The 72,089-nt window shown below is 38.6% G+C and overlaps 4 protein-coding genes across 4 annotated transcripts in view; 2 read left to right on the top strand and 2 right to left on the bottom strand.

Moving 5' to 3' along the window:
• The first annotated feature begins 33,138 nt into the window (after positions 1 to 33,138).
• On the top strand, positions 33,139 to 35,951 carry LOC107775490 (peroxidase 27-like). Its single transcript, XM_016595224.2, has 4 exons — positions 33,139 to 33,398; positions 33,825 to 34,010; positions 34,436 to 34,601; positions 35,268 to 35,951. Exons 1-4 carry the CDS (start codon positions 33,174 to 33,176, stop codon positions 35,672 to 35,674), a joined length of 984 nt encoding a protein of 327 aa, XP_016450710.1. The 5' UTR covers positions 33,139 to 33,173; the 3' UTR covers positions 35,675 to 35,951.
• A 19,564-nt stretch (positions 35,952 to 55,515) lies between these two features.
• On the bottom strand, positions 55,516 to 60,370 carry LOC107775491 (uncharacterized). Its single transcript, XM_016595225.2, has 2 exons — positions 59,817 to 60,370; positions 55,516 to 57,225 (listed from the first exon to the last, which is right to left on the bottom strand). Exon 2 carries the CDS (start codon positions 57,221 to 57,223, stop codon positions 55,748 to 55,750), a length of 1,476 nt encoding a protein of 491 aa, XP_016450711.2. The 5' UTR covers positions 57,224 to 57,225; positions 59,817 to 60,370; the 3' UTR covers positions 55,516 to 55,747.
• Positions 60,371 to 65,365: 4,995 nt separating this feature from the next.
• LOC107775484 (putative UDP-3-O-acylglucosamine N-acyltransferase 2, mitochondrial) overlaps positions 65,366 to 72,089 on the bottom strand; it is a 10,120-nt gene continuing 3,396 nt past the window's right edge. The window contains exons 3-11 of the mRNA XM_016595219.2: positions 69,935 to 70,011; positions 69,717 to 69,766; positions 68,689 to 68,753; positions 68,515 to 68,566; positions 68,376 to 68,446; positions 68,142 to 68,208; positions 66,954 to 67,025; positions 66,802 to 66,854; positions 65,366 to 65,666 (exon numbers count right to left, since the gene is read on the bottom strand). Coding sequence (XP_016450705.1) covers positions 65,645 to 65,666; positions 66,802 to 66,854; positions 66,954 to 67,025; positions 68,142 to 68,208; positions 68,376 to 68,446; positions 68,515 to 68,566; positions 68,689 to 68,753; positions 69,717 to 69,766; positions 69,935 to 70,011 — 529 coding nt within the window. The 3' untranslated portion in view covers positions 65,366 to 65,644. The remainder of the gene's footprint in view (positions 65,667 to 66,801; positions 66,855 to 66,953; positions 67,026 to 68,141; positions 68,209 to 68,375; positions 68,447 to 68,514; positions 68,567 to 68,688; positions 68,754 to 69,716; positions 69,767 to 69,934; positions 70,012 to 72,089) is intronic.
• LOC107775485 (NDR1/HIN1-like protein 26) lies at positions 65,369 to 66,795 on the top strand. The gene has a single exon (XM_016595220.2). The coding sequence runs from the start codon at positions 65,369 to 65,371 to the stop codon at positions 66,074 to 66,076; it is 708 nt and encodes a 235-aa protein (XP_016450706.1). The 3' UTR covers positions 66,077 to 66,795.

The following is a 72,089-nucleotide window of genomic DNA, read 5'->3' as shown; positions in this document are numbered from 1 at the left end:
CAGATGTAAAACTGCTGGAGGGAAACAAACCTCCCAAGTTTAAGATGTTTGATGGCACAGGTGATCCTAGGGTCCATCTAAGGACCTATTGCGACAAGCTTGTTGAGGTCAGGAAAGACGAAAAGATCCGGATGAAACTCTTTATGAGGAGTCTTACTGGAGATGTTTTGTCCTGGTACATCAGCTAGGTTCCCAAGAAATGGTCCCATTGGGTGAGTATGGTGTCGGATTTCATGGACCAGTTCAGGTTCAATACATAGAATGCACCAAATGTTTTCTACATCCAGAATCTTAAGAAGAAACCCATCGAAACCTTCCAGAAGTATGCTACTCATTGGAGGTCAGAAGCGGCCAAGGTCAGTCCATTTTTGGACGAGGAACAGATGAACAAGTTCTTCATCAAAGAACAGGTTCCGTAGTATTATGAAAGATTAATGGTTATTTAAAACCATAAGTTCTCTGATATCATCAAGCTTGGGGAAAGAATTGAGGAAGGCATCAAAACCGGGATGGTAACGAATTTTGAGGCATTACAGGCCACAAATAAAGCATTGCAATCAGGCGGCATATCAAAGAAAAGAGACTTTGGGGCAGTAATGGTAGCTCAAGGCCCGAAATCTCCACTTACATATCAAGCATCACCACCCACATATCTACCCACATCTCCCAGATATTCCTAACCAGCTACTGCCTATCATACCTATAATTCCCAACCATCCCATTTCCAATCACTTCCAACTCGCCAAAACTTTCCAAGAACACGGCCAAACTTCAACCGTAAGCCACCCAGACAATACACCGCTATTGCTGAACCCATCGACCAGTTGTATGAGAGGTTGAAAGACACGGGTTACGTCACTTCTATTCTCGCTGTGGCATCCAAGCAAAACTTGTGCGTACCATTCCGGTATGAAGGGGCACACCATTGATGAGTGTCAAACATTGAAAGATAAGATCCAGACGCTAATTGAAAACAAGGTCATACAGGTGAATGAAGCCACACCCAATGTCCGCAACAACCTCCTCCCTGATCGTAGGGGTGGTGGGATACACGTGATAGAAATGGATGAGGAATAGGATCATGAGAGGTCAATTTTGATTCTTCGAGAAGGCGATGCCTTTAAAACTTGCAGTCACACTCACTCCCATTGTAGTACAGACTCAGTCTCTGATCGAAGTTGAGATAACTACATCAGTTCCATTTGAGGTAGAGGTATCTCCGCCTGCGGCCACCCCTATTCCATTTGAAGTGGAAGTGGACGCACCTTTCATGGTGACAATATCAACCACACCTTCTTTCGACTCAAAAGCAATACCCGGGGATTATATTGCCGAGGCTAGGCAAAAGGGAAAGGCAAAGATGGAGGAATCCGATGCTGTGCAAGAAATGATCGGGACCAGGAGAATCTACACACTTGAACACTTGGGATAACAAGTAAGGATACTGCTACCAAGAAGCCTATCATTGAAACATGACCAGATGACCTTTGGAGAAAAGTGCAAGCAAGGGAATATTCCGTCATTGATCATTTGAACAAAACCCCAGCTCAGATATCCATACTATCACTGTTGCAAACTTCAGAGGCACAAAGAATGCTTTGATGAAGGTGTTGAGTGAAGCCTACGTACCCAACAATATCACCTGCGAAGAGATAGCCAATATGGTAGGGAAGGTGAAGGAAAGTCATAATATAATCTTCCATGAAGATGAGTTGCCGCCTGAATGGTTGAATCACAACTGAGCATTGCATATCACAGTGCAATTCAAAGACAAGTTCATTGCCAGGGTCTTGATTGAAGGAGGTTCAAGCCTCAATATTTGTCTGTTGGATACTCTAAAAAGATTGGGCAAAGGTTTCCATGAAATACGGGCAGGGAGCATGAATGTGAAAGCTTTCAATGGGTCCCAAAGGGCCACGATTAGGGAAATTAACTTTTGTCTATAGATGAGGCCAACTTGGTTCGACGTTGAATTTCAAGTGCTCGACATATCAGCCTCATACAATCTTCTGTTGGGCCGACCATGGATACATGTCATTGGGGATGTGGCTTCCACGCTACATCAAGCCATGAAATTTGAATGGAACCATCAGGAGGTGATCATTCACGGAGATGGGAGTAACCCATTTACACCAGTCAAACCATCCCGGTTATTGGAAACAAAAGAACGTTAAGAGGGGAAACCTACCATCATATCGAACGTGTCAATGCCGTCGAAAAGGACAAATGGTGGAGCAGCAAAATAGAAAGCATATTGGCATGGTCCGGGTATGAACCCGGCAAAGGACTTGGAAAGAATCTCCAGGGTATCACTAAATCAATATGGCTAAAGGGTCATGGTACTACCTTTTGGCTCGGATATTAGTACACATGGCAAGTATACAATGATTGGTTGCCTCCATGGAATGGACTATTTTACCTTCTCGAGCAACCAGTGCCACTTCTGGATCAAGCTTTTCACCAAGCTAATACAATATGGGGAACTGCATAAGAGGAGACATTAGCTGGGCTGAAAAATCTGTTCTTGGAAGAGGAAGACATGGACTATGGTGCCATAATTGAGAAGGAGGAGGAAGAAGGCCTCACTATTTAGATTGTAAAGAAGGGAGCTTGTTAAGACGATATTTTTCTCCTTAAATCAAGGTTGTTTTGACTTTTGATTTACCAATTTGCTTCATTTAAAACTATGTGCTGAGCCCTGACTATTTCTTCCTGGCCTGTTTGGATTGTCTGCAATATTTGCTGACTCTTTTTGTGATTTTCTCTTTTAATTAAATCCTGGACTATTCTGAAGTTCTTATTTTGGTTTGAATGAAACTCTTTTCCTTAACAAAACCTTTGATTCTTACTTCTTTACTCATTTTGATTGAACTTCTTGCCTTAATTAAGTTTTCTCTTGCCTTATTTGTTATTTGTTGATTTCATGCCAATTGTTTCCTTAATTGAACTCTCGTTCATTCACCCGTAATTACCTACTCTATACCCATGTCCTACTTGATTCCCTTCCTTAAATACATGTCTTGCTTTTACCATTGATTGATTATCCCTTGATTAAGGGGAAGACCTACTGATTTTACGTGTGTGACTGATTTAGTGAATTTTCCTAATTGCTACTTAATTGATCCATTACCTTATTTTTTTAACTCTTGATTACTATATAAACTCCCTCTTATTTTAACTTCAAAACACAAACAATAGTTCAGAAACTATCAATTTATACTCTAAAAGGTTCTCTCTGCTCTCTTTGCTACTTGTGATCCATTTTATTCTAGTCGGCTGCAAGCCAAGTCTAGGAATTGCACAATACCTTGCTCACATCTTGTGTTTTCTTTCTTTAACTAGGTATGCTTCTGATTAATTTTAAGAATCAAAACCTATGTGTTTATTTACTGTCTTAGTTCATATGGTCTGAGTCCATTCTTGCTTCTGTTTACTGCTTAACCAACATGCCCAATACTGCCAATTCAAACATGTGGTTAGTATGTTTCCACTTTACCTACTTGTTTCCTATCTTGTTTAACATGTCTACATATGTAACTAAGTTGTTTGATTAAATACTGTTTATCTGGAATGCCGTGTCACGACCCAAATTTTCCACCATCTAGAGTCGTGATGGCGCCTACTAGTGAAAGCTAGGCAAGCCAACCGTTTGAATTATTTACCTTTTTGCCATTTTTAATCCTTTACCAATTAAGAACCAACATTATATAAACAACAGAATTTAATAAGCGGAAGATTGAAAAGTAATATTTTAATAAAGATGCCAATGCCAATCCACACATAAACTACCCAGAACTAGTGTCACAATTCCACAGACTGTCTAGGAATACTACAGATAAGGGTTCGAAAGATTTATTACAACATTGTTTATGAAATACGTAAAAGAAACAGAATAAAAGGATAAAAGGAGACGCCAAGGCCTGCGGATGCCTGCAGGACTACCTCGGATCTCCGAATGGACTGAAGGCAGCAACCTAAAGCTACGGTCCGTATGCTCCAGTGTCGGGATCTGCACATAGTGCAGAGTGTAGTATCAGCACAACCAACCCCATGTGCTGGTAAGTGCCAAGCCTAACCTCGAAAAAGTAGTGACGAGGCTAGGACTAGACTACCAAATAAACATGTGCAGTTAAATCATATACAGCGAGAAAAAAACAAACGTTACAACTAAAGATTGGAAAGGGTAAATCATGTTGCGGGGTACAACAAATAGCAATAGAAACCAACAGTTAAATGTAAAGAACATAGTAACTCAATTATCAAAGGAAATCAGGAAAATCAAAGACAAGTGCACGGCATCACCCTTCGTGCTTTTACTCTCGTCCTCGCCATAAATCAATAAAAATGGCACGACATCACCCATCGTGCTTTTACCTCACATAATCATGGCACGGAATGATCATTCGTGCATTAACACTCATATCATGGCATGAAATTGTACATCGTGCGGCACGGCATCACCCTTCGTGCTTTAACACTCTCTCACAAATATCATACACGGCATCACCCTTTGTGCTTTAACATTCTCTCACCAAATCAATACACGGCATCACCCTTTGTGCTTTAACACTTTTCCTCACCCAAACAACAATCACAAAACAATAAGGGCAAGGAAATCAACAAATTCACAATAAAATCCCGGCAAGGGAACAATAGTTCAACAATCATATCCCCGCAAGGGAGACAATATCATAATCCTCTTTCCTTTTTCACATTTACTTCACAACTCAATTCACAATTTAAGCCAATTCTCTAAAAGGTTCAATTTCCAATCATACCTCCTAAAATTGTTTTACAACTTGAGCCAACACTCTTCAATGTTCAAATACCAATTACTTCCACAAGCCTTGATTAACATTTGAAATCGTCACATAAGACATGAACAATAAAAAGAGTCATATTAATCATGGTATAAGACTCACGGGCATGCTTGACACCAACGTATATATACTCGTCACCATGCCTATACGTCGTACTAAACAACCAATACATAGCAAATAGGACACAACTCATATCCCTCAAGCTAAGGTTAGACCAAATACTTACCTCGATGCCACAAACACAATTCAGGTTTTAAATACCACTTTACCTCTTGATTTCACCACCAATTCATTCGTATCTAGTCACAAGTTACTTAACTATATCAATAAATGCTAAATAAATCAATTCTATTGCATGAAAATAAGTTTTCAATGATTTCCCCCAAAAGTCAAAATCGACCCAGGCCCATATGGTCAAAACCCAAGGTTCGAACCAAAACCAGATTACTCATTCACCCATGAACCCAAATATATAATTTGTTTTGAAATCGGACCTCAAATCAAGGTCCAAATCCCCAAAATTTAAAAAAACCTAAGTCCTTCCAAAAACACCCAATTTCCCCCATGAAAAACCTTGATTTTGAGTTGAAACCATGTGAAATGATGTTAAAGATTAATGAAAACAAGTTAGAAATGACTTACAATCGATTTGGAAGAGTACTTGTCACGACCCCAAATACTTGTCGTGATGGCGCCTATCACATTACTAGGCAAGCCAACCAGTCAACTAACCACAACCTATTTCCTTTAGTAAGAAACCATTTCCAAAACGAGTTTTAAATAAAAATTAATATTAAACATTTAAAAACAACAGAAACTATGCGGAAGTCATAAAAGACAAAAAACTACACAGCCCACAATCCCGTGTCACGAGTCTATAGCCTCTGATACAAGTCTGAACAACCTACTACTTAGATAGTCTAGAAAATGCTGAAAAGATAACAAGATAGAAGGGAGGGAACAGGGCTGCAAATGCCACGCAGCTACCTCGAAATCCCCGATAGAAACTGAATCAACTGAAGATGCTCACTCGGTTGCTCGGGCACCTGGATCTACACACAAGGTGCAGGGAGTAACGTGAGTAAGCCAACTCAGTAAGTAACTAAAGTAAATAATAGACTGAAAGTAGTGACGAGCAATTCAAACATATAACTTTAAAATCAGTTCTGTCATAAAATCATCATTTCCGGTTTAAAACATTGAAATCAGATACTTACCAATAATTCAATAGAGGGTTATTTAGAAAGGAGAGTGAAATCAGTGAAAACATCACAACAGGGCCCCTCGGGCAAGGAATCACTCAGAATATGGCCCCTCGGGCAGCCTCTCAGTCACTCGTGACTCAACTCTCGTCACACAGTACTCACTCTCAGCACTCTACTCATTTATAACCTTATAATATTAGAAATCATAGTAACTGCTGCGGTGTGCAGCCCGATCCATATATTTATAGTCGACTACGTTCACTGGGGTTGTGCATACTCCGAAGGGGCTCCTACAACCCAAGCATCATATCGCTGCGATGTGCAGCCCAATCCAAAATATATATCGCTGCGGCGTGCAGCCCGATCCATACAAGTATCGTTGTGGCATGCAGCCCGATCCATAACTCACATATATATAAATATCCTCACAATTGGGTTCTCAACCTCTCTCAGTCTTTAACCTCACAGCCTCTCGGGCATAACAATGGAAATTAGGGAACTCAGCCAAATAGTCCTCACAATTACGAGTAGAGTAATAAAATCAGTTTTTAAAACATTTAAGCAGGTAAAACATGAGTGAGGATATGTTTTTAGCAAGTAAAGTGAGGAAAATAGTCAAAATGCCCCTAAGGATTTCAACAGGTCGGCACAAGGCCACAAACACGGCATATAACCCATAATATAGTATAAGAATCCAAGTTACGGAATAATATAACATTTTCAAAAAAAAAATACGTGCCTTAATAGTCGCTACGGGATGGACCGGGTCACAATCCCTACCGGTGCACGCCCACACGCTCGTCACCTAGCATGTGTGTCACCGTTTTTATCAAATCAAGTCAAATACCAGGGTTTTGTACCATCAGTTCTAGATTTACAATGGTTATTTACCTCAAACCGGTGAAAATACTACTCTACAATGCCTTTTCCCCTCGAATCGATCTCCACTCGCATCGAATCTATTCAAAATCAGAATCACGGTGTCAAAATATGCTAAGGGAACGAAGCCCAAGCGAAAACAATCGAAAAATACCAAAAATCCCGAAATTGGCCAAACCCGACCCCCAGGCCCACGTCTTGAAATTCAGAAATTTTTACATCAATAGATTCCTTATCTTCCCACGAGTTCATACATATCAAAAGTTCTCAAATTTGACCCCAAATGGTCGTTCCAATCCCAAATCAAAAGTCCAATTTCTCAAGCCCTAGTTCTTCAATTTTAGGCTTAGTTTTCATGATTTTCTAGGTGAAATTTACATAATAATCGAGTTTTTAGTCCAAATATCTTACCTCCCAATGACTCCCCTTGAATCCCTCTTCAATCTCCTTCAAAAATCTCCCAAAATGACCAACTATGGAGGAAAATAAACCACATTCGCGAACAAAACGAGTTTAAAAACATTTTGCCCAGGCCCAATTTCCTTCATCGCGATCGCGGAACATCCCTCGCGATCATGAAGAACAAATCTTCAGCTTCCACAATTTACTCTATGCGAACGCGATATAGCCTATGCGAACGCGATGCCCAGGAAGCTTTACACTACGCGATCGCGGACACACCTCCGCGTTCGCGATGCACAAAGATCCATCCAAGACTCAGGTCCATTTAACCCTATGCGAACGCGACTCCCCTCTCGTGTTCACAATGAATGACTTTCCCATACTACGCGATCGCGAGCCTCTCTTCGTGAATGCAAAGAACAACTTGACAGCCTCCTGAATTCCTTCTACGCGATCGCGATACACTCTACGCGATCGCAAAGGGCAATTCTCTGCAACACCTGAACCTGCAATTTCTGCTATCCTTTCAACTCCAAAATGGTCCGATTGACCACCCGAAACTCACCTGAGGCCACCGGGACCTCAACCAAAGGCACAAACACATCCTAAAACCTTATTCAAACTTGTTCCAATCATCAAAACATCTCAAATAACATCAAATTACCTAAAACACATCGTATTCAAGCCTAAGTTTCTAAAATCTTGCGAAATACGCTTTGATCAAAAACCCAACCAAACCACGTCCGAATGACCTAAAATTTTACACACACATCCCAATGGAACAGTGAAGCTACTACAACTCTCGGAATTCCATTTCGCCCCTATATCAAAATCTCGCCTATAATTGCCAAAATATCAACTTCGTCAATTCAAGACTAATTCTACTCCGAACCTCCAAAACCCATTCTGATCATGCTCCTAAGTCATAAATCACCTCCCGAAGCTAACTGATCCATCAGAACTCATATTCGAACCCTCTAACATATAAGTCAACATCCGGTTAATTTTTTCTAACTTAAGCCTTCTTAAAAGAGACAAAATGTCTCAATCTTCACCAAACTCATTCCGGACTCGATCCGACCAACCCAATACCACAAAACACGGATAACAAAGCATAAAGAAGCAAAAATGGGGAAAACGGAGTGGTAACTCATGAGACGACCGCCGGGTCATCACATCCTCCCCTACTTAAACAAACGTTCGTCCTCGAATGAGTCAAGAAACATACCTGAAGCCTCAAATAGGTGAGGATATCTACTCCGCATCTCCCGCTCGGTCTCCCAGGTAGCCTCCTCCATGGGCCGACCTCCCCACTGCACTTTCACTGAAGGTATATCTTTTGACCTTAACTTTCGAACCTGACAACCCAAAATAGCTACTAGCTCCACATCATAGGTCAAGTCATCATCCAACTGAACCGTGCTAAAATCCAGAACATGACACGGATCCCTAATATACTTCCGGAGCATAGAAACATGAAATACTGGATGCACACTCGACTAGCTGGGTGGCAAATAAAGCTCATAAGCCACCTCCCCAATCCTCCAAAGCACCTCAAAAGGCCCAATGAACCGAGGACTCAATTTCGCTTTCTTCCCAAATCTCATAACACCCTTCATGGGTGAAACCTTCAACACAACCTTCTCGCCAACCATGTAGGACACATCTCGAACCTTCCTATCAGCATAACTCTTTTGCCTCGACTGCACTGTACGAAGCCTCTCCTAAATCACCTTCACCTTCTCCAAAGCATCCTATACAAAATTAGTCCCCAATAGCCTAGTCTCACCGGGTTCGAACCAACCAACTGGAGATCTACACCGCCTCCCATACAAAGCCTCATATGGAGCCATCTGAATACTCAACTGGTAGTTGTTGTTATAAGAAAAATCTACAAGTGGTAGAAACTCATCTCATGATCCTCCAAAGTCAATGACATAAGCATGCAATATGTCCTCCAATATCTGAATAGTGCGCTCGGACTACCCGTCCGTCTAAGGATGAAAAGTTGTGCTCAACTCCACCTGAGTATCCAACTCTCCCTGCACAGCCCTCCAAAACTGCAAAGTAAACTGAGTACCTCTATCTGAAATGATGGAAACTGGTACACTATAAAAACGAACAATCTCCCTGATATAGATCCCTACTAATCACTATGAAGAATAGGTAGTATACACAGGAAAGAAGTGCGCGAACTTGGTTAGCCGATCCACAATCACCCAAATAGCATCAAACTTCTTCAAGATCTGTGGGAGTCCAACAAAAATGTATATAGTGATCCTCTCCCACTTCCACTCTGGAATATCCATCTACTAAAGCAAGCCACCCGGTCTCTGATGCTCATATTTCACCTGCTGACAATTAAGACACCGAGCCACAAATCCCACAATATCTTTCTTCATTCTCCGCCACCAATTGTGCTATCTTAAATCCTAATACATCTTCGTGGCACCCAGATGAATGGAATACCGCGAACTATGGGCCTCCTCCATAATCAACTCTCGAAGCCCAGCCACATTGGGCACACAAATCCGGCCCTGAATCCTCAATACCATATCATCACCAATGGTCACATCTCTAGTATCATCATGCTAAACTCTGTCCCTAAGGACAATAAAATGCGGATTATCATATCGGCGCTCTCTGATGCGATCATATAAAGAAGACCGAGAAAACATACAAGCCAATACTCGACTGGGCTCTGAAATATCCAACCTCACAAACCGATTGGCCAAGGCTTGAACATCAACTGCAAGAGGTCTCTCCCCAACTAGAATATATGTCAAACTCCCCATACTCACTTCCTTTCGGCTCAAAGCATCAACCACCACATTGGCCTTTCCCGGATGGTACAATATAGTGATATCATAATCCTTAAGAAACTCCAACCATATCCGCTGCATCAAATTAAGATCCTTTTGCTTGAAAAAATGCTGAAGACTGTGATGATCAGTGAACACCTCACAAGATACGCCATACAAGTAATGCCTCCAAATCTTCAATGCGTGAACTATGGCAGCCAACTCCAAATCATGAACGGGGTAGTTCTTCTCATGGGGTTTCAACTGACGAGAAGCATAAGCAATAACTCTACCCTCCTGCATCAACACACAACCAATACCAACTCTCGAAGCATCACAATACACAGGATATGAACCCAAACCTGATGGAAAACTGTCTTAAGCTTCTGAAAGCTCTCCTTACACTCGTCCGACCACCTGAACTGGGCACCCTTCTGGGTCAACCTGGTCATCGGGGCTGCAATAAATGAAAACCCTTCCACAAACCGACGATAATAACCTGCCAAACCTAAGAAACTCCGGATCTATGTAGCTGATGCGGGTCTAGGCCAGTCCTTAACAGCCTCTATCTTTTTTGGATCTACCTGAATACCCTCTGCTGAAACAACATGACCCAAGAAAGCAACTGACCCCAACCAAAACTTACACTTCGAAAACTTAGCATACAATTGACTATCTCTCAAAGTCTGAAGAACAACTCTCAGATAATGCTCATGCTCCGCCCGACGTGGGAATAAATCAAAATATCATCAATGAAGACAATCACGAACAAATCCAAGTTAGGCCTGAACACTCAATTCATCAAATCCATAAAAGCTGTTGGGGCATTTGTCAACCCAAATGACATTACCAAGAACTCATAATGCCCGAACTGAGTGCGGAAAGCTGTCTTACGGACATCAGATGCCCTAATCCTCAACTGATGGTAGCCAGATCTCAAGTCAATCTTCGAAAATACCTTGGCACCCTGAAGCTAATCAAACAAATTATCAATCCTCGGCAATGGATACTTATTCTTGATTGTAACCTTGTTCAGCTACCGATAATCTATACAGTCCTCATCGATATGTCCTTCTTCTTAACAAACAACACTGATGCACCCCAGGGCAAGACACTAGGTCTAATAAGGACCTTGTCAAGCAAGTCTTGCAATTGCTCCTTCAATTCTTTCAACTTAGGCGGGGCCGTACGATATGGCGGAATAGAAATAGGTTAGGTGCCCGGAGCCAAATCAATACAGAAGTCAATGTCCCTATCGGGTGGCATACCGGGCAGGTCTAAAGGAAAAACCTCAGGAAACTCACGAACAATTGGCACAGAATCCATAGAAGGAACCTCAGCACTAGAATCACGAACATATGCCAAATAGGCCAAACACCCATTCCTGACCATACGTCGAGCCTTCATAAATGAGATAACACTACGAGTAGAATGACCAGGAGTCCCTCTCCACTCTAAACGAGGTACACCCGGCAAGGCTAAGGTCACAGTCTTGGCATGACAGTCCAAGATAGCGTGGTAAGGTGATAACTAGTCCATCCCCAATATGACATCAAAATCAACCATATCCAAAAGTAAAAAATCTACACGAGTCTTAAGACCCCAATCACAACTATACATGAATGATGGACATGATCTACCACAATAGAATCACCCATTGGTATAGACACATATATAGGTGAACTCAAAGAATTACTAGGCATGACCAGATACGGTGCAAAATAAGATGACACATAGGAGTACGTAGATCCTGGATCAAATAAACTGAAGCATCTCTACTACAAACTAGAATAGTACCTGTGATAACTGTATCGGAAGCCTCAACATCAGGTCTGGCTGGAAGAGCATAACATCAGGTCTGGGGCCCACCTCTCTGAACTACATCTCTAGGACGGCCTGTTGTTGGCTGGCCTCCACCTCTAGCGGATTGACCTCCACCTCTAATACCTTTACCTCTACCTCTAGCGGATTGACCTCCACCTCTAATACCTTTACCTCCACCTCTAGCACCTCTACCTCCACCTCTAGCTGGCCAAGCGGGCTGTGGAACACTCGGTGCCTAAACTATGGCACGGGACCCCTGATGCTGAGAGCTGCTCGATGCTCGAGGGAAAAATTTAGCAATATGCCCTATATCGCCACATATATAACAAGCCCTCAAATGCTGAGACTGCTGACCCTGACGACCTAAATGACCACCCTTAAAACTCTGGAGCGGTGGTGCACTGATAGGAGCTAGTAGTGCACTATAGGACTGCTGATAAGAATACTGCATATGAGAAACACAACAACCTGAAGCATTGTGAGAAACCTGAAGTGCTGACTGAAAAGGCCTTAGAGGATGGCCTCTACCATACGAATCCCTACCTCCAGACGAGGCACCACTGAATCTGCCTGAATGATGAGGACTCTTGTCAGACCCCTGACCACCCCCTATGATAGAACCATCTTAACCCTTCTGACCACATTGGCCGCATCCTGAAAGGAAATCTCTCTTCCCATCTTCTTATCCATCTAAAGTCGAATAGGCTGAGTGAGTCCCTCAATGAACCTCCTCACTTTCTCTCTCTCAGTAGGAAGTATAAAAAGAGCATGATGGGACAAATCAATAAACCTGGTTTCATACTGAGTAACAGTCATAGAACCATGCTGGAGATGCTCAAACTGCCTCCGATAGATCTCTCTCTGAGTAATAGGAAGAAACTTCTCCAGAAATAGCTGAGAAAACTGGTCCCAAGTCAAAGCTGGTGACCCGACTGGTCTAGCCAAACAATAAACTCTCCACCAAGTTTTGGCGGATCCACACAAGCAAAAAGTGGCAAAGCTAACCCTATTGGTCTCTACTATCCCCATGTTCCTGAGAACCTCATGACAGCTGTCCAAATAATTTCGGAGATCCTCAGAAGATGCACCGTTAAAAGTGGTAGTGAAGAGCTTGGTGAACCTGTCCATTCTCCACAAGGCATAGTCAAACATAGTTGCTCTATCACCGGTCTGAGCTATCACACCTGGCTAAACTGCTCTAACTGGCTGGGCTGCTGGAGTCTGAAACTGGGGAGCCATCTGCTCCAGAGTGCGGGTAGCAGGAGTCTGGGCTTCTCCTCGAGCATGAGAGACGGTTGGTGCTACAGGAAGCAAGCCTACCTGTATGGACCAGAGCATCTTGGAGTACTAGGGTAACAATGAACCCCTTTGGGACCTGAGCTGGGCCCACCAGAACTGCCTAGGCCGGAACCTCATAATCAAACTCAACCTAAGGCTCTGCTGCTGGTGTTGCTTCTCTGGGCTGAGCTCTACCCCTGCCTCAACCTCTAGCACGGCCTTGACCTCGCCCTCTTCCCCTTGTGGGAGCTGTTGCTGGGGGCTTGGGCTGCTGATCAGTGGATGAGGAAGCGTGTGTTCTCGCCACCTGCGAAAGAACAAAGTAGAAATTTAATTAGCATTGAGAAACCAAACTGCATGACAAGAAACAATAGATGTGAAGTTTTTCCTAACTTTGTAGCCTCTAGGGGATAAATACAGAAATCTCTATACCGATCCCTCAGACTCTACTAAGCTTGTCTGTGAATTGTGAGACCTATGTAACTAGAGCTCTTATACCAACTTGTCATGACCCAGATTTTCCACCCTCAGGAGTCATGATGGCGCCTACTAGTGAAAGCTAGGCAAGCCAACAGTTTGAATTATTTACCTTTTTCCCATTTTTAATCCTTTAACAATTAAGAACCAACATTATATAAACAAGAGAATTTAATAAGCGGAAGATTAAAAAGTAATATTTTAATAAAGATGCCAATACCAATCCATACATAAACTACCCAAAACTGGTGTCACAATTCCATAGACTGTCTAGGAATACTACAGAAAAAGGTCCGAAAGATTTATTATGACACTATCTCTGAAATACGTAAAAGAAATAGAATAAAATGATAGAAGGAGACGCCAAGGCCTGCGGATGCCTGCAGGACTACCTCGGATCTCCGAATGGACTGAAGGTAGCAACCCAAATCTACGGTCCTTATGCTCCAGTATCGGGATCTGCACACAGTACAGAGTGTAGTATCAGCAAAACTGATCTCATGTGCTGGTAAGTGTCTAGCCTAACCTTGGCAAAGTAGTGACGAGGCTAGGACCATACTATTAAATAAACCTGTGCAGTTAAATCGTATACAGCGGAAAAATAAAAACAAACTTTACAGTTAAAGATAGGAAGGGGGAAATCATGCTGCAGGGGACAACAAATAGCAACAGAAACCAATGGTTAAATGTAAAGAACATCATAACTCAATTATCAAAGGAAATTAGAAAAATCAAAGACAAGTGCACGATATCACCTTTTGTGCTTTTCCTCTCGTCCTCATCATAAAATTAATAAAAACGACACGTTATCACCCTTCATACTTTTACCTCACATAATCATGGCACGGAATGATCCTTCGTGCATTAACACTCATATAAAGGCATGGACTGGTACATCGTGCGACACGATATCACCTTTCGTGCTTTAACACTCTCTCACAAATATCATACATGGCATCACCCTTCGTGCTTTAACACTCTCTCACCAAATCAATGCACGGCATCACCCTTCGTGCTTTAACACTCTTCCTCACCCAAACAACAATCACAAAGCAATAAGGGCAAGGAAATCAACAAATTCACAATAAAATTCTGGCAAGGGAATAATAGTGCAACAATCATATCCCGGCAAGGGAAACAATATCAGAACAGTAACATCCCAGCAAGGGAGGTAACATTACAACAACAACATCCCGGCAAGGGAGACAATATCATAATTCTCTTTCCTTTTTCACATTTACTTCACAACTCGATTCACAATTTGAGCCAATGCTCTATAAGGTTCAACTTCCAATCATACCTCCTCAAATCATTTTACAACTTTAGCCACTGCTCTTCAATGTTCAAATACCAATATTACTTCCATAAGCCTTGCTTAACAATATAAATCGCCACATAAGACATGAACAATACAAACGGAGTCACATTAATCAAGGTATATGACTCACGGTCATGCTTGACACCGGCGTATAGATACTTGTCACCATGCCTATACGTCGTACTCAACAATCAACACATAGCAAATAGGACACAACTCCTAATCCCTCAAGCTAAGGTTAGACCAAACACTTACAGTAATGCCACGAATATAATTCAAGTCTCAACTACCGCTCTACCTCTTGATTCCACCACCAATTTGCTCGTATCAAGCCACAAGTTACTTAACTATATCAATAAATGCTAAATAAATCAATTCTAATGCATGAAAATAAGTTTTCCAATAATTTCCCCAAAAGGTCAAAAATCGACCCCTGGACCACATGGTCAAAACCCGAGGTTTAAACTAAAACCCAATTACCCATTCACCCACGAACCCAAATATATAATTTGTTTTGAAATCGTACCTCAAATCGAGGTCCAAATCCCCAAAATTTAAAAAACCTAAGTTCTACCCAAAACACCCAATTTCCCCCATGAAAACCCTTGATTTTGAGTTGAAATGATGTTAAAGATTAATGAAAACGAGTTAGAAATGACTTACAATCGATTTGGAAGAGTACTTGTCTTTGAAAAATCGCCCAAAGGTGTTTAGGTTTTGAAAGGATTTGAAAAATTAAAGACTTTCAGCTAAGTTATGAATTTGCAGGTTGTGGATGTCACAATTGCGACCACGGTTCGCAATTGCGAACCTTTCAGAACCTGCTATCTTCGCAATTGCGAAGAATATGTCGCAATTGTGACACTGGAAAATTCACTAAACTTTGCATTTGCGAGGAAACAGTCGTATTTGCGACTCTGGCCCCTTTCGCATTTGCGACCAAATGATAGCATTTGCGATGAAGGTCTGCCCAGGCCATCTTCGCATTTGCAATCAATCTTCGCATTTTCACTCACATTTGCGAGCCAGGCTTCGCAATTGCGAAGCCTGCAGGCCTGCAACATACTAGTAATTTCCTAAGTCCAAATTTCACTCTGTGGCCTATCCAAAACTCACCCGAGCCCTGGGGGCTCAAAAACAACATGCACGCAGGTCCAAAAATACCATACGGACTTGCTCGTGTGATCAAATCATCAAAATAACATCAATAACTATGTATTTAGCATCACAATCAAAGAAAAATTTCATGAACTCTTAAGTTCAAATTTTAACAACCGAAGGTCCAATTCGCGTCATTTTAAGTCCATTTCTTACCAAATTTTACAGACTCAACTTAAATCACATACATGTACCGTGCTCCGGAACAAAAATACGGGCCCAATACCATCGAATTCAAACATATTTCATTTCCAAAAACTCATATATATTCCAAAAAAACAATTTTATTTAAAAATTTATTTCTCAGGTTTGGGACCTCGAAATTCGATTCCGAGCATACGCCCAAATCCCATATTTTCCTACGGACTCTCCGGGACCGTCAAATCATGGGTCCGGGTCCTCTTACCCAAAATGTTGACCAAAGTCAATCTAAACTCATTTTAAAAGCAAAATTCACCATTTGCACAGATTTTCACATAATGGCTTTTCGGATACACGTCCGGACTATACACGCAAATCAAGGTGAGATAGAAGGGAGGTTATAAGGCCTCGAAATATAGAATTTATTTCTAAAACAAGTGATGACATTTTGGGTCGTCACATGCCTAAACTCTGCTTCTATGTAACTAGCATTCCTACACTTATTAATACCTGCCCAACATGCCTATTTAAGTCCTTATCTGTTCTGTCCCCTTCCTAATAAGTTAGTTAATCTCCTTAGAGTGATTCTAGCTGTGTTGATGTCCTCAACATGTTTCTGCTGTGATCCTTGATGCTTGACTTGCATTCTATCTAACCTACTTGTTCTATAGAACCCTTCAAAAGCTCTATGTATTCTATTGATTGTGTGCTCCATTAAGGTGTCCTCTCTGTATTCCTAACCCCTCTTCCCTTGTGTGAAAGATGTTTGCCAAAGTACTTCCTAAAAACTATTTGGTTTATGACTTGTGTTTTGATTGCAAATTGTTTCTTTACACTTCCTCAAACTATTTTATCACTAAATAAGCATTGGTTTTCAGAAATTCTTTTCAATCCTAATACCTTTCTTTAAACTATCTATTAAACTCTTTTAAACTATTATGCACTTCCACTTACTCTTAGAATACTAGGTGTTGCCCTTCTGATAAGTGTACTGCCTTGAGACCCTTGAAATCTCTCTAAGCTATGGCATGTCAAGGCTGGCACTTCCACACTGCACCTAAATCAGTTATTATTTGAGAAAGGTCTAGGTATGAGCACTACCCAGGATCTTTGAGGTCCTTAAGGAACTGTGACACACCTAGACATGAAATTGGCTATGGAACTTTGGGCATTTGAGACTACTAGAGGTTTGGAAATCACTTTGGGCCTACTTCAGGCTCCTTATGGATTAATTTCTATTCTATTTATGTAATTTTTCTTTTATTCAATTCATTGGTCTGTAATAATTATTGTAAACAAACAGTGGGGTGATTAGTGAAAAAGGGAGAGTAGTTATATGTTGTAGATAAAATTGGGTAGATACCATGCCTATAGGGTCCATGTTGATTCAAATGTGTTTGTTAGATAACATGTCTATAGGATCTGCTTTGGTTTAAATAAGTTTTGTTTGCTTTACTTCTACACAATTAGAAGCCATGCCTATAGGATCTAAATCAGCTTTTAATAATTAGGTACCATGCCTATATGAGTTAAAATCAGCTTTATTAGAAATCATGCCTATAGGGGCTTCACTTTGGTCAAATGAATTCTCCTTGTTTCACATTATGTTTAATTAGAAATCATGCCTATAGGACTTAAAACCAGTTTAGTTAGAAAATCAGTTTAATTCATGTTTATTCTGAATCGGTTTAGTTAATTAATCTGTCCGCTCCTTTATAAGTTTTCAACACTGTCTTAATTAATATTACTAGAGAACATGCCTATAAGATCTAAACTGTCGTTTTAAAAGAAAAATTGTTTGTTGTTTCATTGCATTCTTAATCAATAATAGATATCATGCTTCTAGGATATCCCTATTATTCGTCTAGGCAATCCTATACGGCGACAAAAACCATGTAAACTAAAAAATTGTGCCTTGTTATTTGAGACTGCTCACACTCAACAGGCTTAAAAGAATCAATAGGCAAGTGGGATTCAGGTCTTTGACACTTTGGTCCTAATTAAATAATGTATACTCTCTGCTCTTCTAGATATCATGTTCTAAGGTTTTCTCTTAAATACATGAAACTGTTGTTTGAGATGTGCACTTATTTGTTCTGTTTGTGGAGGTAAAAATGTAAGCCTTTAATTGTTCCCTCTTTAAATTCAGTCCAAATTATTTTGATTGACGCTTAGACCTTTCTCCTTTAAGTACCTTAGGATGGTCTAGAACTACTTAAATTAGAGGTCCTAAAAGCCTCCAGGGCCGCAAGGAAGGGACGGTTAGTGCACGCATAGGATACCTTTCAAGGTTGCTAGAACAGTTAAGGTTATGACCAAGAGGATGAAATTGTGTAGTAAGGATATGATGACTACGCACTAATGTCACGTGTAGCCCCTCATTTAAGAGTGATTACCAGGCATTATGTGGGTATGATCCTGTAGGCCAACCAACCTAGGACCCCTCTTTTCCAACTCCCGTAGTTTAAATAAATTTTCTCTTTTTTATATATATGCAACTTGTTCAAGCCTTTTCCCTTGTTTTATTACTTCAATCATACATGAGCTTAGAATGTCAAACATGCCTTTACTTGCAAGTACGTGTTAAAACTGTTTATTTCTTAAAATGACTACTTCACATAGTTTAAGTTCAGAAGGACCCACCGTTGTGGACCGCGAGGGGTGCCTAACACCTTCCCCTCAAGGTTATTTCGAGCCCTTATCCTAATCTCTGGTAATGCAAACTAGTCCATGAGTTAATCTCTCTAGGTGCCCTAACGCATCATAATCCGTTAGGTTACGACTCTTCAAATACCCAATTCCCAAAAGGAAATGAGTTATTTCCCCATGAATGTCGAAACCCGAACTTCCCCGTCAAAAAGGGAAAAAAGGGTCGCGACAGCAAGGCACATCATCTTGTTGAAAACCCGGTTGTACGAGAATACGGACCCTTGAAAATGTATTTTCCTGATGAAAAGGTGTCATTCGTAGGAGAGGACATTGCCGAAGCATACGACGGTTAGAGGATGTTCTTTGACGGAGCTGCAAATTTTAAGAAGTGGGCATTGGAGCAGTTTTAGTATCAAAAATGGGTCAAAATTATCCGGTATCTGCTAAACTCAGATTTTCCTGCACCAACAACATGGCAGAATATGAAGCCTGCATACTAGGACTCAATATGGCAGTCAACATGAATATTCAGGAGTTGTTGGTAATCGGTGATTAAGATTTGCTTTTGCACCAGGTACAAGGAGAGTGGGCCACCAAGAATTCCAAGATATTGCCATATCTGCACCATGTACAGGAATTGAGAAAGAGGTTCATGAAGATAGAGTTTCGACATGTGCCCAGAATTCAGAATGAGATTGCCGGTGCATTGGCTACCTTGTCATCTATGATACAACATCTAGATAAGAATTTCATTGATCCCATCCCAGTAAGAATCCATAATCAATCGGCGTATTGTGCTCATGTTGAAGAAGAAACAAATGGAAAACCTTGGTTCCATGACATCAAGGAGTATTTGGCAAAAGAAGAGTATCCGGAGCATGCAAACCCCTCTCAAAAATGCACACTACGGAGATTGTCCAACCACTTCTTCCACAGCGGAGGAAACTGTACAGAAGAACTCCTGATTTGGGATTGCTAAGATGTGTCGGTGCAAAGGAAGCTTCTAAGCTACTTGAGGATATACATGTTGGGACTTGAGGCCCACATATGAATGGTTTTGTCTTAGCCAAGAAGATACTCAGGGCTGGTTACTTTTGAATGACCATGGAAACAGACTGTGTCCAGTACGTACGCAAATGCCACCAATGTCAAGTGCATGCCGATATGATAAAAGTACCGCCAAATGAGCTCAATGCAACAAGGTCACCTTTTCGCTGCCTGGGGAATGGATGTCATTGGTCCAATCGAGCTTACTGCTTCAAATGGGCACAGGTTTATTATAATGGCCATTGATTTATTCACAAAATAGGTAAAGGCTGCATCATACAAAGCTGTGACCAAGAAAGTCGTCGCAGATTTTGTCAAAGATCGTGTTGTTTTCCGATTCGGAGTTCCCGAGTCCATTATTACTGATAATGTCGTCAATCTCAATAGTGATCTAATGAAAGCCCTGTGTGAAACTTTTAAAATCAAGCATAAGAATTCCACAGCCTATAGACCTCAGATGAATGGAGCCATAGAAGCTGCCAACAAAAACATCAAGAAGATACTAAGGAAGATGGTAGAAAACCATAAACAATGGCACGAGAAGCTATCTTTTGCTTTATTGGGATACTGCAATACAGTTCACACATCAATCGGAGAAACCCCCTACATGCTGGTTTATGGTACCGAGGCTGTCATCCCAACCGAGGTAGAGATTCCTTCTTTAAGAATCATACAGGAAGCCGAACGCAGCGATGCAAAATGGATAAGGAGCCGCTATGAACAATTGTCCCTCATAGATGGAAAAAGATGAACGCAGTATGTCATGGTCAGCTTTATCAGAATAGAATGTCTAGGGCTTTCAACAAAAAGGTCAAACTAAGGCAATTTGCGCTAGGACAACTGTAGCTAAAGAAGCTTTTCCCACACCAAGATGAAGCCAAAGGGAAATTCTCTCCCAATTGGCAAGGTCCGTACATGGTTCATAGGGTGCTAACAGGAGGAGCACTCATACTTGCATAAATGGACGGAGAAATTTGGCCAAAACCAATCAATTCAGACGCAGTCAAGAGATACTATGTTTAGACTATTTACATTTACTCATTTGATGTAATTGAACTACGCTTGACCTGATTCCCGTATAAGAGGGGATACGTAGACAGCCTTATGGGTTCGGTCATATCATAATAAAAAGTCCAGACAATGCCAACATATGTCAGACAATCAAAAATTGGTTAAAAAATTGGTGCAGAATTTTGAGTAGGATTCTCAAAATCCCGAAGAAGGTTCAACAAGGCTCATTACCCGTAACCATACAAAGGATCATCTACCAAACTGGGGCACAATTTTGAGAAGGACCCTCAAAATTCTAACATGAGAAAGCTGCAATGACTCTAAAATGTGATACAGTCACTAGTTCATCTAAAAATCACTTGATATATCAATATGTTTCTAAAATGACTCTATTTTTATCAATAATTGCATATTTTCGAAAACTCTATTTCCATTTAATTGTGGGCGATGGTATGAGAATTTTAAATATTGAAATTGGCAAGGCCAGCGGATAGAAGCACGAACCAACCTCCCCTCACAAAACTTACAATTTTTCTTGGAACACAGGCACATTCGACGTAGCGATAGAATTCACAAACATGTATACACAGAGACAAATTCCCTAGAAATCCATACATCACACACCGAACATATCTCCAGCTAAGAAATATACTACTCTTATTTGCTACTCACTCTTTGCATGGGACTAAGCCTTGTCCCGCACATTTGCACGAGGCTAATCCCTACCTCCATATCTGCATGAGGCTAATCCCTGCCTCCCTACCTGCATGAGGCTAATCCCTGCCTCCCTACCTGCATGAGGCTAATCCTTGCCTCCATACTTGCATGAGGCTAATCCTTGCCTCCATATTTGCATGAGGCTAATCCTTGCCTCCTTATTTGCATGAGGCTAATCCTTGCCTCCAAATTTGCATGAGGCTAATCATTGCCCCCATATCTACATGAGGCTAATCCTTGCCTCCATATCTGCATAAGGTTAATCTCTACCTCCATATCTGCATGAGGCTAATCCCTGCCTCCATTCCTGCATGAGGCTAATCCTTGCCTCTATACCTACACGAGGCTAATCCTTGCCTCTATACATGTATGAGGCTAATACCTGCCTCCTTATTTTCATGAGGCTAATCCTTGCCTTCACATTTGCATGAGGCTAATCCTTGCCTCCACATTTCCATGAGGCTAATCCTTGCCTCCACATCTGCATGGGACTAAGCATTATCCTTCCTTACATAATATTGCTCTATTACTGTACTATCTATTTGCTTTTCAATTGGGATAAGCTTCGCCCTTCATTTCATATGCAGTTCTAAGCATGCATAAGTCTTTTTTATAATTTTTCCATAATTTTAAAAGCTCCAAATCAATTTATTTCTTCTCTTTTTATTACATTAATATCCAATAATTATCCTTCGTGATGATTTAGCCATTTAAATTCATTATTTATGCCAACATATTATTTAAATATTTTTAGTGCATTTTTATAATTGCATTTATATTTTTTAGGCTAAATTGTACATCTTTGCAATAATAGCCTATACTAATGTATAATTATATTATTTATGCATAAAATGATCTTCTATATTTTTAAAATGTTAAATAACTATTTTAAATCATTTTAGTATACAGAGATATTTTTTGTTACTCATTTATTATTTTTTAAAATTATTTAGTTATTAAAATTGGCTATTTAAAATTTGGCGCTATTTTACATTCAATTCTAATCCTAATTTGGACCCAGCACTTAGCGCAATTTTAAACCCAATATACCCATCCCAATACCCATCTGCCCCAACCCAATACCCATGCAAATCTTGGTCGTTGATCATTGTGATCAACGGTCCAAATTAACCCTTACCTAAATTAAACCTAATGACCCCCCAAAAACCCTTTCATTTCCCTCACCTCTCACGCCGTCACCTAATCCTCTCCTCTCTCAAATCTCTAAAAACCTAACCCTAATCAGACCTCATTGTCACTCATCTATGGCTATCTATGGTGGTTTCTCACCATCCCCCAGGCCTCTAATGGCCTCTCTTGTACTGGTATCACCATCTCCGGGTCCTCAAGGGACCTGGGTTAGTTTGCTTGAATCTATGGCCATTTCTCTCCTGCTTCAAGCTATCTCGGTTTGATTCCGAGTAAGATCTTCCTATATCTATAGGTTTCTAGGCTTGCTTCTTCATCTCTGTGATTATTCTTCTCGAAATCCTAATTTCTTTCTTCTAAACTTCTTAGATCTGTACAGATCTGAGATGGTTTGGACCTATTTCATATGAGTTTTACAAGAATTTCGATTTTTACAATAACCGTATATTTTCGACTGATTTTTCATTTTTCTCTAAACTAGGGTTTCCGGAATTTTTTTCTCCAAAACATTTAGTAATTTTGAGTGTTTAATCTTTTGTTTCCTATATGTTCTAACCGATTTCATTAGGTTTGCTCTAACCCTAACTTGTTTATGCTAAAAGTCGTAATATTTCGACATTATTTGTTTGATTTCCGAGTACTTGTGTACTGACTTTGTTCTTGCCATGGTTCTTGTGATTTTTCTTTAGTAATTTAGATGTCTCGTGGGTTTCTTATCCTAATATGCCTCTACCGAGTTTCTTAGTTCAACTTTTCTACTGATTCTACATGTTTATGTTCATTTTGACTATTCATGTTAAGACTATATTTTTCTCCTTAAATCAGGGTTGTTTTGAATTTTTCTTTACCAATTTGCTTCGTTTAAAAGTATGTGTTGAGCCCTGACTATTCCTTCCTGGCCTATTTGGATTGTCTGCGATATTTGCTGACTCTTTACGTGATTTTCTCTTTTAATTAAATCCTGGACTATTCTGAAGTTCTTATTTTGGTTTGATTGAAATTCTTTTCCTTAACAAAACCTTTGATTCTTACTTCTTTACTCATTTTGATTGAACTTCTTGCCTTAATTAAGTTTTCTCTTGCCTTATTTGTTATTTTTTGATTTCTTGTAAATTGTTTCCTTAATTGAAATCCCATTTATTCACCCCTAATTACCTACTTTATACCCAAGTCCTACTTGATTCCCTTCCTTAAATACCTGTCCTGCTTTTACCATTGATTGATTATCCCTTGATTAAGGGGAAGACCTACTGATTTTACGTGTGTGACTGATTCAGTGAATTTCCCTAATTGCTACTTAATTGATCTCTTACCTTATTTTGTTTAACTCTTGATTATTATATGAACTCCCTCTTATTTTAACTTCAAAACACGTGCAATAGTTCAGAAACTATCACTTTACACTCTAAAAGGCTCTCTCTCTTCTCTCTTTACTACTTGTGATCCCTGTTATTCTAGCCGGCTGCAAGCCAAGGCTGAGAATTGCATAATACCTTGCTCACATCTTGTGTTTTCTTTCTTTAACTAGGTATGCTTCTGATTAATTTTAAGAATCAAAACCTATGTGTTTATTTACTGTCTTAGTTCATATGTCCTGAGTCTATTCTTACTTCTGTTTACTGCTTACCCAGCATGCCCAATACTGCCGATTCAAACCTGTGGTTAGTATGTTTCCATTTTACCTGCTTGTGTGCTATCTTGTTTAACATGTCTACATATATAACTAAGTTGTTTGATTAAATACTGTTTATCTGGCATGCCTAAACTCTGCTTCTATGTAACTAGCATGCCTTCACTTATTGATACCTGCCTAGCATACCCATTTAAGTCCTTGCCTGTCCTGTATCCCTCTTGTTAAGTTAGTTAATCTCGTTAGAGTGATTTTAGATGTGTTTATGTCCTCAACATGTTTCTGATGTGATCCTTGTTACTTGACTTGCATTCTATCTAACCTACTAGTTCTATAGAACCCTTCAAAAGCTCTATATATCATGTTGATTATGTGCTCCATTAAGGTGTCCTCTCTATGTTCCTAACCCCTCTTCCCTTGTGTGAAAGTTGTTTGCCAAAGTACTTCCTAAACACTATTTGTTTTATGACTTGTGTTTTGATTGCAAAATGTTTCTTTACACTTCCTTAAACTGTTTTATCACTAAATCAGCACTGGTTTTCAGAAATTCTTTTCAATCCTAAGACTTTTCTTTAAACTGTCTATTAAACTCTTTTAAACCATTATGCACTTCCACTTACTCTTAGAATACTAGGTGATGCCCCTCTGATATGTGTAGTGCCTTGAGACTTTTGAGATCTCTCTGAACTCTGGCATGTAAGGGCTGGCACTTCCACAATGCACCTAAATCAGTTATTATTTGAGAAAGGTCTAGGTGTGAGCATTGCCCAGGATCCTTAACATGTTTAGGGAACTCTAACAAACGTAGACATGAAATTGGCTATGGAACTTTGGGCATTTGAGACTACTGGAGGCTTGAAAATCACTTTGGGCCTACTTCAGGCTCCCTATAGATTAATTTCTGTTCTATTTATGTAATTTTTCTTTTATTTAATTCATTGATCAGTAATTATTATTGTAAACAAACAGTGGGGTGATTAGTGAAAAGGGGAGGGTAGTTATATATTGTAGGTAAAATTAGGTAGATACCATGCCTATAGGGTCCATGTTGATTCAAGTGTGTTTGTTGGATAACATGCCTATAGGTTTTGCTTTGGTTTAAATAAGTTGTGTTTGCTTTACTTCCACACAATTAGAAGTCATGCTTATAGGATCTAAATCAGTTTTTAATAATTAGGTACTATGCCTATAGGAGTTAAAATCAGCTTTAATAGAAATCATGCTTATAAGGTCTTTACTTTGGTCAAATGAATTCTGCTTGTTTCACATTATGTTTAATTAGAAATCATGCCTATATGACTTAAAACTAGTTTAGTTAGAAAATCAGTATAATTCATGTTTATCCTGAATCGGTTGATTTAATTAACCTGTCCGCTTCTTTATTAAGTTTTCAACGTTGTCTTAATTAATATTACTATAGAACATGCCTATAGGATCTAAACTGTCGTTTTAAAAGAAAAACCTTTTGTTGTTTCATTGCATTCTTAATAAATAATAGATATCACGCTTCTAGGATATCCCTATTACGCGTCTAAGTAAGCCTGTAGGGTGACTAAAACCTTGTAAACTATAAAACTGCGCCTTGTTATTTGAGATTGCTCACACTCAACATGTTTAAAAGAATCAGTAAGCAAGTAGGATTCATGTCTTTGATACTTTTGTCCTTATTCAATATTGTATACTCTCTGCTCATTTAGATATCATGTTCTAAGGTTTTCTCTTAAATACATGAAACTGTTGTTTGATACGTGCACTTATTTGTTTTGTTTGTGGAGGTAAAAATGTGAGCCTTTAATTGTTCACTCTTTAAATGCAGTCCTAATTATTTTTATTGACACTTAGACTTTTCTCCTTTAAATACCTTAGGATGGTCCAGAACTACCTAAATTAGAGGTTCTAAATGCCTCCACAGCCATAAGGAATGGACGGATAGTTCACGCATAGTATACCTTTCAAGCTTGCGAGAACGCTTTAGGCTATGACCAAGGAGAGGGAATTGGGTAGTAAGGATATGGTGACTACGCGCTAATATCACATGTAGCCCCTCATTGAGGAGTGATTACCGGACATTGTGTGAGTATGATCCTGTAGGCTAACCAACCTAGGACCCCTCTTTTCCAACTCCCGTAGTTTAAATAAATTTGCTCTTCTTTATATATGTGCAACTTTTTCAAGCCTTTTCCCTTGTTTTATTACTTGAATCATACATGAGCTTAGGATGTCAAACATGCCTTTACTTGCAAGTACGTGTTAAAACTGTTTATTTATTAAAATGACTAATTCACATAGTTTATGTTCGGTCGGGACCCACCATTGTGGACCGCAAGGGGTGCCTAACACCTTCCCTTTAAGGTTATTTCAAGACCTTACCCTAATCGCTGGTAATGCAAACTAGTCCATGAGTTAATCGCTCTATGTGACCTAGCGCATCATAATCCTTTAAGTGGTGACTCTTCAAATACCTAATTCACAAAAGGAAACGAGTTATTTCCCCCATGAATGTTGGAACTCGGACTTTCCCGTCAAAAAGAGAAAAAGGGGCACGACAAGGATCTCCTTTTTGCTTTACCGGATGGAATTCCAGGTCTAAGCTTTGTTTGTGAGCAGTGATCTCCTGTAGGATCCCTGTCATATCGAGATGGGACCAAGCAAAACAATCCATATTAGATGTAAGAAATTGAACGAGTTTTTTCCTAAGCTTGAGAGTTAACCACTTGCCTAGGTATACCTTTCGATCGGGCAGATGTTCGATCAACACGACCTGTTATAGCTCTTTGACCATTGATTTGGTAGCATCGGAATCATCGGGGGCGATAAAGGATCGAGGAACCCCATAGCCATCATCTTCATCAATCTCTTACTTGTCTGATTGGGTCGAGGCTAGAATCGATGATTGCTATTTGACTTTCTATTTCACTTTCAAACCTGAGTCCTTTGTCGTTGAGAATGTTGATATTGGAATTACTTCATCGATGGCAAACATCTCCTTTGCAGCGGGTTGTTCCCCGTAAACCGTCTTTATCCCCTCTAGTGTTGGAAATTTTAATACCTGGTGAAGGGTCGAGGGAACGACCCCCATGTTGTGGATCCATGGTCTTCTGAATAGGGCATTTTATTTCATGTCCCCTTTGATTACATAAAACTTGGTCTCCTGGGTGGTACCGGCAACTTGAATCTATTTAGCACTCGGGTCGTAGGTACGATCTGGTCCATTAGTTCGAGTTGTGCTACGACCCTCAATCGAATGATGTTGGCCGAGCTACCTGGATCAATTAGTAACACGTTTAAATCGAGTTTTATTCATAAGTAAAGAAATTACCAGTGCATCATTATGGGGTTGCATGATTCCTTCTGCATCCTCATCGTTGAAAGATAGAGTCCCTTCTGGAAGGTAGTCTCGAGTCCGTTTTTCTCTTGTGATTGACACTTTGGTGTATTTCATCATTGGACCTTGAGTAACATCGACCCCTCCAATAATTATATGGATGAAGTGTTGAGATTCATCTTAATTGTTTTGTTTGTTGGAGTCCCTCTATCTGAAGTGATTCTTAGCTCGGTTACTCAGAAATTCTCGAAGATGACTGATCACGCCCAATCTAGTCCTAAAAAGGATAAGCAGTCGTTGCAAATATAATCCGGTCTAAAAGTCTGGAGTCGAATCCCACAGAGAACTAAGGTTTCACTATAACTGTTCAATATCACTTGGAAGACAAGCTCGAACAATTCCTAAGTTATAATATTAAATTTTTTATGTCCAACTAATTAACTAACAAATTAAAAAGTAAATTAAAAACTAGGGATACTAAGCATTGGAGAAAAGATTAGGAGGTCTAGAGTTATGATTTTTCCAATTGTCGTAATCCTTCCCACTACGTTTTCTATAATTTTGCCCAAGTATTTTCTACCAACCGTGAGTACTTCTGGTGTCGTAATTCTCTCTCGAGCAACTACCACAATTTACTAGACATATTCTCTCGAACTACGCTAGCTGGCACTAATTCATCGCTCACTACCACCGCACCAAGTTTTTATTATCTCTAATCCTGCCTTTAAACCCTCCGTATTGATCTCTCACATATGTTAGGAATGATGTTATTCAACAACTACCTAAATATGTACTCTTTCTCAAGCAATACACACTAAATAGGCATAATCAATTGATGTCCATTCAATCAACAGCAATAAACACATAGTTGAAGAAGTAGAGAAATCTAACGGCTCAATTATATAAAAACATAATAAGAATTTATCTTACAAAAGGTTCTATCAAAACTCTATATAACAAATTAACTATTCATAATAGTATGCATAACTACAATACTAGAATTCATAACAAATAATGGAAATAGGAAGAAAGAAGTGAAAAACTCGTAGAAGAATTCTTCGCTTTTCTCCTAGTGTTTTCTTGCCTCATTAGGTCCAAAATGTATCAAAAGTCCTCAAAATAGCATTTTTACATGTATTTATACCAAGTAGAGTCGGGCCTAGACGAAACACCTTTTCCTATGTGAAATAGGACTCTGGCGCTGTAAAATTTGCATAGGAGTGCCGCATGGGGAGACGCACCATGCGGTGTGCTTGTGGGGAACTTCAAAGCACATGCAATTTGAGGGCAGCTGTGATGCGCAATGTGGTGCACCGCGCGGCATGGCTGTGAAAATTTAGAAAAATATAAAAAATTAAAGTTGTAGCCCTTTGATATAGCTTTGCAATGATATATTGTGAAGCCCAAACGGATTTCTGAGCGAAAAGTTATGTGCATTTTACTGGACAATGCGCAGTATGTCTGCTCGATTCTCCGTTTCGTTCTTAAAGTGCACTATCATCCGTTGGTCCCATAATACGATCCCGACTTAATTATTTGGCTTTTACTCAGACTTCAGATCTCCATAATAACTTGAATACATTCTATAACATCTACATAGATCAGAATCATTCCTACAAGGCATAAAACACACATTTAGTGCAAAACACTAGCGATTAAAGTTCAAAATCAATTAAAGTATAGTAAATTAGAGTGTAATAAGCAACAAAAATATGTAACCATAGCCTATCATCAATGATCATTGTTGAACAACTGAGCTACTTCTTCCCTTAATTGTCGACAATCCTCTGTCTTGTGGCCATGTATGCTATGGTATTTGCATGTTTGGTTGGGATCCCTTTGTGTTTGATCAGTTTGCAAAGGTCGAGGCAACTTGGTTTATTTGATGCGCCCATAGCCGATACAATGGTTTCTGCATCAACATTAAAGTTATACTCTGACAATCGTGGTGCCTCTTTGGGTCCAATAGATCTATCGAAGCCGTTCTTGCTCATGAGTCTCCGTGAGCTTGAACCTCGATCATTTCTTCTTTCATTTCGTGTAGAGTTTCACCCAAATATGTTGCTCCTACAGCCTCTATTATATGGTTGATATCAATCTCTATTCGACCTAGGTTCTCGGTCAGTATCCCTATTGATTCTATCGACGTGTCTTATAAGATAAACAAACCTAGAAGGAGCCCCAAGTTGATCATCATCGACCCTAATCTTCGATTGATACCGATTGTGCACATCGGCCCAAGTGAAAGCTGGGTATTTTATCAAATTTTGTTCAATTGTTGTGAAGCCACTGAACTTCGAATGTTGAGACCTTGAGTGAAGGCTTGAACAGCCTAATCGTCGGAGACCGGTGGCACGTCCATCCATTCCATTTGGAATTGAGACACGAATTCTCTGAGCATCTCATTATCTTTCTGCCTTACCTTGAAAAGGTTCGACTTCCTGGTTTCGACCTTGATGGCCCCGGCATGTGCCTTTACAAAAGAACTGCAAGCATAGCAAATGAGTCTATAGAATTAGGCGGTAAATTATGGTACCATAACATAGCACCCTTCGACAGGATTTATCTTAATTTCTCCAGCAAGACGGATTCGACCTCGTCATCTTCTAAGTCATTCCTTTTGATAGCACACATGTAGGAGGTGACATATTCGTTTCGATCAGTCGTCCCATTATAATTAGGAATCTCGGTCATGCGGAACTTCTCGGAGATTTGCTTTGAAGCCTCACTCGGGGGGAAAGGTTTTTATACAAATTTTTAGAATCTAATCCCTTCAATATTGGCGGTGACCCCGGGATCTGATTGACCCTGGAATTATAGGTTTCCACCTTCTTGTCATTTTCCTCGATCTTCTTTTCCCATGTCTCTATTCACTTTGGTAGTTCTTCGGCATCTTCATGATAACAAGATTGGTATCGGATTCTTTCTCGTTTGATTTCCTTGAAACCTATTCGACTGTGTATACAATTTCCTAAGATGGCTCAAGTTCAACCCTGCTCGGTGTGTGATTCCGGTTTTGGAGTTGGGCTATTGCTGCTTGCTGAGCCTACAACATTTTGAAGATCACCCGCAGGCTGATCCCACCATCTTCACTGCTACGTGCGCTCTGAGCAGCTGATCGGGCATCCCCGCGGACGCTGCTTTAGGGATCAACGGCCAAATTTCCATTGACGGCTACATGTGAACTGACGTTGATTGGATCGATAGTCGGGACTTCATCGAAGCCAACCAGGGGTACATCGTTCCCTGTGATATGTTATCATTTTCGCCATGGTTGCCAAAATCGTTGTCGATGTGTTGGGGTGCTGACTGAGAGTTCGACATTTTCTAGTCTTGTAATCAAAGATACTTCAAAGAACAAGTATAAAATAGTGCGTGTCACGAAAGGCTATACCAGGTAATCACTATTATCCTTAGCCCCACTGTGGGCGCCAAACTGTTTACCCTAAAATCGGATAATAACTGAATAATATACGCGATTTTAAGGACACGTGATATAATTTGGTACAAATTAAGAAGAATAAATTAATATTGATAGTGACGATGAAAGAACAAATGCAAATTACACAAATTGAACAGCTTTGGCCCTCGAGTTCAGTCACCCTTGATCCAAATATCTTTCAATTGGCTTATGAACAAAATAACAAGATAATGAAAGCTAGAAAATGACAGTATATTGCTTTGTATTGCGTGAATATGATGATGTTTACAAATGATCAAACCCCCTTTATATAGTAGGGGAGTCCTACTCTTGTTACAATCCTATATGAGGTAAGAAATTCTATGACCAGCTAATTAATCGGCATCTTCTTGATATATGTCGGGATTCCCTCTGTGATCCTCGCCCGATTGCAAATATTTCGGCTTTTGGTTATTTGTCTCGGTAAGCTTTCTTCGATCTCGCTCGATCTATATCTTGTTCGGTCTCGATCTTGATCGATCTCGATCTTGACCGGGCTCTGGGTCACGAGCTCGGCAACCTAACTTTGCATCATGGTTCGATATAACACGAGGGTGAACCTTGACCTATCATGTTCTGGTCTCGATGAGTTACACAAAAAGGGGCAAACCCGATTTTAACCGTATACGATGCTAATATCCCATTGTGCTTAACCACAAGATTATTCAAGTTTATAAAAATGACAATTTTGCCTCTAATAATTTGTAGGACGTGGCGTTGTCAAATATGTATAAACAAACGAAACTCAGTTAAAAATTCAATTGTTCCCATTGTATCAAATTGTTACTGACAAATAGTATCGTAGCTCTCCAATAATGGTTATTTTTTATATAGTTAAAAAATGATTAGTCGCCTTAGTTAACGTGCAAACACATCATTCATGTAAACCTTCACCTAATCACAAACTGAATAATAATTGATTAAACAAGCAAATATATTTTCTATGTTCAAATTGCTTCTTAATTTGTAGCAACCATACATATAGTTCTGTTGCAGTTAGGTTGTAACTGTCATGTTTATCTTGCCTGGAAAAACCATATCAAGTAATTATTACTATTATTATTATAGGCATGTTACTAGAAAAGTCAACGAAATTAATAATTTTTAATTAGTACTAAAAGTGCTGAAAATCACATTCCCCAATGAGCTGTTCTAAACGGTGTAGCATACTTTCCGACCATGGGAATATATTTTAGTACCCCTCTTGGTAGAATAGCAGGAGGCTTAGAACAACGTTCAAGCTGTCTCTGTGCGACCAATAGGTTACGGGTTTGAGTCGTGAAATCAGTTATTAATACTTGCATTAGGGTTAATTGTCTACATCACACCTCTTTGGATGTTGTTCTTCCCAAAACCCTGCGTGAACACGAAATACTTCTTGCATCGGGTTGTCTTTTATTTTTATTCTTGGTGGAATAATTGATATTCTTCACCAATAATTAGAGGTTTCAAGTTCGAGCCCGAAAAATTAGAATTTCTTGATCAAGAATCCTTTACCCCTTCGTGAATCTACCCGGCGGAAATCTAAATTAATTAGGCAGGTGATTTTCGAATACCGAATAATTAAGAAAAAAACATATTTTAACACTAGCATCACCGATTATGTATATTGTTAGAAAATACCTTCATTTCCTCGTCTTAGACATTAAGAAAACAATAATTTGAGTTGGCCACAAGACATAAATAATTTATATATGGTTCAAGTGGTACTTTAATTCCATTTGTAGGCATTAAAAAAAGAGAAACTTAAGCTGTCGTGACAGCCGATCTCTTCACGACTGATTCAAGTCTTCTAAAAGTAAATATAATGAAGTATAAAATGAGAGGATCCTCTTTGCATTTGCTTCAAACACATTGTCTACTTTGAGCTTAGCCAAGTAATATGGCAACCTCAAAATTTGCAAATTGTTGTTTCTTGATTTCATTGATCTTCTTTGCATTTGCTTCAAACCATGCAAATGGGAAAGAACTCAAAGTAGGTTTTTACCACAAAAATTGTCCTCATCTCGAGTTGATAGTCAAGGAAGTTATTGATGATGTTATTTCCAGAGTCCCCAGTCTCGCTGCTCCTTTGTTGAGAATGCACTTTCATGATTGTTTCGTTAGGGTATGCATGCAAACAGAAAAATGAATTCTTTGATTTTCTTTACCATTTTAGTATATGCCGCTGAAGGGGCCTTGGAGCAATTGTACTGTTGTATCCGTGTGACTTATAGGTGATTAGTTTCGGTCGTAGTATCAACTAGTGACGCTTGTGTTAGGGTAGACTGTCTTTATCATACCCCTTAGGCGGGGCCCTTCCGGAACCCTTGATGTGTCCGTGTGACTTACGGGTTACCGGTTCGAGCCGTAGATCAGCCAGTGACGCTTGTGTTAGGGTAGGTTGCCTATATCATATCCCTTTGGATGTGGTTTTTTCCCCAACCTGCGTGAATGCGAGATGTTTCATGCGTTGGATTGCTGTTTTTTTTTAAGCGTAGGACATTGGCATTATATATAATCTAACATGATTTAATATATTCTCTATTGACAGGGTTGTGATGGCTCAGTTCTGTTGAATTCTCCAACTAAACAAGCTGAGAAGAATGCAATCCCAAATTTAAGCCTTAGAGGATTTCAAATTATTGATAAAGTGAAGACTGCAGTAGAAAAATATTGCCCTGGGATAGTTTCCTGTGCTGATATCGTTGCCCTAGTAGCTAGAGATGTCACAGTTGCGGTAAGTGTTAGTTTATATCTTATATTTTACCAACCTGTGTGTGACCTATAGGTTAGGAGCAGGAGCCGTGGAAATATTCACTGCCGCTGATGCTTGCATTAGGGTAGGATGCTTGGAGTGCGGCCCTTCCCAAGATCGCAGGATGCTTTGTGCACCGGATTGCCCACATTTTACCAACCTATTTCCAATTAACATTATGCCGCTTAACCTAATTTTTTATGTATATATACTATATATATTGAATCTCCTTGGCTTCTTTATATATTTAATGTTTTATGTTTTGACACCTCCTTAGTAAATATACTGGCTCCGTCAATGCATATGAGTGCAATGTGGTATAGCAATATTTAGTATAGGATAAAATTAAACTACTCTTATTTCCGCATCCATCTTATTACTGTTCCTTTTGTATTTGCAATTCTCAGGTCAAGGGACCATTCTGGGAAGTTGAAACTGGGAGAAGAGATGGAAGGGTCTCAAATATAACTGAAGCCTTATTTAATTTAATTCCTCCATTTGCAAATATAACATCATTGAAACAAGGATTCTTGCAAAGGGGATTAAGTGTCAAGGACCTAGTAGTATTATCAGGTATCCTATTAATTCTACTACTTTTTCAATGATACCGTGAAAAATATGATTATCTCATCTAAAAACTTAAATTGACAAAACTTTTTTATTTACTTAATTATACACATTTCGAAGGGGAGTCTTGGAGCAACGGTAAAGTTGTCACCGTATGACCTATAGGTCACAGGTTACAACTGTGAAAGTGGCCATTAATGTTTGCATTAGCCTAGGCTGTCTACATTACACCCCTTAGGGCGCGACCTTTCTTCGGAGGGGAATTCTTGGAGCAACAGTAAGGTTATCTCCGCGTGACGTATAGGTCACGGGTTCGAGCTGTAGAAGCAGCAACTAATGCTTGCATCAGGATAGGCTGTCTACATTACACCCCTTGGGGTGCGACCGTTCTTCAGAGGGGAATCTTGGAGCAACAGTAAGGTTATATCCGTGTGACGTGTAGGTCACGGGTTTGAGTTGTGGAAGCAACAACTAATGCTTGCATTAGAATAGGTTGTTTACATTACGCCACGGCCATTATTCGAACTTTGTATAAATTACGGAATGTCTTGTGCACCAGACTGTTTTTTTTTTTTTAAATACACATTTCAACGCTATGACATGCATGCAAACTAGCTAATATTCTAATTTTGTGTTGTTTTTTTTGGTTGTTGAAAAACAACTTATATATAGGTTCTCACACAATTGGAATATCTCATTGCTCATCATTCAACAATCGTCTATACAACTTCACTGGGAAAGGAGATACAGATCCCAGCTTGGATCCAAACTATATAAAAAGATTGAAAATGAAATGTTCTCCAACTGATCAAAACTCCATTGTAGAGATGGATCCAGGAAGTGTTAGAACATTTGATACATCTTATTATAATCTTGTAGCAAAAAGAAGAGGACTTTTTACGTCTGATTCTGCTTTACTTGATGATAAAGAAACCAAGGGTTATCTCAAAGAACAAGCACTTAACCATGGTTCAACATTTTTCAAGGATTTTGGTGAATCTATGGTTAAAATGGGAAGGATTCAAGTACTCACTGGTACTCAAGGTGAAATTAGAAAAGTGTGTACAAAGATCAACTAAAAAAGCAAAATTATTGCATGTCTAGTGGTTTTTTTCTTGATATTTGAGAATTGGGGGGTTTTTTTTTTCTTTGATTATTTGAGTAATATATTTGTCATCATTCTGAATAAGTTGTGGTGTTCGGAAGTCTTTGTAACAAGTGTGAGAAAAGTGGAAACTTTGATTCTTATGTTCTAATTTATTGATGATATGTTATGAATCTCATAGGTGGATTCAAAATGTAAATTTAATGAGTAACTTTTAAGATTTTTAGTATTGCACTTATTGTATTTTTAAATTGTATATTTGTTGAAATTTTAATAGATTTTACATATAAATTCATACTTTGAAAGTTATGGGTTTAATTATACCCGTAGTTGAAAGGCTACATTCGGCCCTGATGAAGCCTATTGCCTTGTATTTCAACGTATAAAAAGATTAAGAATTTATCCAGTGTGATATACCTTATTTTTACCGCATTTGAAATAAAAAGTCTGTTCCCGATAGATCAGATCAGATTAAATGCTTGAATATTTTTCGTTTTCTTCGAATAGCAACTGAGTTAATACCTGCAAACTTATCTCCACTCTAAGTGGGGTTTTTGTTTGTGTTAACTTTTATAAGCCATAAAGTAAGGCTAAAAGTTCAGCTTTTATAACAGGCATCCATGTTCAATTGGTGTCGTTGATTACATAATAATTTTTCTTCTCCATCATGTCTCATTCTAGGAAATATTGAACCCTAGCATGACAAATTTAAGTGTTAAGTAATTGGAAATTTTATTAATACAAAGAGTATATTATACATCCGTCAGTTTTACATATATTATACGATCATATATGATTATATACATTTTATGCATAAATTATACATAAAATATATTAGATAAACGATTATTTAGGTAATTCTTCGGAACCTCTTGGGATATACAATGCAGATTTAACGAGTCGCAAATTTTAATTTTAAAATATTGGACGGAAAACATAATATATCTCTTAAAAGTTCATTATATGTAGGTAAATTTAATTGGCCAAAATATTGGTTTTTTAATTTTGTATGTGCTCATTACGTTGGTACAGTAGCTCAGTTCAATTTTTAACTCTGCAACATAGATCAGATATAGTACTAACACATTGCTAATGTCCAAATGTACTTAAAGGCAATATAAATCAATTTATATAATTATGAAAGATGCCAAAATGGTTAGATTTAACTTTCTACGGCCAAAATTGAACAACTTTATCCTCTGTAGAGTTTTTTATTTAATACTAACTCTGTCATTAGGAAAAAATCTCGTTTTTGCCCTTAACTTCTAATGGATATTATTTAACCTGAGAGTAACTATAAACCATAGTCAAAAGTTGAGGGGTTAAATTTAATTTTTTTTCTCGACAAATTTGAACACGTGAATTTCACAAATTTTATGCTAGAACTCCACTAATGGCAATTACAATATAAGATAATTTTCTAACAGCAATAATATGAATAGACCAAAACTATAACTAACGGGAGAACTTGAGCAATTTCAAATAATACAAGAACAAATTTGAACATTCAGGCACGTAAACTTTCACCAAGTCAATGAGCTCTATCATAATTGATTTAACAGTCAAAAGAAAAATTATGGTTTATAACAAGTTGCATACATTATTGATTATCCTTTCTAATTGCTTGATCATATTGGGGTAATGTCGAAATCGGAGGCAGAACTAAAAATTAAATTTTATAAATTTTTACAATAATTTCAAATTAATACATAATAACGATTTGGTTAATTTGAAGTCAAATATTTATAAATAACATATGCTGATACTCAAGCTTTGGGTAAAAGTTACTAAATTTTCACGTGACTATATATCAGCCTTGGTCGTAATTGCCATGTTTATCTAGTCTGGAATAAGAACTTTTAAATAATTATTTTTTTTAGGTCAGAACTTAAAGAAAAAATATAAAATTATATTTTTAAAAATAATGTGTCGATCCGTAGGGGCCCGGGGCCCACATAAGGCTGGGTGGGCTTTGTGACGACCCGGCCAGTCGTCTCTTGAGTTATCGCTTCGTTTTCCCCATTTTTGCTTCTTTATGCTTCGTTATCCGTGTTTTGTGGTATCGGGTTGGTTGTATTGAATTCGGAATGAGTTTGGTGAAGTTTGAGACACTTAGTCTCTTTTAAGAAGGCTTAAGTTGGAAAAGGTCAACCAGATGTTGACTTAAGTGTTAGAGGGCTCGGATGTTAGTTCCGATGGTTCGGTTAGCTTCGGGGGATGATTTGTGACTTAGGAGTGTGATCGGATGAGTTTTGGAGGTTCGGAGTAGAATTAGGCTTGAATTGGCGAAGTTGATATTTTGGCAATTTCTGGTTGATAGGCGAGATTTTGGTATAGGGGTCAGAATGGAATTCCGAGAGTGGCAGTAGCTTCGTTGTGTCATTTGGGATGTGTGTGTAAAATTTCAGGTCATTCAGGCGTGGTTTGGTTGGATTTTTTATCAAAAGCGTATTTCGGAAGATTTTAGAAAATTAGGCTTGAATCCGATGTGTTTCGGTAGAATTGAAGTTGTTTGAGGTGTTTTGATGATTCGAGCAAGTTTGAATAAGGTATTGGGTTATGTTTGTGCCTTTGGTTGAGGTCCCGGGGGCTTTGGGGTGATTTCGGATGTTTAACGGAGAAAATTAGAATTGTGTTGCAGCAGCTGATATTGCTACTTCTGGTATTTTCGCACCTGTGGTTTGGTGACCGCAGGTGCGGCGCCGCATAAGCGGAGGATTTAGTACAGAAGCGAAAAGTTGGTCAGGTGTGCTGTAAGCGCAGAAGCGGTAAGGAGACCACATCTGCGATGTCGTAGATGCGGAATTTTGGCCGCAAATGCGGCTTGTGCCGGATAAATGAATTTCCGCACAAGCGGACGATTTTACTGCAGAAGCGGTTGGGGAGTCGCAGATGCGAAAATGTCTGGCAGAACATATAAGTTATTCCATTTTGCGAAAATGAGTTATTTCACCATTTTTGGACTTCGGCTTGGGAGCTTTTGAACGATTTGGAAGGGGGATTTCAAGGGAACTTCTTTAAGGTAAGGATTTTGGACCTAAAACACATTTCTATTGTAGTATTTCATGAATTAAGGTTGTAATTCAAGGAATTAAAGGGCTAAAAATGGAGGATTAGGGCTTGAGCTTAAGAGACCTTTAGAGGAGGATTTGAGGGGCCATTTGGACTCCGATTTTAGTGTTCTTAATATGTATGATCTCATGGGGAGATAAGGAACCTATTGATGTAAAAATTTCTTAATTCCGAGATGTGGGCCCGGGGGTCGGGTTTGGCCAATTTCGGGATTTTTAGTATTTTTTGATTGTTTTCGCTTGGGCTTCGTTCCCTTGGCATATTTTGACGTCCTCGTTCTGATTTTGGATAGATTCGACGCGCGTGGAGGCCAACTCAAGGGGCAAAGGCATCGCGGAGTAGTATTTTCATCGGTTTGAGGTAAGTAACCATTGTAAATCTGAAACCGAGGGTACAAAACCCCGGTATTTGACTTGTTATGATAAATGCGGTAGCGCATATGGTAGGTGACGAGCCTGTGGGCGTGCACCGGTAGGGATTGAGACTCGGTCCGTCTCGTAGCGACTATTAAGTCGCGTATTCGATTTGGAAATGTTATATTACTCCGTATTTTGGATTTATACTATATTATGGGTTGTATGTTGTGTTTGGGGCCTTGTGCCGACCTATAGACACCCTTAGGGGTATTTTAACTATTTTCCTCACTTTACTTGCTAGAAAACAATCCTCAGTCATGTTTTACCTGCTTAAATGCTTAAAACTGGTTTTATTTCTCTACTCCTAATTGTGAGGACTGTTTGGGCTGAGTTCCCTAATTTTCATTGTTGTGCCCGAGAAGCTGTGAGGTTAAAGACTGAGAGAGGTTGAGAACCCAACTGTGAGGATATTTATATATATACGGATCGGGCTGCAAGCCGCAATAATACTTATATGGATCGGGTTGCACGCCGCAGCGATATATATGTTATATTGGATCGGGTTGCACGCCGCAGCGATATGACAGTTGGGCTGTAGGAGCCCCTCCGGAGCCTGCACACCCCTAGTGAGCGTAGTCGACTATTATATATGGATCGGACTGCACGCCGCAGCGGTTACTATGATTTCTATTATTATGAGATACAAATGAGCCGAGTGCTGAGAGTGAGAACTGTGTGACGAGAGTTGAGTCACGAGTGACTGAGAGGCTGCCCGAGGGGCCATATTCTGAGTGATTCCTTGCTCGAGGGGCCCTGTTATGGTGTTTTCACTCTTCCTTTGACTAAGCCTCTGTTTGATATACTGCTGAATATTAGAGTTCACATGTTTTAAACTAGAAATGTGATTTTATAACTAAAACCAAATTTTAAACTGTAAAGATGACATGTTACTCTGTTGATTATTCAGTTATGTATTTTTGAACTGCTCGTCACTACTTTCAGTCCTTATTTACTTTAGTTACTTACTGAGTTGGAGTACTCATGTTACTCCCTGCACCTTGGTTACAGATCCAGGTGCCCGAGCGGCCGAGTGAGAGCTTTCAGCGGTTTCAGCATTTGCCAGAGATTTCGAGGTAGCTGCATGGCGTCCGCAGCCCTGGTTTCTTCCCTCTATCTTGTTATCTTTCTGCATATTTTCTAGACTATTTATGTAATAGGTTTTTCAGACTTGTATTAGAGGCTCTAGATTCGTGACACAAGATTGTTGGGACTGTGTAGTTATTGTTACTTTGATCTTCCGCATACTTCTGTTGTTTTAACGCTTATAATGATTTCAGTATTTAAAACTTGTGTTAGAAAATGGCTTTATGTTAAAGGAAAATGGGTTGTGGTTAGTTGATTGGTTGGCTTGCCTAGTAATGTGATAGGCGCCATCATGACCGGTATTTGGGGTCGTGACAGGCTTACTATTATAAGGCCCATCAAAATGGTGGGCTTTTTTTTCTTTTGTGGTTACTTTTAAGAGAAATTTTCATAAAGCACTATCTTTTAGTAGTAATTAGCCATATATAGATACCATTTGCTATATTACGGATTATAGATAGCTTTTATGTGGTTATAAGATATATTTGATGTATTTAAGCTATTGTATTCATGAATACAGTAGCAAAAATAGGCATGAATCAGGGAAATCCAACTAATCAATTGTTGTATTCGACTGTATTCATGGAGTGAAACATGGGATTACAGCTGGACAGATTATTGTATTCGGCTGTATTCACGGTGTGAAATAGGGGATTACACTGTTTTTAAAACGGAAAGTGAATCAATTAACATAATAGGCTCCTAATATAATCAACAAACTCAATTATAACACACAAATTTTGTATTTTCAGTTATAAAAAAGATTCTCAACCGAAAATACCCCAAAAACATAGCAATCTTTAGAGAAATTATATAATATATCTGAATACATAAATTATATTAATTAAAAAAACTTATGAATACATTCATGGCATATAGCGAGACAGTGAATACAATGAAATACATAGAATACAACGGGATACATTGAAATACAATGCGAAAAAAAGACAGTGAATACAATGAAATATATAGAATACAACGAGATACATTGAATTAAAATGAAAAAAAAAAAGACAATGAAACAATGAAATACATAAAAATACATTGAAATATATTAACAGAAAATCAAGTTGTTCAGCCCCAAACTCCATCGTCTTTGTTCAAGAACAAACCTTAATTTCCAGCGAATTCGCCGTTCACCGAAAGCCGGTAGTGAGAAACCAACCGGATTAAAAGAGCTAAGGAAATCTTCTCCTTTCTCAAACCAGCAGATGTATATCCAGTAAATTCTTCTCCTTTCTCAAAACCAGCAGATATTTATCCAGATGAATCATCAGTAAGTTCTTCTCCTTTCTCAGAACTAGCAGATGTATATCCAGGAACATCTTCCTCTAATATTTTCATGGCCGAAAACAAGAGAGGAAGATTATTTTCCATTAATCCAACACTACCTCTGTTAAAATTCTCATGGTAATTAATCAATCTTGTCGACGGCTGCGACTGTTAGTTACAAACCAATCAGAAATTTGGCAGACTGCAATTCGTTTAAAGAATGACTCGTTCATTAAAAATTGGATGAACTAATTAAGAGAATAGAGAGAGAAAAAAAATAGTGTAACTGATTAGCGTATTTAGTGGCTTAGGATTAGGAGGTAACCAAAAATAAAAATTTTGCTATAAAACTTAAAAAGTATCTCTATAATATAATTTTTTAAATGGTATTTATTTAAAATAAATAAGATGTTAACCTTTGCTATAGGAGGTAAAAATTCCTACTTCTAATTAAAATTTAACAGTGAATGTAACTAACTGATTGAGGCATGTTACCTGCAAATTAACACAACAACAACAACAACAACAACAACAACCCAGTATAATCCCACTTAGTGGGGTCTGGGGAGGGTAGTGTGTACGCAGACCTTACCCCTACCCTGGGGTAGAGAGGCTGTTTCCAAATAGACCCTCAGCATCCTTCCCTCCAAGAACTTCCCACCTTGCTCTTGGGGAGACTCGAACTCACAACCTCTTGGTTGGAAGTGGAGGTTGCTTACCATTAGAGCAACCCCTCTTGTCTACTTACCTGCAAATTAAGTCAACTACAAAATGAATCTCTTCTTAATTAGTACTAATAATTATTTGCACCAATGAGCAGTTCTTAAAATGCAGCGCACGTTAAGCAAATATCCATTACTATAACGGTGAAGCCAACAGATTTGAAAAGATTCAACAAGACTAAAGGATGGTATGGAGAGAGATGGGTATAGGGGTACGAGATTAAGGAGTATAATTGGAAGTCAAATGTTTATAATTTTAATTAAGCTCAAGGCCGGCTCTAATGTTCTACCTAAAAAGGTTTGTGTGTTAGGCCCCTCAAATTTGGAGGACCCATTTTAAAAAATGTCACATCCCTTTTTAACCAAACTTCACTAAACCCTCTTAAATAAATAAAAAGATTTAGTAAAGCTCAAAAGGGTTTTTAATTTAAAAAATGACAAAATTGTGTTCAAAAGGAAATAATTCAGAGTCGCCACCTGACTTTGATTTCGGTGTGCCAGGTCACCGTTTTAAAAAAAAAAAAGTTTTCCTTTAAAACACTTGGACTTCAAAACTAAATCTGCACCAGAGATTAGGGTAAGGGGATTCATTTGACTCGGGGAGAATGTGCTAGGCATTCCCCGAGTTCCGTAGCTAGTACGGTTGCGTACATGATCAAGTTGGCTTTAAAGAATATTCAGATTGAGGTAAAAAAACACATAAAAAAGAAACAAGCGATCAAAAGAGGCTCGAGGTCGTCCACATCTAACAAAATAAAAATAAAAGTAAAAATAAAAATACTATTCTATGCTTCCTCAAAGTGTTCCATCGCTGGCCTTCAGATACAAATACTTCGGGGCATACCCCAGATAAAAATATATACAAATTTCTCGGGGCATTCCCCGGATATATTCAACTAAAGGAACGACCTCTTGCCGCGAAACCAATAAAAATCTTAATGCTTGCCTACCCAAATGATAGCGGCCTAAGCATACTCCTAGCGATTAAAAATAAAATGATATTAAGTGAAAATTATTTTAAATCCAGTTCACACGTGTAAACTGTGACCAAAGCTCAAGCCCATTTAAACCCCCATTAACTAGATTCTTATCATGTCCAATACCACTCCTACGACCCAGTTAATGTCCATTCCTTTATCATTCTGTTTGAAATCATTCACTGCTTCATTGAGATTATTTCTTTCTCATGCATCAACACATATACACAAAAACAGGAATTCAATAATGTTCATATTTGAAAATTCAATTCAAACAGATTTTTAAAAAAAAACAAATAAAAATCAATCATAGCACAATAGTTAATGCACGAAGCGCGAACAAGCATAAATCATGCACGTGAGCTAGATTAAGTAGAGAACAGAGTAAGAACTCGACCTCAGGTGGAGCCCAAAGCAGGGATCAAAATTGAAATTGATGAGAGACCTCCATGCGAGTTCAAAGAGCAGCAAACATTAAGAAATGAACTCGGACGACAAATCCAGCTTCGAACTCGAACGCTTCACATAAACTCCATTTTGAGAAAGCAAAAATCCGAAATTTTTCTACTTTTTTCTATTTCTCGCTGGTCCGTTTGGTTTTTGTTACGGGCGGCGGCGACGGGGTTGTGGAGATTAGGTTCGTTGGTGTGGTGGTATGGTGGGCGTTTGGAGTGAGGTTATCGTTGGTGGCCCGACGATGGAGGGTGGGCTTGCGGCTGGTCCCTTTTTCAAGACTAGGAGGTGAAAACTTGGGTTAGGGTTTCTATAATTGGGTATTTTATATGAAAGTGGGAAGGGATGATGGCCATTGGATTAGAAAGAAATAGATGGCTAGGATTAAATCTTGTACATAAATGGGCTAGTGGGTTGGGAATAATGGGTTATGAATAATTGCGTTTAAGTTAAAAGGAATGGACTCACACCCTTGTGCCTACAAATTTTATTGTTGGACAAAGACAAACTCAAAAATCCTACCAAAATATTAATTAAACTTAGTTAAGTAAATAAATAAAATTTAAAAATGAAACTACTTTTTTCGTATTTTTTTAAATGCTATAACAATAAAGTAAAAAAAGTAAAGAAAATAGGCTAAAGTCATGATAAAATTAAGATACCATGAATAAAAATATACTAATTAATCTTAAACTAAAGATAAAATATAAAAAAGCGATAAACACGATAAATAAAATTATTTTATGTTTTTTTTATATCTTAGGACTAAAAGTAAAAAAAAGATTAAAATTATATTAAAATAAAGTCAAGTAAATATTTTAAAAATATTAAAATACTAAAACTAACTTTAAAATTTGTGCGGGTCAAAACTTACGTGCTTACAGCTGCCCCTCTTTGCTCGTAAACATGAAGAGTTTCCGGAGCATAGAACAATAAGCAACGTAATTGATTTATGACCCGACGCTTATTCAAAAGAAAATAAATATGGCAAAAAAGATTGTGACCGAGCCCTGGTATCCGAGCTGCCTATATATCCTTGGCTATAAAGAAATCAGGCCACGTGTAGTTCAGAAGTGAGAAGGATGATGGAGTACCGAGGTGGAGAGTCGAGTGAAGTGCCGTCGAGGTTACGGTCCGCGGTTCCTGCCATTACATCACAAAAAAAGAAAAAATTACAGCAAAGTGAAAGAAAAATACAAGATCCTATCTACTTCTTGTATGGAATCTTCCTTGAATCTCCATTTGATCTTCAACATGAGACTGAAAAGTGGACCATGTTCTGCAGGCGGGCTCCTGATGCTTCTTAAATTTGTGAATTGAAGTAAGTCTGAAATGAATTCCCTTGTTCTCCAGGTGGGCGCCTAATTACCAACAACTTGAATTGTATTCCCTCGTTATCCAGGTAGGCGCCTGATTACCAGAAACTTAAATTGTATTTCCTCGTTATCCAGGTGGGCGCCTGATTACCAGAAACTTAAATTTCATTCCCTCGTTATCCAGGTAGGCGCCTGATTACCGACAACTTGAATTGTATTCCCTCGTTATCCAGGTGGGTGCCTGATTACCAAAAACTTGAATTGTATTTCCTCGTTATCCAGGTGGGCGCCTGATTACTAAAACTTGAATTGTATTCCCTCGTTATCCAGGTGGGTGCTTGATATTGCAACAAAACAGACAAAACAAAAGAAATTTTTCTGCCCCAGATTGGGATCTGGGCATATTTGTGAGTGTTAATCGGATCATGTTACCTATAGAGCTCTAAGAATTCAAAAGCTAAATCTCATTATACATGAGGGCCCTGAAAACTTCGAATTAAATCTCATCTAAAACTTAAAACTAAATCCCATTATCCAGGAGGGTCCTGAAAGCTTTAAAACTAAGTCATATTATCCAGGAGGGTCCTGAAAACTTTAAAAACTAAATCTCATTATCCAGGAGGGTCCTGAAAATTTAAAAACTAAATCTCATTATCTAGGAGGGTCCTGAGAATTTAAAAACTAAATTCCATTGTCCAGGAGGATCCTGAAAATTTAAAAACTAAATTCCATTATCCATGAGGGTCCTGAAAATTTAAAAACTAAATCCCGTTATCCAGGAGGGTCCTGAAAATTTAAAAACTAAATCCCATTATCCATGAGGGTCCTGAAAGCTTTAAATTAAATCTCACTATCCAGGAAGGTCCTAAAAGCTTTAAACTAAATCCCATTATCCCGGAGGGTCCTGAAAATTTTAAATTAAATCCCATTATCCAGGAGGATCCTGAAAATTTAAATACTAAATCCCATTATCCTAGAGTGTCCTGAAGATTTAAAATTAAATCCCATTATCCAGGAGGGTCCTGAAAATTTTAAATTAAATCTCATTATCCATGAGGGTCCTGAAAATTTAAAAACTAAATTCCATTATCCAGGAGGTCCTGAGAATTTTAAATTAAATCCCATTATCCAGGAGGGTCCTGAAAGCTTTAAAACTAAATCCCATTATCCAGGAGGGTCCTGAGAACTGAGAATGAACTTACCTGAGCCATGCTCTCATTTTTGAGGATTCTGAACATAATTTCTTGCTCCCTGAACCATGCTTTTTCATGGGAGGTCCCTGTGGATTTAAAATTTTCTTGCCCCTGTTTCAGACAAATAAAATCTTGTTAGTTTGAAAACGTGGTGGTTAGTTTGTGGCATCCTTGCTGAGTGTCTGCTTCCGCCACTGCCATGCCTCATTCTGATTAGCTGCTTCGGGCTAGCAAGAAGTTGTTTGACCTTTTGATTGGAACTGGACCACAAAACCTCTACATGACCTGAATCTCTCACACTCACTTGTTGCATTGTGTTTTCATTTTGAAAGTTGTTGAATCCTCGTATTTTCTCAAAATTCAAGATTCACTTGATTGCTTGAACCTCAGCTATCACCATACTGCTTACTCTAAATCAAGTCAATTGTGATGTGCCTGGCCGGACTCCGCTTTGTGCAATTTAGAAGCTGGTAGTAGGCTTTGAAATCCTTTCCTGCTTGTTCAACAAGGCTAACTCAAAAGAGACCCATAAAGATAGAATCAAAGAGCAAAGTGAAATAATTTTTGACAAAAAGAACAAAGGAAAACTTTTGAGCATGGATGACTATATGAAGAAGAATGAGAAAAGAAGACTTATCTGAGGGAAGCAGCCAGCTCCAATGATCATGACATGCATTTCAGATCGATCAGCCTAATCCGTCCAACCAATTATATTTTCAGTTCATGTCCTGTCTTCATACTTCAAAACCGGGCTTTCACTGATCCAAATTCTTTGTAAAGTCATGAGCCTCATTCGACTTGTAGCGCCCCAAAGGGTTTTCACCAACAAGCCTCTCATTTTTTCATCTCTCAACTCACCATCGCCTTATGGTGCCCGCGAGGATTTTCACCAATAAGAATCTCTCATTTTAAATTTTCTCTCAGCTCACCATCGCCTTACGGTGCCCGTGAGGGTTTTCACCAATAAGACTCTCTCATTTTAAATTTTCTCTCTTGCGCCCGTGAACAAAGTGTTACCCATGATGTAAATCATACCTCTATCTCGCTTGACCTGGAATCCTCAAAGATTGATCAGAAGGTCTTTGTTTGGACCGTAATGTAGGCTTTTGGATAGGGTTAGAAAGAAAAGGTGGCATGAAGGCTCAAACTAACTTAAGATGAGAGGGGTCAAGATTAAAACTTTTAGAATCAGATCTTTTCAAAACCAAAACTTCTGCCCCAGTTTCTTTGGGTCTGGGGAATTTTAATTTTTATTTTGATGGGACCGAACCGTAAGGCTGTCTACGTATCCTTAAAAGGAATCAGGTCGAACGTAGTTTAGAAGGAAGTTATTTGTTTTTGTTGCTTTTATTTTCTTTTTTCTTTTTTCTTTTTTTTTCTTTTTTTTTTTTCTTTCTTTTTTTTTCTTTTCTCTTTTTTTCTTTTTCTTTCTTTTTCATTCTTCTTATTTTTCATTCATTCATTCATCATCATTTTTTCGTTCTCTAATTCTGTTACTGATTCCAAAAGAGAGGTATGAAAGAAAATAAATAAAGCTCAAAAAGGGTAACAAAGGATGAAAGTGTTTGGGTAGCAGAACAAAATGCCCTTGTCATTTCAACTTTGAACATGCCAAGTACAAAATACAATTGAAGGTAAGCAAAGAGATCATACATAGTACCTCTTAACTGCATCAGAATTAATAGTCATATCTACACATTTGTCTTCTATGTCTGTTAAATACAAAGCATCATTGGGCAACACTCTTGTCACTATGAACGGCCCCTGCCAGTTTGGGGCGAACTTGCCTTTAGCTTCAGCCTGATGAGGAAGGATGCGTTTCAATACCATCTGGCCTACTTCGAATTTCCGAGGACGCACCTTTTTGTTGTATGCTCTTGCCATTCTCTTCTAATACAATTGACCATGACATACTGCAGTTAACCTTTTCTCATCAATCAAACTCAACTGCTCTAGCCGGGTTTTGACCCACTTATCATCATCAATTTCAGCTTCTGCAACGATCCGAAGGGATGGAATCTCAACTTTCGCGGGTATAACTGCCTCAGTTCCATATACCAGCAGATAAGGAGTTGCACCTACTGAAGTGCGAATAGTAGTGCGATAACCCAGTAAGGCAAAAGGCAACCTTTCATGCCACTGTCTAGAACCTTGAACCATCTTACGAAGTATTTTCTTTATGTTCTTGTTAGCAGCCTCAACAGCTCCATTTGCCTTGGGGCGATACGGAGTGGAGTTCCGATGCATGATCTTGAATTGTTGGCATACCTCTTTCATCAAATGACTATTGAGATTAGCGGCATTGTCTTTGATGATCACCTTGGGAATTTCGAACCGACAACTGATATTTGAATGAACAAAATCCACCACTGCCTTCTTGGTCACGGACTTGAAAGTTACAGCTTCAACCCACTTGGTAAAGTAATCAATGGCAACCAGAATAAACCTATGCCTGTTTGACGCTGCCGGCTCAATTGGTCCAATGACATCCATGCCCCAAGCAACAAAGGGCCAAGGTGCAGACATTGTGTGTAACTCAGATGGGGGAGAATGAATCAAATCACCATGTACTTGGCATTGATTACACTTGCGAACAAAACTGATACAGTCTCGTTCCATGGTGAGCCAATAATAACCTGCTTGAAGTATCTTCTTTGCCAAGACATACCCGTTCATGTGCGGCCCGCAAACTCCAGAATGCACTTCGGCCATGATATTTGAAGCTTCTATGCACCTCAGCAGTCCTAAATCTGGAGTCCTCTTGTACAAGATTCCTCCACTCAAGAAAAATCCACTAGCCAGACGTCGAATAGTTCTCTTTTGGTCACCTGTAGCATGTACTGGATATACCCCCGACCTGATGTATTCTTTGACATCGTGGAACCAAGGTTCGCCATCAATTTCCTCTTCCACCACATTATAATAAGCATGTTGATCATGAACTTGGATGTGTACAGGGTCGATATAAGCCTTGTCCGGATGATGTAACATTGACGCCAGAGTGGCCAAGGCATCAACAATCTCATTATGAATCATGGTAATATGTCTAAATTCAACCAACCTGAACCGTTGAAAAAGATCATGCAGTCACTGTTGGTACGGTATGAGCTTTAAATCTCGAGTCTCCCATTCTCCTTGAATCTGATGAACCAACAAATCTGAATCTCCCAGAACCAGTATTTCCTGGACTCCCATGTCTACAGCTAACCTCAAACCTAGAATGCATGCTTCGTACTCGGCCATATTGTTGGTGCAATGAAATCGAAGCTGGGCTGTTACAGGGTAGTGTTGCCCTGTTTCAGATATATAAGTACAACCCCTACTCTGACACCCTTCATGTTAGTAGCTCCATCAAAGAAGAGTTTCCAACCTGGCTTTTCATCTCGGTCAACCTCGTCAACACACATGACCTCTTCATTAGGAAAATAAATCTTCAGTGGCTCATATTCATCATCCACCGGATTCTCGGCCAAGTGGTCGGCCAAGGCTTGGGCCTTCATCGCGGTCTGAGTCATATAGATGATGTCAAACTCAGTAAGTAAAATCTGCCACTTCGCCAGTCTTCCCGTGGGTATAGGCTTCTGAAAGATATACTTTAGAGGATCCATGCGGGAAATGAGGTAAGTAGTGTAGGACGACAGATAATGCTTCAACTTTTGTGCAACCCAAGTCAGGGCGCAACATGTCCTCTCAAGCAGAGTGTACTTAACCTCATAGGGAGTGAACTTCTTACTAAGATAATAGATTGCTTGCTCCTTCTTTCTCGTGATGTCATGTTGACCCAATACACAGCCAAAATAATTATCCAAGACTTCAAATAGAGAATTAAAGGTCTTCCAGGCTCTGGTGAGACCAGCACAGGTGGATTCGACAGGTACATATTAATCTTATCAAATGCTTCTTGACATTCGTTAGTCCACTTGACCATAGCATTCTTCTTTAGCAGCTTAAAGATGGGCTCACAGGTTGTCGTAAGCTGAGCAATGAATCTGCTAATGTAATTTAACCTTCCAAGCAAACTCATCACCTCTGTTTTGTTCTTTGGTGGTGGTAACTCTTGAATGGATTTGATCCTCTATGGATCTAACTCAATGCCGCGTCTACTAACCACGAATCCCGACAGCTTCCCCGACGGGACACCAAATGTATATTTCGCTGGATTGAGCTTGAGGTTATACCTGCGGAGTCTTTGGAAAAACTTTCTCAAATCCTTAACTTGGTCAGACTGCTTCTTTGACTTTATGATCACATCATCTACATAAACCTCAATCTCCCTCTGTATCATGTCATGAAATATGGTGGTCATCGCCCTCATGTAAGTTTCCCCACCATTCTTCAAACTAAATGGCATTACCCGATAACAATATGTTCCCCATGGCGTGATGAATGATGTATTTTCTACATTTTCCTCATCATCAAGATCTGGTGATATCCCACATAACAGTCCACAAAAAACCCAATCTCATGCTTGGCCCAATTATCGATCAAAATGTGAATGTTCGGCAATGAAAAATCATCCTTTGGGCTTGCTTTGTTAAGATCACGGTAATCAACACAGACCCTGGTCTTACCATCCTTCTTTGGTACTAGCACAACATTGGCTAACCAAGTGGGATATCGAGTGACCCGAATGACCTTTGCAGTAAGCTGCTTTGTGATTTCTTCTTTGATCTTCACACTCATATCAATCTTGAACTTTCACAACTTTTGCTTGACAGGAGGGGATGCTGGATCAGTTGGCAATTTATGAACTACCAGATCAGTGCTCAGGCCCGGCATATCGTCATATGACCATGCAAAGACATCTTTGTACTCAAATAATGTTTTAATTATTTCCTCCTTAACTTGCGGCTCTAAATGCACACTTATCTTGGTTTCCCTAACATCATCCTAGTCCCCTAAATTGATTGTTTCGGTCTCACTCAAATTAGGCTTTGGTTTTTCTTCAAATTGTTTTAACTCTTTACTGATTTCCTCAAATGTTGCTTCTTCATCATATTCTATTTCATCATCATATTCTACTTCTTGGATTATTACTTCAGAATTAGATTGGCTTTTAAGACTCGGCTGAAAACTCTTCATGCATGTCATGTCACTGCAACCAGCATAAAAAGAACTGTACAAAAGAAAAAGAACAAAATAAAGCACTATTAAGAATAACGGAAAACGAAAAATTGCATTTCATTGAAAATAAAAGGATAGAAGGGTTTGAACATCAAAACAAGCAAAACTAAAAATCTGGATTACAACCCTGGAATAACCCAGATAACAGAAAGGAAAACAAAGCAAATTACCAAAACTCCTTCTTGGTGGGGAGAGGAGTAGCTTCCCAATTGCTAAGCTTCACGTTTGGGCCAACGAGCTGCACATCTGCTTTACTAGAGCTTTCACCAACTTCTACCATATTGACCTCTTCGAATAGACTTTGGAACCTCTTGATCAGCACTTCATCAACATCGACCACAGGTTTTGGCATTGAGAAGGTTGGAGGCTTTTCGACCCCTGGCTTGATAAAAGACTTAGAGATGTGTGGGACGGGCTTGGGGGGCGACCATACCTTCTATTTCAGATTTTTAACCCTTTTCACATCCTTCTCTGTGGGCATGAATCCCAAACCAAATGTACCAAGATTCCCACCGGGGCGCACTGGATGCACAATACCCTGCAGAGATGAGCCTAGACCCTTGCCCGGCACAAAACCATTCTTCAACATTTCATTCGCAACCATGACGTACACGGAGGATAGCTTAGGACCCGGAATGCATTTTCCTTCAGGAATTTTCTCAACAGACACTGTTTCAAAAGTTTGATAGACCCAAGGTCCCTTATCATCTTCAGCTTCGATGAACAGAACAATTGTATCATTACAGGCTGACAAGTCCTCATCACCGCGCACAACTATTTCCTGCGTGTCCCATTTAAACTTCACCATTTGGTGCAGAGAAGATGGGACTGCCTTAGTAGCATGTATCCAGGGCCTGCCTAACAACTGATTGTAGGAGACAAGCACATCTAACACTTGGAATTCCATAGTAAACTCAACAGGCCCTATCGACAATTCGAGCATTATATATCCAACAGAATCTTTACCTCCCCCATCAAAGCCTCGAACACACACACTGTTCAAGTGGATTCTTTCGGTGCCAATCTTTAGTTTTTGCAGAGTAGACAAGGGGAAAATATTCTCAATAGAGCCATTATCAACCAAAACCCTTGAGACAACAGAATCTTCACACTTCACCATGAGATAAAAAGCTCGGTTGTGTTCTATACCCTCCATAGGAAGTTCATCGTCTGAGAAAGTGATCCTATTTGCTTCGAAGATCTTGCCAGCTATCTTTTCCAAGTGGTTCACTGTGATCTTATCAGGAACATGTGCCTCATTCAAAATCTTCATCAAGACCCTGCAATGTTCATCTGAATTTATCAACAAAGACAAAAGAGAAATCTGAGCTGGTGTTTTCCTTAACTGCTCCACAATGTAATAATCCTGCACTTTCATCTTTTTCAGGAACTCCTCAGCCTCTTCCTCAGTGACTGATTTCTTTACTGGCATTTGGCTATCTTTGAATGGCTTGCTTTCCTTAATTCTTCTGGGGTGAAACATCTCCCAGAACGAGTCAATCCTCCGGTTTCATTAACTTCTTCCTCTATTTCTTTTCCTTTGTATGTCACTATCACTTGTTTATAATTCGACGGAACAGCCTTGGCATCCACCACTGGAAGCTGGGTTACTGGTTTAATGATGATAGGGGTAGTAGGAGCCCCCTTCCCAACTATGACAGGCTTACTTGAAATCCCTGGTACTACCACTTTTGAACTTTCCGGCCTTGCCCCGATATCTCTCGACTGCCCTTTCACGACCAACACTGGTGGTTTCGAATTGAGTGAGCTCGGCTTTTCTGTCATCCCTTAAACTGTCAAGGGCGTTGCTTTGGTAGAGGTTGGAGCTTTAACCAAGTTGCTTTCACTGGCCCGAATCATCATGACGGACTTAGAAGACTTTTTGGGCTCCCCGTCCTTGTGAACTATTTCAATCATGTGCGTCTCTGCATGGGCTGGCAAAAGGTTTTGGTTGATGTTTGGCATGTCTGGGCTTTGTACTACAATTTGGTTTGTATCAATGAGCTCCTGGATTTCCCGTTTCAAATGCCAACACTTCTCTATGTCATGCCCTGGAGCATCAGAACAATAGGCGCATCTTAGGGAATAATCGAGGTTTTTTGGAGGGGGATTTGGTATCTTTGACTCAATCGGCCTCAAGACGTCCAACTGCCTTAACCTTTGAAACAGACTAGCATAGGACTCTCTAAGCGGGGTAAAAGTTTATTTCCGCTGCTGCCTCTCTCTCCTATACTCTGGACTTGATCAAAAATTTGAACCAGTGGGGTTTTGATAGGGTTGTGGGGGTGGATAGGTATTTTGTGGAGCTGGGTAGATATTCTGCGGAGTCGGAGCACGCCATTGCGGGTAAGGAGGGGGTTGAGCATATGCCTGTGCGTGGTGAACAAGGTATTGGGATGGCCTGGCTGAGTATTGGGGGTTTTGCGAGGAAAAGTAATGTTGAGGTGGATTATATAGAGCTTGGTCGTAGACTTGGGGCCGGGTTCGAGGATGGATGTACTGATGAGGTGAACCCTTCTGGCCATGCCATGGTCCGGAGACAAACATAGCAACATCTTTCTTCTTCTTTTTGCCTAGCAAACTTCCGGTACCACTCTGGATTGCCTGGGTGGTTGCTTTTATAGCAGAATAGCTCATGATCTTACTCAACTTGAGCCCCTATTCCACCATTTCTCCCATCTTCTCCACATTATTGAAATACTTACCAATGGATGAGATCAAGTGGCCATAGTAAGTGGGCTCTATGGATTGAAGAAAGTATTTAACCATCTCGTCCTCTTCCATCGGAGGATTGACTCGTGCAGCTTGCTCCCTCCATCAGAACCCATATTCTCTAAAGCTTTCACTAGGTTTCTTTTCCACCTTGGTCAAAGATAGACGGTCTGGAACAATGTCTATATTGTACTGAAAGTGCCGGGCAAAGGCCTGAGCCATATCGTCCCAGGTGTACCACCTGCTGGGGTCCTGGCGGGTGTACCATTCTAAAGCTGCCCCACTCAGACTTTGGCTGAAGTATGCCATTAGTAATTCATCTTTTCCCCCGGCGCCTCTCATCTTACTGCAATAACCTCTCAGATGAGCTACAGGATCCCCATGTCCGTCATACAAGTCAAACTTGGGCATCTTGAACCCGGCAGGCAATTGGACACCGGGGAACAAACACAAATCCTTATAGTCTACACTCACTTGGTTTCCCAACCCTTGCATATTTCTCAATGATTGCTCCAGACTTTGTACCTTCCTAAACATCTCTTCTTGCTCTGCGTTCTTGGGTAGTTTGTTAGTTTCAACATGAGGCTCAAATTGGGGATTGTAAGAGTAAGGATCTGGGACTTTGAAGGTGGGCTCCGGTGCATAGTAGTGGGCATCTGTAGTGAGGAATGCAGGCTCACTAGAGGATCGGTGGAGGGTAGCTTGTGGAGGGGGTACAAAAATAGGAGCAGATGTCGGAGCAGGGTATGAGGTTGTTTTGGTTGGCGGAGCATGAACAGTTTGGGATAAAGTGCCGGGGTAGTTGTGGTAAGGGGTAAAGCCAGGTGCGTGTTGTAGGGAAAGATCAATGATATTGGGCATCTGGGATTGAGAGAGTGGTGGAATGGAAGCAGGGTTTTCTGTGTAGTTGGTAGGGAACGAGGGTGGAGGATGTCCCTTAATCCAGGCTTGATACATTTCTGCCATCTGATGCCTCAACCTCCGGATCTCCTCTTGCAGTTCCGATTCCGACTCAACAATCTCCCTTGGTGGGTCTACAGCTCCAGTGTTTGTTTTCCTGCTAGCCATGACTGTTTGACGCTTTGATCGGGTGTTGTATGGATGACTTGCCAGGATGCCAACAAACTAACCACATTCCTGAAACTCAATAGAGATAACAGAGGACAACAACACAAAACCACCATGTTAGCGTTAGAGCATTTATCAAATAATAATATCACCTTACATACAATGCACCTAGCAACGATTAACGGTTCTAAAATGGCTTTGAGGGTCGCAGAGTCATATGGAATAATCCCAATTTCCTCATTTCAATCCTTTATTCTCTTTCTTTTCCAACACCTCTTATCACTCTTTTCTTTTTCTTTCTCTTTTTATTTTGAACCAAAACTGATTTGATCGAACCCGATGTAGGTTGCCTACGTATCATGTCCCTCATGAATCAGACCAAGCGTAGTTCTGGAGAAGTGGTGGAAAATAAACTGAAAACAAAATATTTTTGGGATTTTACATTTAAAACTTTTCGATATTAAAATGCAAAAGGAAATACGATAATGAAAGACATGACTGACTCAACTACACTACAACAGACTCTGACACTACCTAAAGGACTCAATACTTCTAGACAAGACACAAAAGTAAAAGACAACATAAGACAATCTCAAAACACCCAAATAGAATGACTCCTCAAGCTGCTCCTGAATGCGACTATCCTGACCGGGATGGTCCTGGGCTGTCCGTCATGCTCAAACTCTGTAACATGCCTTGTAAAGACACACCGATGCTGGCAATAAAGGCCCTGGCGTGTGCCCCCGCATCCTGAAGGCCGACCCTAAACAAATACTGGCCATGCTGCTCCACGTTTGCTGTCAATCCCGCTAACTGAGACTTTATCAACTCAAGCTTATCCCAGGGATCTTGGTCTGATGCCTCCTCAAAATCATCTGTCTGAACTGCCCGACCCCTAAGTTGTGCTGGCAATGGGGTGCTGACCCCTGGCGGGATGGACTGTAACGAAATCAAGTACTCTTGAGTACACTCGGGACTGCCGACGTCCTCTACTAATATAGTTTTCTTCATCCTCTTTGCATTGTTCCAGTATTGCACATACTTGATTTCATCAGCCGCTTTTTTGCTAAAATTTATGATGTGCCTCCGAAGATTCAAAGTTGGAGGCTCCTCTTGTCTTCTGCCCAATTGTTGCATTACCCTAACGGGAGTGTACGGTCTGACACACTTGAGTCCTATCAGCATCAGGAAAGGCTGCATGAGGCACCCTACCAAGATATCATCCAAAGGTAGCCAAAGGTAAGCCCATAAAACATTCCCATTTGTCCTCAAACCGAGGAACTCAATCCAAGCCGTGACGCCTACTAGGTACGTAAACTTAGGAGATTTCATCCTATGTTCGATGCATACCACCCGATCCCTCAAGGCACGGTCGATGGGACAAAGTAAGGAAGCGGTGTGCAAATGCTCCATCATCCATAGCTGTAGCAAAAGGTTACTTCCCTCAAAATATCTGACACCTCCCCTAGCCTCACTCAAGGCTCGGTACAACTCTGCTAAGATTATCGGCACAACGGTAACGGTTTTGCGTTGCTTCTCATGAAATAGTACCATTACCACTGACTGTAGACGGGTGCTAATGTGCCTCTCATCTAATGGAAAACCCAATAATCCCAACAAAGCAAGGCTGAAAGCTTCAAGGCGACGTCTTTGCCACTTTGCCTTGGTTGTGAACTCATCCCAAAAGACGTCAAAACTATCCTGTGGTCCAAATCTAGCAAACAAATAATCCAAGGATATCCAGGATTGCTCGAGACATTTTAAATGCTTATTATCTTTCAGGCCCAGGTCGCTGAGGAATCTTGTCCTAGAGTGGTCTCGGAGAAGTATCATGTCCTTGCCTATATAGCTTAAACGAGTGAGACCAGACATTTCCACCAAGGTAGGAGTCATCTCACACTCTCCAAATCTAAAAATCAAATTTTGCGGATCCCAATAAGTCAGCATCGCCTCCACTAAGTCTGGGCGGGGTGCGATATCAAGAAGGGAAGTTAGGGTGCCCAATTTCTGCATTAACTCATGTTGCTCTAACGATGAAAACATTTTCCACCACTTGATCAACTTCCTAGGAATCTTTACTACCATCAGCACTTTGGATCGAATCAGCGGGTCCATACCTGAATGAAGCAAACATGGTTAGCGGCTCGAGACACTACGTGACCCCACCACATTTCCTAGTCGACAAATGCAGGACACAACTTGGCTATATTTGCAAAATGGACTAAGTGGCTGAAAGTGGCTATTAGCGCAAAATTGACAAAGTTGACCCCTAATGCATGAGAAATACTCCATTTAAAGCTTACATGACTCTAATATCCCGACAATCATGGTCTTAAAAAATTACTTTGCGGAAATGGGCCTTTTTTTGCAAAAATGGCCGATGTGGCCAAATGTGGCTAGGGACGCAAACACGACATGGATGGACCTTAAAGAGATATGACACCGAGTTATAAACTCAAGATCCTAAGACATGGGTAATTGAGCCACTCTTGCGAAAATAACCCTATTTTGCAAGAATGACTGATGTGGCCAAAAGTGGCTAGACATGCGAATTTGACAGGAATGAACCTTAGAATTAAGAGGACGCTTTATTGTACACTCAAGATCCTAAGACAAGAGATAACAAACTACTTTGAGAAAACACTTCTATTTTTGCAAAAACGGCCAAAGTGGCCAAATATGGCTATACATGCAAGATTTGGCTACGACCCTGGAAGCCAAGAACCTAGGACCTAATAGGAATACCGGACCCTATGTAAGTTGCCTACGTATCCCGCCCCAGAAGACGAGAATCAGGTTCGCGTAGTTCGGGAAGATTGGTCATGGGAGAAAGCCTTTTTTAAAAAAATGCAATTAATTTGGAAAACCCATATTTTTCGTCTTTTTGAGAAATGATGGAAAATGTAAACTCTTTTTGGATTTTCTTTTCTCCTTTTTTTGAATTTTTGGAAAATGATAGAAAATGTAAAATCTTTTGGATTTTCTTTTTTTTTTTTTGAATTTTTGGAAAATAATGGGAAAATGTAAAATCTTTTTTGCATTTTTCATTTTCCTTTTTTTTAAAAAAGTAGTGAAAGAAAAATATAACTGGGCCCTACTTGCTTCGTCTTTCACCCTTCTTTCCCAAGCATCGGTCCGCCAAATGACCTTTTTACCCTCAAAGATGCAACATGTATCACATAGGGATGATTGAATGTCTTTTTGGGCCACGGGCCCATTTTGACAAAATTTGGATAGGCTTCCTACAAAGGGACACGGTACCTGGGACCGAGCCCTGTTAGGTCTAAATGACATGATGCAAATAAAAATGACCTAAAGGCTGACCTAAGTTTGGGGTTCACTAACAAGGCAATTCGGGGGAGCGTATGGTCGATGGTGGCTGCTCAAGCTTTCCACCCACTCCATACGTCCGACGGCCCCCCTCCTAAATTAAGGGTGACTCAACAAAGAGTTCGTGCACGTGACGCGTACTCCGAGACTTGTTGTAGAAAGAAAACCCATGGTTATGCACATGATGACAGTTTATAAAACAGTAACACATTAAGAAAAGCGATAAACAAATAACCAACAAAACAAGGAAATAAGATAAACAAAGCAAATAAAGAAAGCAAACACCTCAGCGGAATATCCTAAAAGCCAACAAGATCAAATACCAGCTCGAACCTGCAGGTTCCCCAGCAGAGTCGCCAGAGATGTCACACCCCTTTTTAACCAAACTTCACTAAACCCTCTTAAATAAATAAAAAAATTTAGTAAAGCTCAAAAGGGTTTTTAATTAAAAAATGACAAAATTGTGTTCAAAAGGAAATAACTCAAAGTCGCCACCTGACTTTGATTTTGGTGTGTCAGGTCATCGTTTTTAAAAAAAAAAGTTTTCCTTTAAAACACTTGGACTTCAAAACTAAGTCTGCACCAGAGATTAGGGTAAGGGGATTCATTTGACTCGGGTAGAAGGTGCTAGGCATTCCCCGAGTCCCATAGCTAGTACAGTTGCGTACATAATCAAGTTGGCTTTAAAGAATATTTAGATTGAGGTAAAAAAACACATAAAAAAGAAACAAGCAATCAAAAGAGGCTCGAGGTCGTCCCCACCTAACAAAATAAAAATAAAAGTAAAAATAAAAATACTATTTTATGCTTCCTCAAAATGTTCCATCGCTGGCCTTATACCTCAGATAAAAATATATACAAATTTCTCGGGGCATTCCCCGGATATATTCAACTAAAGGAATGATCTCTTGCCGTGAAACCAACAAAAATCTTAAGGCTTGCCTACCCAAATGATAGCGGCCTAAGCATACTCCTAGCGATTAAAAATAAAATGATATTAAGTGAAATTTATCTTAAATCCAGTTCACACGTGTAAAACTGTGACCAAAGCTCAAGCCCATTTAAACCCCCATTAACTAGATTCTTATCATGTCCAATACCACTCCTACGACCCAGTTAATGTCCATTCCTTTATCATTCTGTTTGAAATCATTCACTGGTTCATTGAGATTATTTCTTTCTCATGCATCAATACATATACACAAAAACAGGAATTCAACAATGTTCATATTTGAAAATTCAATTCAAACAGATTTTAAAATAAAATAAAAAAACAAATAAAAATCAGTCATAGCACAATAGTTAATGCACGAAGCGCGAACAGGCATAAATCATGCACGTGAGCTAGATTAAGTAGAGAACAAAGTAAGAACTCGACCTCAGGTGGAGCCCAAAGCAGGGATCAAAATTGAAATTGATGAAAGACCTCCATGCGAGTTCAAAGAGCAGCAAACTTTCAGAAATGAACTCGGACGGCAAATCCAGTTTCGAACTCGAACGCTTCACATAAACTCCATTTTGAGAAAGCAAAAATCCAAAACTTTTCTGCTTTTTTCTATTTCTTGCTGGTCCGTTTGGTTTTTGTTACGGGCGGCGGCGACGGGGTTGTGGAGATTAGGTTGGTTGGTATGGTGGTGTGGTGGGCGTTTGGAGTGAGGTTATCGCTGGTGACCCGACGATGGAGGGAGGGCTTGCGGCTGGTCCCTTTTTCAAGACTAGGAGGTGAAAACTTGGGTTATGATTTCTATAATTGAGTATTTTATATGAAGGTGGGAAGGGATGATGGCCATTGGATTAGAAAGAAATAGATGACTAGGATTAAATCTTGCACATAAATGGGCTAGTGGATTGGGAAGAATGGGCTAGGAATAATTGAGTTTAAGTTAAAAGGAATGGACTCACACCCTTGGGCCTACAAATTTTCTTGTTGGACAAAGACAAACTCAAAAATCCTACCAAAATATTAATTAAACTTAGTTAAGTAAATAAACAAAATTTAAAAATGAAACTACTTTTTCATATTTTTTTAAATGTTCTAAAAATAAAGTAAAAAAAGTAAAGAAAATAGGCTAAAGTCATGATAAAATTAAGATACCATGAATAAAAATATATTAATTGATCTTAAACTAAAGATAAAAATATAGAAAAGCGATAAACACGATAAATAAAATTATTTTATGTTTTTTTATGTCTTAGGACTAAAAGTAAAAAAAAGATTAAAATTATATTAAAATAAAGTCAAGTAAATATTTTAAAAATATTAAAATACTAAAACTAACTTTAAAATTTGTGCGGGTCAAAAATTATGTGCTTACAAAAAACATAACAAGTTTATATGTACTTTAAAATAATAATATTAAGTACTTTTAATACAAAGATAGACTTTTCATATAGAAGAAAGAATTTTTTTTCGTTATGTAAATAAAGTAATCATTTGACTTACTTATAAATAGCCCTAGAGAATAGTTTTCCAAACGTCCGAATTTTGAGTTGGTGTTTTTTTTAAGGTCAAATACATACACAACCCATTCAACTTGGTCCCATTTTTTATTTTGACACTCTATCTCAACCTTGTTCTATCTTCGCTCTCAAACTCTATTTCTTATGTTCCACTTTAACACAAAAGCTGAAATCGGTGCAAAAAAATATAACGTGTGTGTATACACAAATCTGAGGTGTAATAAATATTCAATTAAATGTTGCCACCTGATTCTTTTCATCCACGGCAAACGGGTCAATACTAAAATATCCGAACCCTATTTTTTACTAATAAGTAATTATATATTATAGTAATTAGTTAATAGCCCTGCAGTTTCTTCTGATCTCACCATTAGTTCCAGTAAGTGGACTAATGTTCCCCATCCTAACCATAGCTGCAGCAAAATCACTTGTAAAAGCCGCACCATTCGTACTATAACTCCTCACCAACGCATCCTGAGATCCACCATTAAACAATTCCTGATCCGAGTGAAGCAACCCATGTCGAGCCACTAAGTTCTGGTAATAATCGTTATCGAACCGACTTGGTGTCTGAATATCCAAAGGAGCCAAGTTTGCGTCGCGGCCAGAAGATGGGCACGTGGCCCTTCTTGTGGTGGCGAATTGCGCGTCGATATTGGTATCGTTGTATATGCGGGTTCTGAAGGTTGTACAACGTGCTTGGCCGATAGGTGTCGCCGCCGGAGAGTGCAGTCACACCATCCAGGGCAAACGCTATATTTTTTGCACCGATTTAAGCTTTTGTGTTAAAGTAGAACATAAAAAAAGAGTTGAAGTTCCAAAATGGAACAAGGTTGAGATAGAGTGTTAAAATGAAAAAGGATTTTTCATTCCTATACATTATTAGAAATTTTATTATCCTAAATGTTCGTGTTTAGTAAATTACTCTACCTACACAAGTTTTGTTTACAAAATATATACATTCCACCTTAAAAGACTCCCAATCCATTATTAGTGTCTTCAATTAAGGGATTTAGTTACACCCTTTTCTTTTTTTCTCCTCTTTTCTTTCCTTATGTTTCCACTCATATATCACAATTCCGTGGATCTTACCCAATTTTTTTGGGTGTAAACTTTTTGTTTCAATTTTTTACTTTTTACCTTTGCTTTTCCCACCAACAATCATAAATTGCTTCTAGATTCCCCTTTTACATCAATTACCATTATATCCATATTCCCAGAATCTCAGCTTTATCCTTTACATATAATAGAATCATAAAAAGCAACTTATGAAGTAGGAACCATACCTCCAACAAATGGACTGTTTGGAGGCTCATCTGCAGAAGTGCCTGAGCATATAGACTCTGCCTTCATCTTCCTTATTTCCTTTTCGACATTTTCAAGAGTTCAATATCACATTATGTCAAACAGATTAACCATGTCAAAACTCCTAATTTAGCTTTCTCTTTGATGTTACTTTTTATTTCAATTTTCTAATTTTTACTCTTTTCTCTCCATTTCAATCTTCCTTATTACTTTTTTGACTTTGCCAAAAGTTCAATCACATTATGTCGAAACTTTTTACTTCCTTTGTATCCAAATTAACAATATTCAAAATCCTAATTTAGCTCTTTTGGTCAAATCGTCAAATGCAAATTTTATACAATATGTCTTTTGTATATTTTGTATCTAATTTATACATAGTAAAAACAAATTTCATACAACTAATTATATAGTATACAACTTATCTACAATTTTCATACATTATTTCTACTCAGTTATATATAACTACAATATAATACCACTTAAATACAATTTTTATACAAATTTTATACAATATGTCTTTTGTATATTTTGTATCTAATTTATACATAATAAAAATAAATTTCATACAACTAATTATATATTATACAATTTATCTACAACTCATATATTATTTCTACCCAGTTAAATATAATTACAATAACATACAACTTAAATATAAACTTTATACAATATGTCTTTTGTATATTTTGTATCTGATTTATACATAGTAAAAACAAATTTCATACAACTAATTATATATTATACAACTTATCTACAATTTTCATACATTATTTTTACTCAGTTATATACAACTACAATATCATAAAACTTAAATATAATTTTTATGCAATGTTGTTCAACTTTCATACAATAGTTAAATAAATAAAACAAAAATAAATAAACAACATAATACAATTTTTCTACAATTTTACTACAATTTCTGCAATATAATGTATGTCACGTCTTCTTCTTCTTCTTCTTCTTCTTCTTCTTCTTCTTCTTCTTCTTCTTCTTCTTCTTCTTCTTCTTCTTCTTCTTCTTCTTCTTTAATCTGAAATTCAGCCAAAACCAAGTCTAGTCTACACCAAAACCCCTCAAAATCGAGATATAAAGTCCAAACCATATTTCCAATTATTTGCAACAACACCCAATCCAAACAAATAATGATTTTTGAAAACCCAAATTCGAATTCAAAGCTTCAAAACTTTTTAATGGTTGTCAATGATGGAATTGCTGCTCTCTTTTCCTTTGCTTTATATTACTGAAATTTGGGGTTGAGAGATAGAGAGAGACGTAGAGAGAATTCTCAATTCTTTGCAACAACATCCAATTCAAACAAACAATGCCTTTTGAAAACCCAAATTCGAATTCAAAGCTTCAAAGCTTTTTAACGGTTGTCAATGGTGGAGGAATTACAGATTTTCGCTGGTTTTAGAAGAGGAAATATTAAGTGATTGAAGAGGAAATCGTGGGGTGTGGTTTGATACGTGGGTGAGGGGGTGAGATTTGGAGAGAGAAACTTGGGGGAGTGAGAATATATGGTAGAGTTAAATTAGGAGATTAATTAATAACATTAAAACCCCTAAAATGTATATAAATGGTAATTAGGTATATAAAAGATAATTATATTAAAAGTTAAGCATGGAGGGTAATATAATTTACTATATGACATAGGAATGTAAAAATTCCAAATGAAAAATGGTGCCAAATTGAATGGGTTGTATATGTATTTGGCCTTTTTTTAATTAAAACTGTTAACGTAAAATAATATTCTCTAATCGATATACTCAATCAAATAAAATGACTTGATTCTTTTCTAAATGCTTATATTACCTAAAGACCAACAATGTCTTAATAAAAAAATTAATATGTTGGTAAATTATCAATTGACAAGGAATTGTTAGAAGAAAATGATTACAAAAAATTTATTAACAATTTTGCATCTCAAAAAGCTAAAAGAATAGACTTCAAATACAAATATATATTATAATCTTTTTTTAAAAAAAAAATTAGGCTTCATATTAAACTTTGGCTTTAGGCCACTTATGTGCTTGAACCGCCCCTATAAGTTGGAATATGATTAAACTTTCCTTTTTAATATGAGTCGCCCAAGTCTATGGCGTGTTTTAGACTACAAGTTTCAAAAGTATTTTTTTCCCCATAAACTCCGTGTCAAATCAAATACTGCTACATAAATTGGGACAGAGGGAGTAAAACTTAAGTTCTTATAGGTGAGTTTTTTTATCATATTATAATTTAATTCTCCATTAAAGAAGCATAGGTCCCATTTTACTAAATATCTAATTTTAATATAACAATTTTAAGTGAATTATTATGTGAAATTTAATCTCAACTATTTAATGGATGTTTGTTACCGTTGATTAAGCGAAAAAGAAAACAACAATAAACCCAGTATAATCCCACATATTGAGTTCTGAGGAGGGTGGTGTGTACGCAACCTTATCCCTACCTTGTGGAGATAGGGTGTTTCCAATAGACCCTCGGCTCAGAGAAGCATAAAGACCACGTTAAAGAAGAGAAAAACAAAAAGCGCAACAGCGAAAAGACATGTGAAAGCAACACAAATAACAACCAGATATTCAAGTGACCGAAATGAAAGAAACAGAGCCCCCCCCCCCCCCCAACATCATACGGTCAATAGCCAACCAAAGAGTTTTCACCCTGAGATGAGCATGGTGGTCTTAGGACATCATAAAAAGAAATATAGAAGGTTATCCAAAATACTTAAAAAAAAAAAGGAAAAAAAAGAAGAAGCTTCAAGCCGATAAGTCATACAACAACGATCCAGTGAAATCTCACTAGTGAGGTCTGAGGAGGGTAGTGTGTACGCGGACCTTACCCCTACCCCGAAAAAGTAGAGAGGCTGTTTCCGAAAGACCCTCGGCTCAATAAGTCATAGTGTTCAATAATTTTGAAAGAATTAAAGAGTTGAGAAGGAATAAATTTGTGGACAGAACAATGTATACTTTCCCCTGAATTCAAGAATCCAATACCAGTACTTTTCAAGGAGGTAGTATTATATACCAAGATGACATAACTAGTTCTTCTTGATTCTTTTCTTTCCTAAAAAGATCTCAACATCTCTTTAAACATTACTTTATGCTCAATCCACCAATTTTTCACAGTTTAAATTTGCATATATAATCATGTACTGTAAAACTGTTCATGATCAACCTCAATTCCATCCTCTTAAAAAAAATGCAGTCTAGGCCTGAATTACCCGTTTATGGCCGCGATGAAGATCGCCCTATAAGGCGACACCATAGTGCTAGTTATTATGCCCATTGGGTGAAAGAAAGTTTAACCACAAGAGTCTCAAAACTAGTATGTTCTATATTCTTAGGCCTTCTTGCAATTGTTGGACTCATCACATTCATTTTATGGCTAAGTCTTCGCCCTCATCGGCCACGAATTTTCCTCAATGACTTCTCTGTTCCAGCTTTAGGCCAAGGAGTTGGTGGACCTGAAAATGCACAAATAAACTTCGAAGTCACAGCAAGAAATTCTAATCAAGGTATTGGGGTTTATTATGATGCAAGTCAAGTGACAGTGTATTATCAAGAACAAAGTATTGGAGGTTACCAAGTGTTGACACCATTCTATCAACAGCCTAAGAACAGTACCATTTTTGCTAGTATGCTAAGTGGTTCATCATTGACAGTAACAGGGTCGCAATGGAAGCAAATGCAGAATGATCGAACGAGGGGGCCAGTGAGTTTTCGTGTTGAATTAACATCAACTATAAGATTTAAGATTTCGTCGTGGAACAGTAAACGTCATAGGATGCATGCTAATTGTCCTGTTGCAGTAGGACAAGATGGCATGATATTGCCTGCTTACATGGATAAGAGATGTCCAGTTTATTTTAACTGATTTAGGAAGCGGAGCATTCAATTCAAATCTTTTCCATTTGTTATCTTATTCTTATTGATTTTTCATTTTTCGGATTGTATTTTACTAATTGAACTGCATTATTTCTGAAGTAAAGAAACTCTATTGAACCAACTGATATATATGTTTCTTTAACAAAGTATGACAAATAGCAGTGGAAAATGTACTTTAGAATTGGCATGTAAACGACTGTAGAGTACAAAATCTTCAAAAACTCGAAGGAGAAGAATGCAGCAAGGGCTTAATTGGAAAGCTCGAATTGTATTTGTGTCGATTTTCTAGTTCATTCCTTTGATAATCTCAGCGATGTACTAAACAATCGCTAACGGCAATTAAGAATATGTCAGAAGATATCGACACATCCAAAACTGCCTAGTTATTTAACAGCGGCCATGAAGCACCAGGACTAATTTAAAGATATCACGTTAACCATCAAGACGGGCCTAATAGATGTTTTTATACATGATTTTGCTTTCAAAGGAGCATGCAATGTTTTAAAAGGTAAGTGGAACAACAATTTCATGTAATCATTTTTAAGCTATCCAAAAGAACACATGCTCAACATGCATAGGAGCAAAAGAATACAAGTGATATGAAAATAATAGTTCCGGAGATGCTTCACTATGTGCACATCAAATGGCATGCATAGCATACAAAAAATTGTTCAAAATCTTGAGTTTATGATTGGATTCAAGCAGAATACTCACTTCAAGGATTGACGATGAATAGCAATTTGTCTTCGCCAATCACGTATAGGAATCTGCATTTAGCCACAAGTATTATCAAACAATTGTAAAAACAAGGTCAGACTTCTTTGGAAGAGACTAGATAACACCATGAACAACGGTAGAGTCCTTACAGCAGGAAAGCCACCATAATCTCCAGGCTCACTAATATCCTTGGTGACACAGCTATTAGCTGCTAACCTGACCTGTAGCATCAAATGCTATTATTTGGTAACAGTCTGTCAATAGAAGAATAACCACATAGGATGTGCACAATCAACAGAAGGAGCAGGCAGTATGCACAGAGAAATTTAATATCCTGATTCATATTAAGTTGAAGTACTTTATGGCTCACAGCATTCCTCGACGTCTTAGAGAAGCTTTAGAATTGGCCAATAGGATACTCCCTTCTCTACAAAGAGATTGTTTTGTTTTACTTTTCGGTTTCGCCCAAAAGGGTATCTGCTTTCCGTTAAAGGAACTTTTCCAATACATATATATTTTTTTTAATATATTATAGTACCTCAAAAGCTATATGGAGCCCACTTTTTATTCAAATTTCTCCTTTTACACTCAAAACTCCTACATCTCAAACCTATTGAAAAGTATCCTTTTATCCCATGTGGGGGGCACGTCAAACTAGGACACTAAAAGGTTAACAGGGAGCAAGAATGATGGTATTGGCAGTAGAAACATAGAGATCTATTGAAACAGAGAACATGCTACAAGGATTCCATAACCATCATAAAATGTAATAGCATTCTGATTCTCTTTTGAATATGTGCCATAACATTCTGAATCTGATATATGTTAGGAGGAAGTTGGAGGATAATAAGCAGCATTGTCAAGCAAACTAAAATAAGCAGTTGTATGGCTATAGAATTCTCCACCTGTGGTTTATTCCAACAATATCTCGTCTTTTATCCTATGATATCAGTTAGCTTAAGACCTAGGGAAAAGGTGGACAAACTTGAAGCAAGAGAACGGGTACACAAAGTGCAGCTTTATTTTTTATTATGAGAACCCTCTCATTCATGACATTTATGTATTCTTACCATGTCCATTAAGATCAAGACTAGGCAGTGAATAAACATGATAATGTCAAGCTAAACAGTTTCATATAGAACTTATGATGCATAAAGTGATAACACACAATCTCTGCTTGCTTGGAAGTTAAGTGTTCTAGCATCTGCATCTGTTCCATGCAATATAATATCCAAAAACATGAGAAATCTACAAAACATAAATTACATTTATTGTATGGAGTAGTCGTTTCACATAGAATCCAAGGAACAAATCGCCAGTTAGATAGAAAATTATACCTTTGAGGCAATGTTTACATGATCACGGATCCCGACTCTTCCTCCGAATGTTACATAGTCACCTATACTAGGAAAGGAAAATTATGTAGATTAATCCAAGAAAAGAACAAATATATAATCTTGAAAGCTAAAAGTATACTGAACTAGAAAGTAAAATAAATTAGTGATCAAATCTAAATAGATGTTTTTTTAACTTCAATTATTTATCAAAGTGCAATAAGAAGGATAACATACGTCACTGAACCAGCAACCCCGACTTGTCCACATATGATGCAGCTTCTCCCAATTACTACATTGTGACCTATCTGTATTATAGATCATAAGAACCGTCTTGATCCAAGATTTTCTCCAAAATTTAGAAGTAGAAAAGTACCTGAACTAAATTATCTATCTTTGTATGTTCTCCAACTACTGTATCCCTCCAACTGCATAGCCCCCGAGTGATGAGGCATTTATGTTTAAGCTCAGAAACATTAGGGCAGGGGATTTAATTTGGAAAGACTTGAGACAACCACAATGAAGAATTCAAAAAGAGCATTTATTTCACCTGCCCCTATCGATACACGTGTTTGCACCTATTTCTACATGGTTTTCTATTCTCACATTCAGGGTCTGCAGATGAGATAAAAGAAAAAAATTAATAGTCTTGGAAGATTACAAAGAGTCGTAGCTCATAAGATATCAAGTATATGAAAAAGAATCCAGGATAAGTTTATATAGTTGATCTGCTATCAACCTTTCTTTCATTTTAAAATTTTTGGTAGGTAGTTGATCTGGTATCAACCAATGAAAAACATATCAAGGACTAACAATTTTTAGCTCAAGTACGGTCAGCCCTGATTCATTCAGAGAACAGTCAAGCTTGAGCATAAGTCAAAGTTATACTCAAGTGCTTACTGGGCTTCAGCGCGAACAATGAGATATTAACATAAATGATCATGGACCAAACTCAAGGATATTTTTTTTCTGATCAACAAATCAAGCCCCATATAGCATGGTATTATATCTAAATCAGAAATCCCTCATGTCAGCTTTTAATTTTTAAAGGACCAAAATACCAAAATAAGAAAGGACATCATACAAGTAATATGAACATATAAATGTTGAGCAGAGGTGAAGTGACGGGCTAAGAAACTAATAAGGTTAACATCAACCACAAATGTTGACACTTTGTGTGTCAAATATCGTTCTAAAATGTAACACCAAATAAAAAAACAATGAAGAATAATCAAATTGGTTTTGTCTAAATTCTAATATTAAATATCTATTGCACACCTTTTCACTACACACAAGAACGATCAACAGACTTAACTATAGGACTCTAACGATTACTAGAATTACTCAAATTCTAGCTCACTTCACTGAGGAGCTCATTTGGTAGCTCTCCACACTTACTTTTTCTTTGCTTATTTACTCTTGGTCACTTGCATTTAAGACCCTAAAAACTTTAGGGGTCTTGAATTAGCCACAAGCACAAAGAATTAAAAACACATTTTTGGTTCATGTAAAAGACATGATATCAAGGATCACAGGTAACAATTTTATCTCTTAGAGAAATAGTAGTATTTGACGAACTTGAGGCTTTTTCACCATGTTTCCTTGCTCATCTACGAAAAATCCAAAACCTGTAACAAGAAAAGAACTTTTTATTTAGAATCTAACACTAGCAGTAATATGTAAATTAAAAGCAGGTCTGCGACAGGTAGACCGAAATATGTACCAGAAAAGAGAATAGTCTTGGATTTCTTTTTAATGAACTGAAAAGGAAAATTCCACATTAGATTCAGCCTTACCATCTTGACCAATGCAGACTCCGCTGTGGATAACACAAAAGTCGCCAACCATGCAATTAGCCAATGCAACATTGTAGCTGAAGATAATTTGTGCATAATTCATAGACCAAAAGTCACTTGTAAGAAATGGTGCAAAATAGAATTCAGGCCACAAAACCAGATGCATTGAGACACTTCCTACAGCTAAGAAAGTAAACGGATCATCTTGCTTTTTCATAGCTTTTTTATCTTAAGTTTACTCCCCCTCTACTGTATCCCATCCACCTTTTTTTCAATTCTAAACAGTTGGATTTCCTTCTTTAGGAGACTCCAGCACAGAACTAAGACATCCTAACTAATCGAGAAAAGGCTTAAGCATAGATAATTGATAATTTTTTAATATAATCATGAAAGAAAGGCTGGCGAGATTTTGCTCGGAAGAACGATATTATTTTGCCAACTGAAACCAAATAACAACTATCTTTTTAACTATACCTCAGCTCTATTTATTAGGCTGGGCCTATTTCAACTCAATATTTAGAACGCAGTCTTCTAGCTACCTACTAGAGATATCCCATCAAAATGAGGCCAAATACAATGTTGTTAAAGGCTCTTAAAGGTCCATCAACCTTGAAGTTTGATTACTTAATTTGCGCTTTGCGTATGCGTCAAGGTGCTAGGCCTGTGAACCTTCTGGTGAATTGCGTATAGGTGTTCATAACATGCAGCGGAAGACAATAACAATCCTAGGCAGATCTTTTCGTGTTTAAAAGTTATTTACATGTCAAAGATCGGATCTAAGACGTACCTGGTGAAGAGAGTCTCGTTTCAAAATTCTTTGATAGCGCGAAGAATCTATGCGTATTCACACCAACACCGATCTTTGCTATTAACTCTTTGATCAATGAAACCCGCAAACAAATTGAATAAAATTGTATGCTACAATTTTTTTTAAAACCTTTCAGCGTAGCAGTAACATGACAAGAAAAATAATCTTTCTTGTGAAGAACGTCTCTCTCGGCTTTGGCCTTTTCTCGGGAAAACTATTTTTCACTGCTTCTATTTGGAAGATATATATATTATCAACCATAGACTGCTTTCCTTTTAGGTTAAGGAAAAACCAATGGTGGTGGCTTCACGTGGCTAAGTCCAAAGTTTTCAAAACTTGGACTTTGCACAATTTTCTATTGAAAATTCAAATCCCATTCCTAATAGGAATTAGATTGCCGACAAGTCCCTAGCACTTTACACGTGAAAATAATTGCAAGCAAAAATTCTCCTATTGTGGAAAATGAATCCCATTCTAAATGGGATTATGGTCGCCGTGTCCTTTATGGACTTTCCAATCCAATTTCAGTTGGATTTGGGAGAAATTCAAAAATAGCCAGATCTACAAGTGTCGTTCAAAAATAGCCCAGTTTCAAAAGTAATCGAAATTTAGCCATTTTTCATGTAAAAATAAATCTGAACGAAAACACTGTTCAAAATACTCCAGCATAATATACTGGAGTTCCAGTATAATATACCGATCCAGCATAATATACTGATGTTTGGTGCACCGGTGCTCCAGTCTATAGTATATTATACTGGAGCCAGCAAAGTATACCGGTCCAGCATAATATGCTGGAAGTTCATACACAGGTGCACCGAACTCCAGTATATTATGCTGGACCGGTCTCTGTTGCAGCAAAATAGTGGCTATTTTTCATTGACTTGGTAAACACTGTCTATTTTTGAATGACCAGTCCGAAAACTGGCTAGACCGTGCTATTTTTACGTTGGATTTCACGTTTTTATGGAATTTCATGTGACTAATCCAACTCAAAATTGGATTTCATTAACAAGTCTTCTGTTAATATTTTATATCCCATTAGATTAAGGACAAAACTCACCAACCGTGAAGACCAATTCTATAATTGGATTTTTCCATAATATTCTAATGGAAAAATACAATTTCATTCCATATTGGTGGTTGCGTCCTTTATGGACTTTGACATGAATCCAATTTCAAATTAGATTTCACTAATTAGTCTCATTAAAAAAACGTGTAACCAATTTCTTATGGGATTACTAGTGTCGTAGCTAGTTATTTGTGGACTTTGAATTAGTTTCTTTATTAATATTTAATATATATTTCATATAAAAATAAATATTAATTATAAGACATAAACATCAT

This window comes from Nicotiana tabacum, chromosome 21 (genome assembly GCF_000715075.1).
Source record: "Nicotiana tabacum cultivar K326 chromosome 21, ASM71507v2, whole genome shotgun sequence".
In the NCBI taxonomy this organism is placed as follows: domain Eukaryota; kingdom Viridiplantae; phylum Streptophyta; class Magnoliopsida; order Solanales; family Solanaceae; genus Nicotiana; species Nicotiana tabacum.
The sequence above is the reverse complement of the archived record's forward strand: the minus strand, read 5'-3'. Positions and strand labels throughout refer to the sequence as shown.

Bases quoted from the DNA above. Each gene is read 5' to 3' on its own strand.
- LOC107775490 (XM_016595224.2), top strand. From the start codon at position 33,174: ATGGCAACCTCAAAATTTGCAAATTGTTGTTTCTTGATTTCATTGATC. The intron at 33,399-33,824 runs GTATGCATGCAA...CTCTATTGACAG, and splicing joins TTCATGATTGTTTCGTTAGG to GGTTGTGATGGCTCAGTTCT. The intron at 34,011-34,435 runs GTAAGTGTTAGT...TGCAATTCTCAG, and splicing joins CTAGAGATGTCACAGTTGCG to GTCAAGGGACCATTCTGGGA.
- LOC107775485 (XM_016595220.2), top strand. From the start codon at position 65,369: ATGATCAACCTCAATTCCATCCTCTTAAAAAAAATGCAGTCTAGGCCT.
- LOC107775491 (XM_016595225.2), bottom strand. From the start codon at position 57,223: ATGGACCCGCTGATTCGATCCAAAGTGCTGATGGTAGTAAAGATTCCT.